The sequence below is a fragment of the Sitophilus oryzae genome, unplaced genomic scaffold (genome assembly GCF_002938485.1).
Source record: "Sitophilus oryzae breed Bouriz unplaced genomic scaffold, Soryzae_2.0 scaffold_1058_pilon_pilon, whole genome shotgun sequence".
Taxonomy (NCBI): domain Eukaryota; kingdom Metazoa; phylum Arthropoda; class Insecta; order Coleoptera; family Curculionidae; genus Sitophilus; species Sitophilus oryzae.
Window position 1 is genome coordinate 788,936 of NW_022145680.1, and position 72,089 is coordinate 861,024.

General features: G+C 33.0%; 5 protein-coding genes across 9 annotated transcripts in view; 2 read left to right on the forward strand and 3 right to left on the reverse strand.

Annotated features, from left to right (window-relative positions):
• Window positions 1-2,044, forward strand: part of LOC115875542 — a 2,744-nt gene extending 700 nt beyond the window's left edge. Inside the window, exons 3-5 of one of the 2 annotated variants that reach the window (XR_004049022.1) lie at window positions 80-259; window positions 479-1,521; window positions 1,594-2,044. Coding sequence is in view for 1 of the 2 variants with exons in the window: in XM_030891040.1 (XP_030746900.1) it covers window positions 80-259; window positions 479-897 (599 nt within the window). In the remaining variant the exon portion in view is untranslated. Of the gene's footprint in view, window positions 1-79; window positions 260-478 lie in introns of both variants that reach the window. The other variant, XM_030891040.1, reaches the window with a different exon arrangement.
• A 22,877-nt stretch (window positions 2,045-24,921) lies between these two features.
• On the reverse strand, window positions 24,922-26,497 carry LOC115875895. Its single transcript, XM_030891462.1, has 2 exons — window positions 26,207-26,497; window positions 24,922-26,143 (listed from the first exon to the last, which is right to left on the reverse strand). Exons 1-2 carry the CDS (start codon window positions 26,421-26,423, stop codon window positions 24,927-24,929), a joined length of 1,434 nt encoding a protein of 477 aa, XP_030747322.1. The 5' UTR covers window positions 26,424-26,497; the 3' UTR covers window positions 24,922-24,926.
• Window positions 26,498-32,616: 6,119 nt separating this feature from the next.
• On the reverse strand, window positions 32,617-53,426 carry LOC115875903 (putative pre-mRNA-splicing factor ATP-dependent RNA helicase PRP1). Its single transcript, XM_030891474.1, has 9 exons — window positions 53,202-53,426; window positions 52,691-53,098; window positions 48,683-49,029; window positions 44,664-45,126; window positions 41,698-41,972; window positions 39,018-39,140; window positions 33,269-33,459; window positions 33,045-33,207; window positions 32,617-32,986 (listed from the first exon to the last, which is right to left on the reverse strand). The coding sequence occupies exons 1-9, from the start codon at window positions 53,249-53,251 to the stop codon at window positions 32,859-32,861; spliced, it is 2,148 nt and encodes a 715-aa protein (XP_030747334.1). The 5' UTR covers window positions 53,252-53,426; the 3' UTR covers window positions 32,617-32,858.
• Window positions 53,427-59,767: 6,341 nt separating this feature from the next.
• Window positions 59,768-64,741, forward strand: LOC115875911 (ADP-ribose glycohydrolase ARH3-like). Of its 3 annotated transcripts, none has more exons than XM_030891488.1 (5): window positions 59,768-59,899; window positions 60,225-60,400; window positions 60,776-61,268; window positions 64,197-64,386; window positions 64,444-64,741. In XM_030891488.1, exons 1-5 carry the CDS (start codon window positions 59,865-59,867, stop codon window positions 64,645-64,647), a joined length of 1,098 nt encoding a protein of 365 aa, XP_030747348.1. In that variant the 5' UTR covers window positions 59,768-59,864; the 3' UTR covers window positions 64,648-64,741. The 3 variants fall into 3 exon arrangements, with proteins under 3 accessions (XP_030747348.1, XP_030747364.1, XP_030747355.1); XM_030891504.1 differs by having other exon boundaries at window positions 59,897-60,067; XM_030891495.1 differs by lacking the exon at window positions 59,768-59,899 and adding an exon at window positions 59,906-60,067 and having other exon boundaries at window positions 60,126-60,400.
• Window positions 64,742-67,561: 2,820 nt separating this feature from the next.
• Window positions 67,562-72,089, reverse strand: part of LOC115875924 (T-complex protein 1 subunit eta) — an 8,477-nt gene continuing 3,949 nt past the window's right edge. The window contains exons 4-5 of one of the 2 annotated variants that reach the window (XM_030891524.1): window positions 67,856-68,274; window positions 67,717-67,789 (exon numbers count right to left, since the gene is read on the reverse strand). In XM_030891524.1, coding sequence (XP_030747384.1) covers window positions 67,877-68,274 — 398 coding nt within the window. In that variant the 3' untranslated portion in view covers window positions 67,717-67,789; window positions 67,856-67,876. Of the gene's footprint in view, window positions 68,275-72,089 lie in introns of both variants that reach the window. The other variant, XM_030891517.1, reaches the window with a different exon arrangement.

Here is a 72,089-nt window from a genome sequence, read left to right on the forward strand (position 1 = left end):
GAAACCAAAATTAATTCTTTTATTTAATAGATATTTCTGATTATTGTGTTATTTTTGTGAAAATTATATGAAATTTTAGAAATTTGTTCAGATAAGAAATTAAACAATAAGAAGCATGTACGACGATTGTTTGATTCCCCGGCTAAAATGACCGCATGCGACCATAACAAGCCAGAAAACAATAATATAGAACCCTCGGTAGAAATATCAGAACATATTTTACCAGCGATTGAAAGAAATGTAGAGCAAAGTTCTAAAGGTAATATACAAAATAATGTAATTTTCTGTGACTATGTAATAATTATTGATAATTCACTTATTAAAAACGGCGTAATACATTTTTTGTGCGTCTCTAATTCCAACAATAAAACCAACAAAATAAACAATTATTATAAAAACAATACACTTAAAAGCAAAAAAGAAAAAGCTCTATTTTTATAAAGTGCGTTGTTTTTTGACCCGTACTTATTTTTTTCAGGATATGAAAGAATTAATATAGTGTCCAACATCTCAATTCGTACAGTAACTGATAAAAGTTCAGAAGATATTGCCAGGGAAGTTTTGACCAATATAATTAATAATGCTATAGAAATTGGCGAAAAGATTAAACAGAAAATGTATACAAAGAAAGGAACTATTCGAAAAAGAATTAAATTTGAAACCACACTGAAAGAAAGAAAAAATAATAAGAATAAGGACAGACTTGCGAAGTTTGTCCTCAGAGAAACATGTGCGAGTGGGTGTGTACGTAAATGTTCAGAAGTCATCAATAAAGGGAGACAAATGAATATTCATTCTCAGTATTGGCAATTGAACCAAACCCAACAACACCAGTTCATATTTACTGCCGCAAAGAAAACCATGAAAAAAAAAGAAATGTGTAGGAGAAAACTCTAGAAGGAATAAAACGATAAAATATTACTTAAAAGACGAGCAAGGCATAGATTTTCAAGTGTGCAAAAAGTTTTTTTAGGAACGTTAGGGTATCAGTATAAAAATGATCGCATCGTAAGGGATGTTCTCTCAAAAACTTCACCAGAGGAACTTACAGTACAACCTTCCAAGAAAGGTCACCCATCGGAAAAAAAAGTAGATAGGACAGCCATATCGGATCATATAAAATCTTTTAAACCCACAATTTCACATTATCGGCGAGAACATGCTCCAAATAGGCTCTATCTCCCGAGTGATATAAATATTAAAATGATGTATGAAGACTTTTTGGTCAAAAATTCTGACTATAAGATTTCTTACGAACTCTATAGACAAGAAGTAAAAAACATGAATATATCGTTTGCAGTGCTTGGCAATGAAGAATGTTGGCAATGTGAATCCTTCAATAATCATGCTAGAGCCTCACCCCACTCTAAAGAGAATATAATTTTTGATTGCGAGCACTGCAAGATATTTGACGAACATAATAAAAATGCCATTCTAGCACGCCAAGAATACAAAAAAGATGCGTTGCTTAATAATACTTGTGAATCAACAAGTGTATTCGTTTCCGTCGATTTACAGAAGGTTAAATATATTTTTTATTAATTTGCGTGAACTATAATAGTTAATAATATAGGTACTTTTCTTTGGTTTTAGGTTATTATGCTTCCAAGATGTGATATGTTCAAAGAAATAATATTTGTTCCAAGAATAATTTGCTTTAACGAAAGTTTTGTCCCTCTTGGCAAACAAACCAAAACTAAACAGCCAGTCGCTGTTATCTGGCACGAGGGTACTGCAGGACGATCACAAGGTGATATAATATCAACATTCAATAAATTTTTGCTTCTGAACAGAGATGCGATAGAGATTACAATATGGATGGATAACTGCGCAGCTCAGAATAAGAACTGGATGCTGTACTCTTTTTTTGTCTACTTTATAAATTCAAAACAAACATCTCTGAAGCAAATTAAATTAAAATATCTGCAAACGGGTCACACGTTCATGAGTGCCGATTCCTTTCACCACCAGGTAGAGAAATCTTTAAAACAAAAAGGAAAAGTTTTAGATTTTGAAGATTATAAGAATTGTATTCAATCATCAAATAGTGGCAGAAAAAATGTCTGCAGAAATTAACTTCCTATATTTTTCTGACATATAAAAGATTCTTTTCTTCCCGATTCAAATTGAACAAAACTCAACCAAAACCGTACCTTTCTAATATTGTCTGAGGTTATGACTTTGTTCAGGAGGCTGTTAGAACATTACTTGTATAAGACTATTTGTTGGGACGCTCGCTTGAACTCCTTCACAAATCGAAGCATTAAAGAATTGTGTTTCCTGAGCCAGAAAAAAAAGAGAATTTTACGCGCGAGAGAGGTATCAGTGTGACTAGAAAACAGAGAATCTTATACAAAAAAATTAAACATCGTATGGGTACTCACCAAAGTAGCAATTCGATGTTTTTGGCAAAAGGTTTTGCCCGAAAAATTCCAGAAGAAAGCAATTTGATGGACGCTAATTCTGTATTCTCGATTTCACTTTTTATGTTCATTATATCTATTATACTTTTAGTACTATTTTGCTTGAAGATAAATTTTTATTTTCCGGGTTATGTTAATCTAACGTTAATACTAATGTTTTCTGAGTTTATTACCCTATCCGATTGTTTTTCATTCTCACTGATGGAATGAATACTTTTTAGTCATCTCCGTTGAGTCATATAAATCAAAAAAGTACCATAACACTAATATACATAAGTAAAAATAATTTAAAAAAAAAAATATTCAAAATATATTTTTTATAGACCAGTATGTCGCTATACTAATATACATATTTTGTACAGTTTATAATACTAAGACATAGTCGTTATCTCACTAATCCAATCATTAAAGATCGATTCCTGTCAAAAGGAAGGTCACTTTCAAACAAAAAATCTGCTAAAACTGCTTACATCACATACATGTCGTAATCTTTCTCGCATAATGACCCAAATATCTCTCACTCTACATTAACCGTAGCATTGGGACATCCAATTATATCTATATACCATTATGTATTTTTTTCCGTTCATCCAAAAAATTATGATATCCAATCAACTCGTTACGTCCAGCACTGATATTCAAAGATTTGAACTGTCATCGAAAAAACGCAAATATCTCCGAAATTCATATTCATCAGTTACGACGTCTTGTCTTAGCACGGCAGAATTCTCCTTATCAGTTTGCGGTTTTCCGGTCTAGCATTGTACCCAGCAAACAACTTCGCATCACATCAGGGGGATTTGTTAATAAAACGGCTTGTGGATGCGGGTATTCCGGAGTCTCTGTGTCGCTGGATTAAGTCAAACCTGACAGGTAGGAAGCAATCTGTTTTTGCGAATGGGTTTCTTTCTCAACCTTTCGAAGCGACATAAGGTGTACCTCAAGGAAGCCACTTGGGTCCACTTTTTTATTATTTTACCTAAATAATATAAACCAATGTTTTAAAACTGCACGCTTTTTACTTTATGCGGATGATTTAAAGATTTATAGTGAAATAAAAAGCCAGGAGGATTGCCATGGCTTACAAGAAGATCTGAATGGACTTGTCAATTACTGCCAAAGGTCTAGTTTATTCCTCGAATTTAGAAAATGTAATATAATAACTTTTACTAGAAATAAGACAGTTTTTCCCTACGATTACAGCTTAAAAATTGTTCTGAAAAGAGTTGAACAGTTTAAGGATTTAGGTGTGGTGATGGATTCTAAAATGTCATTTTAATTTTCATATAGAATATGTTATCAATAGCTGTAATAGACTTTTAGGTTTTGTTCTAAGAAATCGTGTTTCTTAATACTAACTCTAAAACATTGCTCACGTTATATTATGCATTCATTCATAGTCGACTCAGTTTTGCGTCAGTAGTGTGGAACCCATGTAATGTAACCTATGAAAGGAGATTGAAGAGGATACAGAATAAATTTTTAAAAAACATCTAGCTTACAGCCCTTAATATAGTTTATTAGTCACGGAAATTTTACTCCCATTTACAAGCAATTTTGTGTCCTACCTCTCTTTCATAGGAGAAGGGTAACTGATCTCATAACTTTTTTAAATGTATAACTGGTCGACTGAATTGTGAACAAATAATAGAAAAAAAATAACGTTATCCCAAAGAAACATTTACATCAATTTTCGCCACGACAATAATTATACCACACCTTTCCGTAAAACTAACTCAGGTCAGAACTCTCCTGTCTGTAGAATGATAAGAACTTTTAATGTATATTGTGAAAATGAGAACATTTTAGATATGTCGATATTACTTAAGTTAAGAAATACTTTTAAAGATTTGTTTTTACGATTGCCTAAATTATAGTTTATTTTTTATTTTTTCTTTGCTATTTTAGTTGGATTAAGTTAAGATAGAGATAAGTTTGTTATTTAAGTAAGTATAACCACTGTATATATTAAAATTAAGTCGAGGATGCTTTTTGGGGATTTTTTTTCTGTTGCATCCCAGTCTTTTGTAAATAAATAAATAAATATGCATTTTTATAGCACTTACAGTTCTGTTTCGTTTGAAGCTCCGAAAAGAAACAGAAGTGTGAGTAATGGGGATGACAGTTCTGTTGAGTGTGTGCTAGATAATGTCGACGTAGAATTTTCATCAGGTACATCAAACCAAGATGAAGATTTGGATACTGTGAATGCAATGCCAAGCACTTCTAAAGGGGGTCTTTCATCAAAAAGTAAGCTATTATTAATTGAATATTATTTTGTAAAATATATAATTTTTCTTGTCTTTATAGATGCGTACAAACGTTCTGGAGACGAGGAGTGCATAGCAGAAATGTTAAACACTGCTAAGGAAATGTCCTCCTTAATAAAAGAAAAGGACGAAAATAACAGCAATAGAAAGTTTTGCGAATATCTCTACACAAGACTTGAGGAGATGGACAGTGAAACTGCCAAACAGAAAAGGAAAGAAATGTTTTTAATCTTAGAAGATTAGTATATATCTTTTTTTTTTAAATATAAGCTAAAACTGTTCTAAAGAAGTTTTATTTTAAATGCAGTATATTCTAGGATTGTCTTTACAAAAGGAAAAATTTATTATTGACATTTTGAGAAAATGCATTCTTCATAAATTTGGCTTGCTCTAAAATGGTTAATCGAACGCTAACCTAAAATTATTGATACCAATAACGATTATTGAATTGAATTTAAGATACAAAGTCTAAAAACAAGAAAAATATTAATCGGAAACATTTAGGTATAAGTATTATTTTTTTTAAATCACCCTGTATATTGCAAATAATAATGATTATTATATTTAGTATAAATACAATAAATTGACCAACCCACACAAAAATTAAGGCCTAAAGCTTAAAAACCTATCGAATCGATTTTTGTCTTATATTTTGGGACACGCTGTATATCTGGATTTCCCCAAGGGTGATAGTTTGTCATCAGCCGGATATGGAAAATAGACATATAGATCTATAATACTCCGTCATAAAAAAAACTTAATCCCACAATTGGCACTTCAGGGAAAAATCCGGGTTCTGCTGCCGGACTACACCCCAAGACACTGTAGATAGCTGAAACAATATAAGTAGTCAGCCGATTTCTTTGTTCAAAAATATCCCCTGTCCCTCAGACAGCCGTGTGACTAAAATAGAGTCCTTTCATCCCAATATTGACAATTTGTCGCGTTGGCGCCCGCGCACGCTGCAACAGCAATGATACCATCGGTCGACCAATTATTCCGACACGGTGGACAATCTTTAAATATTGACTTTCGTTATTGGTTCCATAAAGCACCGCGAGATGTGTATTGGACATCGGCTTTTGCCTTTATTTATACCATTGCAATTCAAACCCACGAAAGCGAACACACGGCATTTTATCGCAACACATTTTCGCTCGTATTTACGCGGGTGCTTGCTAAAGCCCCAATTAGCGCCCAAGAGCAACAAGCGGCGGTCGATCAGTAGTTGGATAGCATCGCATATAACCAAATTAAACCTCTATATTCTAATCCTGTTAATTTTCAACGAAATCAACACAATTCTGCAGAAATGCGTAATATGTACATTGCAATGACACATGCAATCGTATCCAGAGGTGACGGCAACTAATTCTCGGGATGTGGCAGCATTTTACATTGTTATACTTGGTGACAACATTTATTACTTCAAAAATATAGCCGCAACGAGCGCGGCGATTGATTCAAATCTAACCAAATCGGTATTGTAACTTTTTTTTGTCAAGTTATTGCCAACAAACCAACCGTCGAAACAATAACCTCATCGGTCCTATTCGCCAGCCATTGCTCTCCAGCTCCCTACATAAAGAACACATTTCGTGTAAGGAAGTTACAAATGTGTTATTCCGCATGTCTTCAAAGATCATCGATGCGACCAAAAAACCTGGATCCATACAAAAAGAACAGTTCGTTCACTTGGACATGGACTTTCTTGCCGCCTCGGTGAGCGCGTCGTCAATTTGTTCGCAGGCCGCTTTGGGCGCCGTTTTTGATGCATTTCAAGCCAAGGCTGTCATTTCAAATGATACAGAAAGCATGCCCAAGACGCAGGTTTATTTCCGGAATCTGACAATACACCAAATAAATAGTGAGTTGCATGGCACACATTACAGATCACACATCACACAAGCCTCATCTCGCCATTATTACATCGTGAAGTAGACGTCATGCCCGGAATAAATCAGAGTATGTACTATTTGGCAAAGGCCGGTAGTTATTGTGAAATGCATTGCGAGGACGGCGACCTATCATCTTTCAATTTATTGCGATGTTTGATTCCGAGCGGCCAACCTTTCAACACAACTGACCGCTGCCCTACCGACGACGAAACAGCTAACCGACTGCCTAGTGACCGTTTCGGCAAAATATGGCTTTTTGTCCACGAAAAGGACAGAATGTTGGATGCATTGACAAAGGAAGTGTCGCATTTACACCACCCAATATGTGACACAGCACGAGATGCCGACAGCTCGAAAAGTTTCATACACTTCAACCATAAGGATTTGCTAGTGACTAGGGAATTCTTACATAAATATCACCTCCAATATTCACTGCTGGGTCAATCGGTGGGGGATGTTATATTTATTAAGTCCGGAATTTTTCATCAGGTGATAAACGTGGACAATTGTTTTAATGAGGCAATTAACTATGGGACGCCTGGAATTTACACACCGATATGACCCACTTGTGTCGGTGCTCAAAAGAAAAGATTACATCAATTGCAAAAAAACCACAAGTTCTTGTTGCCACCAAATTGGCAATGTGAGTCGCATTATTACGGTGAGTAATTCGCGTTATCAGTCCGTTAGCAGAAGACAGCGCAGAGTGAAGATGTTCCTGTAAGTACTTCTTTAAGTAAACCGTTAAGTCTTGGCATTCCCCAAAATTGTTATATACAGTGAACTTTATATTAAATAAATGCATATTTTATTCAATGGTTATTTTGATTGAGAGAGAGAACCTGGTATAGCGACCCTAGCAAACAACCCCCAGCGGGGTCGCGACAATATGACACGCTTTTTTTGTTAAAATAAAAACATTTCGCTCAGTTTCATTGTCTTCATGTATTTTTATTTTTATTTTTTGTTTTTTACAGCCCGACGGCACAACTGCGCTTGCACCAATGACGCCGGCCCTGCATCCTTTGTTCCATCACCGTATCGGATTGATCGGCCCATTGCCGCAGCCAGAACACATCAAAATAATCTGACATTATAAAGCACCGAAACTGAAAACAACGCCACAACCGATCCTACAGACTATCCGAGAGGCGACCACAACCTTTGAAGACCGCAGGCTTGCCGATAATACGCCCTTAGCCAAGCGGTTAAAGTATTCCTTTGTGCTGAATGTACGCATTGTTTTACAACAAAACGGGGCTTACAAACACATGTAATCAATCAGCACGGCGACGAAGCGTCCCCTACACCGAGACAACCACGAGGCAGTATCGCACAAAAACCATGTCCTTCTTGCCACCAAGACTTTAGTGTATGCACACTGCCCCAGCATTTAAAACACTGTAATAAATACAAGTGTAGTGCATGTTCTTTGTGTTTTAGTGTCAAGAAAAAATATGCTCAACATATAAAAACGTGCATGGCTAAGGTGGACATTTTACAGACCTCTAATTAGTTTTTATATTTGTATATATATTTTATTTCAATCTGTTCCTACTAAGACTCCCGAAAGCTAAAGTATCGCTATGTTCATATTCGCTTCTGCGAATAATTCGTTTGTGGTCGCCACTGCCTGGCCCCTGCCGGTTAACCAATTGGACGGTTAACCAATTTAGTGAACGCCGTGGTTGAATGATGCGATCTTTTTGGTTGCACAGTGGTGTTCAAAGAAACAATCTACTGTTGCTCTGTCCTCTACCGAGGCTGAATATGTTGCACTAAGTGTAGCTATAAGTGAAGCATGCTGGCTTGCTCAGCTCCAATGACGCACAAAATTCTTATTTGTGTGGATTAATATCCGTACTCCATACCCGTACAGCGTCCGACATCAAAAGATCGTGCAAAGCATTATGAAGAGTCATATAAGTTCAGAGTTCGCACAGCTATTAATGATGAGACCAAGGAAATTGAAATATGTCGTAAGGCGTTTATAGCTTTACATGGGATATCCAAGAAAAAAAGTGGAGCATCTACAGCGCAGCTTAAAAACCACAGGATATGCTCCTGTAGATAAGAGGTAAACATAAGAGCCATACAAATCAACTGCCGGTAGAAACACTAAGTCTTATAAAACAACACATAAACACTCATTGAAGGGACGAGAAAGTCATTGCCTTAACGATTCCAGAAAATGATATCTTTCCGAAGAATTGAGCATTTCCAAAATGCACACTATGTTTCAGGAATTACATCCCGAAAGAAAGGTATCTGATGAGACATACAGAAAAATATTTAACACCGATTTTAATATTTCGTTTGGGTATCCCCGCACAGATACTTGCAGTATCGGTCAGAAGTCGGAAGCAAGCGGCCAAGTTAAATAGTAGGACAAATTCCAACACTGTGGCAATTTGTATGGATTACGCAAAAAACTTACCAGTGCCAAACAAAATTCCTACCAACGGCATTTATTACAAAAGGCAGCTGTCTGTTTATGCCTTCAATACTCATGTGTTAGCTAGTAATGAAAGTTTGTTTCATGTATATTGAGAATCGGAAGGACTGGACAAAGGATTGGACAACGTATGCTCATTAGTACATCATTTTGTTTATAACTATTTGAGTCCGTCCGGAAGTAAAGCATCTTCAGATATTCTGCGACTCCTGTAGTGGTCAGCAGAAAAATTTCACTTTTTTAGCTTTCTTCATAATTTAGTGAATACTGAGAAAAAATTGGAAAGTATCACAGTACCATTTCCTATCCGGGGACATTCGTACATGGAATGTGATAAGGACTTCGGTCTTATAAATCAAAAAAGTAGAGCAGAAGTCCCCAAGGATTGGCTGAAAGTATTTAAAGAAGCTCGACACCATCCATCTCCGTTTACCGTCATAGATACAAACTATTCATTTTTCCGCTCCTGGACAAAGTTACTTGACATCACTTATGCCAAAAAGTCACCGTTCCCGTCTCGAGCAATCAAGGAGATTAAAATAACACGGGATGTCTTAGTGCAGCATAGGAGTTCTTATTCTGGAGTTTGGGAATCTGCCTCTTTACATGCAAAAAGACGCGGAAGAGCTTCAAATAAGCAGTTTGCTCACGTTTAGAAGAATGAATTTTTATTGCCAGAAAATATCTATGAAAGTAAATTTTTTAAAATGATTTTGTTTGTTCATTGTTTAATAATTCGTGTTTTGTAGGTCCGCTGCCAATCTCTACAGAAAAATTTCGTGATTTGCAACACCTCAAAAGATTTTGCAGTAAAGAAGCGGCAGAGTTTTTTTCAAATCTTTGTCAGCACTAAACATGACTTGCTGAATACCTTTGATATCAATTCAACGGCAGAGGAAGTATAGCTTTACCTTCACCATTCACGGGTCACTTTACTTTTAGCTTTTGAATTTTTAGATCAAAAACATGGTTTAGGCAGGGCTAATGGTCAATCAAGTTACTGATTACCACAAAGAAGGAGCTCATTGATTTAAAATCAGCCTCTTTTCCTGCATATTTTGTATTTATATAAGTTTCTGTTTTTTTTTTCCATTTAGGGGAGCCCCGGGAGGGTTTGGACACATTCAAAACTGCCGCCTAATTTGGAAGCAATTCAAAACAAGTACTTAACCGGAAGCGCAATTGAATATCCTTAGTGCTTGTCTAGACGCGAAGCAGGTTAGTCGCTCCGTTTCGACGCATCACCATTTTCACATTTTTCCACGTGTTCGTTTTAATATTTGATAGGTTTAAACTGTGCCTTTTAACAAACTGTTTTGTGTTTTTTGAATTGCGGGTTTAATTGCAGTATTAGGTAAGCTTTACAAGTAAAAGTTTGTTGTTATTTTTAAGATATACAAACATGCTTCAATGTTTTTAACATTGAAAATGTTTCTGTTATCCTATATATGGGAGCCCAAATCGAATTAAAATGCTACATTTGCCACACCATGACGTCATATATACAAGGGTATAGGAAATCTCGGCACAGCGGCTTGACAGACAGAGACAGCATCAAAGGCCGGCGAGGAGCCGGTGCGACCGGATACAGTGTTACGCCGGTTTTACGGGTGTGGGCAAGGCAAGAAACATAAGCATGGTGGGAGAACGCATTTGAGAGGGGCGGTGCTTTATGTTAAGGTTCGTATTCACTATCCGAAAGAACAAAGGAATGAAATTCGGTATATTTGGACAGCAAACCGAATGCATACGGCCGTTCGCCATCTCTGTTCGCTCCATCATCCGTTTCCAGTCCGGTATATCAGAGACGTTCGCAAAACAGATAGAAAATTATAGAACCGCGCGAACAAGAGACTGGACGTTCGCTCGTTGGATAGTAGCATTCGTTCGTTCGGATAGGTGAATACGCACCTTTATGTAGATGAAAGGGTGGGGAAAGGAAATAGATCACCTGGGAGATCCAAACTATTTTTGCATCATTCTTTTCTTTCGCCTAGCTGTTTCGGTATATGTACGTTAGAAATTATTTTCAAAATGGCTATTTATATGACCGAAGAGAGGAGTTACGCATATCGTTAAATGGTTTTAAATTTCGTCAAAGTGTGGAAGAGATCATTGGGCGTTTTGTGTTCACCTTTCAAGATCGCCCTGTGCCAATGCCACAACTGTACACGCAACATTGTCCATAAATTTGAGCAAACAGGCTGCATTTGCAGCGTGCAGAAATTGTGACAATAAGGAAGGCGCAGAGAAGGTGATTCCCGACAAGGAAATTAATATTTGTGCCGCCGGTCGAAACAAAGCGAACCTTGTTCAAGCCGAAATATAGCCGAACAAGTTGGTTTGCAATGCTCGAATTGTTGGTGCGCAGGGTTTTAAAAGCATGGATGTAAGTCCACCTACAAAATCAATTTTCCACGCAAGAAATTTTTCCCGCAGATTGTAACAGACGTCTGGAGTTTTGCGAGGCTGTAAAGAGAAAGAGCCGATCGGAATAATTTATTTTTGGAAAATATATTATTCTCAGATGAAAGCTCGTTTCCCTTACATGGCTACCACAATCCTTCGATAGTACGTTATTGGTCTCGAGAAAATAAGCACCTTAGTATGGCACTGCGGACACAATATCCACAAAACTAAATGTTTGGGCTGGCATGCTGCAAATCCATCATCATTGGGCCTTTTTTATTTGATGGGTATGTTAACAGCTGCCAAATGATATTTGGATATGCTACAAAACCAATTGTAATTCAACAGTTCGAAATTTGCCAATCAATTTTGAGGAAGTGTGGTTTCCAGCAGGGATGGCTGTCCTGCGTTATGCGCGGAACGTAAATCTGTTCCTTCAAACCACATTTCCCAATCGGCTAATTTCCACACAAGGCACAATTAATTGGCCACCACGTTCTCCTGATTTGTCGCCCAATGACTTCTTTCTGTGGGGATATGTAAAAAATTCCATTTATAGTACATAACCATGAACGACCATGAATATTGACGAGCTGCGATTAAAAATCGTTGAGTCGTTAGAAAATATCCCGCTATGTTATGTTAGCTAAAATTAGGTCAGAGTTTATAACCGTCTTGGCTATTGCGAAGCACAACAGGGAGGTATTTTTGAACCTTTGATTTAATTTTTTATAATTATTTTGCTAATTGTCCCTTTTTAAAGTTGATTTTTAGTCATTTTTAAATGCTTGTTTTAACTTATGCTGAAAACAGCAACAAAAACATGGAGACAGTGTATACAACCGGACGTTTAATTATTTTGTTATTGTTAAAGATTAAACGTCTCGAGATCTAATGGATAACCTTCAAAGATCGTAAATATATTGTAGAATGATGTACACCAACCCCTTTCAAAATCCGACTGATTTGGATAAATGTGTCAAAGTATGTCTACCGTTCTAGGACTTCGATACTGTCAGTGTTGCCAGATGAAGTTTTGAAAATTTCCACGAAAGCCTGGTTGGCACGGTCAATCTACCAACAAAAATATTCTTTTAAAATATTTATCTGATGATACTTTTAGAAATGCCAAGTTTGAGAAAACAAATTAAATACACACTAAATTGTGTCCAAAAATATGCTTTCTAAAAAATGTATTTCCTGGATAGAAACGCCCAATGTTAGGGAATATTTCCCTAGACCTGGCATCTACAGCCATATTCTTTCCACCACTTGATTTGTCTTAGCTGATTGGTCTCACCCGCCTCTCGAAATGTGGGAAGCCATGCATATCTCTTCGCACGTGTCGCCACGAAACCAACGAAACTCTTGAGTCATAGGCGTACTAATATTTTATTTTCATTTTAGATTTAGTATTACAGCCAATTTTAGTTTAAAAGTTTTGCTTTATGAATTCTGTAAAATTTAATTTATTAGAAATTTTAATAATAATCTTTATGACAATTGACAATGTTTAAGATGCGAACAATGGAACAACGCCTTCACCACGCTGCTTCTTGAAGCCCCATACATACTCAATATAAAAAAAACTCATCGAGCATGATCAAAAGTTTTATGAGCAAAGCGGGTTTTGTATCATAAATAAAAACAGATAAACAATTTTTATGTAAAACGACCTTTTAAAATTAACATTATAAACATTATATAACTGTTAGAGGTGGCATCGTATTTATGATTCTAATTGTGCTACACTTTTAAGGGGTGTGAAATAAATTACTTATTTATAATAATACTGAATTTATGCGGGGTGGGTATAACTAGTGTTATAGCAGTTTGTAGCTATAGTATTACGGACAACCAACTTGGTCCAGCTACGTCGAAACACCGGTTCCGATTAGAACACCGGAAGTTAAACTGACGTAAAAGGCGATACTAGTGGATAGACGGGTGACCAGTTCGAAACTCTGTATCGTGCTGTTGTCCAATAAAGGCAAAGTCTAAAATATATTGACACACACACCTGCTCATTCACTTGGTACGAGGCCGGATGAGATCGGATATCGTGAGTAAGAGTCGATTTAAGACACATTGAGTCATTGACCGAGGGACCGCTGTTCCGGATTCCCGCGTAAACAAAGTAGGCCCCCGTCCAAATTAGCCCTGGCAGCTAAAGGGAGACGTTAACTGCAAATCTTTACTTTACTTTATAGTATTACATTATAACATTATCATGTCATAATATTATGAAATAATATTTCCTACTACCAATTTTTTTAATATTGGTACAGCAAACTTTATCAGTATAAAGTTTTACTTATCTTTATCCTTTTTATTACTATTTATAATTCTGAATACGAGGGATAGAGAAATTTTAGTTTTTCAGTACGCCTATGACCGAAAGCGAACGTCTACCTCCCGCTTCATCAGCGGCCATAATTGGATGGAATCAGGGATGAGTAAATATAAAGGACCCTAAAATTAATAAATTTTGCCTGTCTGCTGCAACACGTAAAGAAATATTTATGGATGGATCAATGAGTATGACAGAAGTAATAAAAAGGCCGTCTTTATGAATAACAAAATGGTATTTGAACATCATCATATTATAATCATATTGAATTGACAATAGATTAATTTATCAGCTATCCACAGAAAATTGACAATAATAATAAAAACATGACACATGGCAATTAATATAATTCCAAATTAAAATCGATAAGAGTTCTCATTCATAATAGTAATATAGATATATTTCAAAGAACTTTACTTTAAAATTAACTTTTTAATTTTGTACTAGTTTATAGCACTTGGTGGTATAACTTAACAAAATAATATCAATCATTAAATAAAGCATAAAACGAACCAATAAATAAACAAAAGGTTAATTTATTTAGTAAGGCTTGATACAACGTAACGGCTTTGTATGCCGATTGTCGTGTGTATGAAGAATAAAGTCAACGTTTGTTCAATTCCACAATACGATATACTGAAAGAGAAAGACTATAAAATACGGGAGAAAAATAGAAGTTTATTACCTATCCACTTAATCGGATCGGTCGACAATAGAATTTGTGATATTTACAACATTATGTAATTAATTTGATTATCGGTCCTATTATGTAACTGAGGATGTACGTAACTACGTAATAGAGCATATTTTGTTTAGTTTATTTAATGGAGCATACACACGGCTTTGGTTGCTGATTCCTCAGTATTGTCAACGTGTTCAGTAATAACGATATATTGAGGAGATGCTGATGCTCCTATTACGTAGACACGTACATCCCTAGTTTGCATAATAAGACAGATAATCTATGAATCCAAAACGTACTAAAAGCGCAAATTCTGTTGTTGAACAATGTAATCAGTATGATTACAGGTTAAATAATTATGGAGGTGCATATGAAACATTAAACGATCATCATTGTGTTAAGTTATACCACGTAATTTAACAAAGATCAATCATTTCCAATGTCTCAACTTCACGCTACAAGCTATCCATTATTATTTAATACTGATTAGAATGGTCGACAATAGAATTTGCACTATTTACTACGTAATACAGCATATTTTTGGGTTAGTTTATTTAATGATATAACCGATAATGTACACACAGCTTTGGGTTGCCGATTGGTCATTGCACAGAGTCTATGGACTCTGTGATTGTATAAATGAACAAAGAGAAAAGAGCAAGAATTTTCCCAAGCGTATGAAGTTGAGCTCCAGTTAAGTGGATGGGTAATACATTTTCTCCCCGACTTATAAAGATTGCCATAGCTTGATTCACTTCTAGACATGTAGATAAATGATGACTAAAATAAACGGCCCAAGATTTTCTCTTGCCGACCAGTATATTATTGTAGTCTTAAAGAAATTAGAATAAAATAAACTATGTTAAATTTATGATTATGATTAAGTGGATAGGTAATAATTTTCTCTCCCCGACTTACAAGATTGCCATAGCGATTTCTAGACATGTAGTAATGATGACTAAAATAAACGACCCAAGATTTTCTCTTGCCGACCAATTATATTATCGTAGTCTTAAAGAAATTAGAATAAAATAAACGTATTATAAAAAATGTTAAAAATGTTCATGTATACTACTGGAAATGAAGATAATATATCTCAGCTAAATGCAATCTATTACAGTTTGTAGTAAAATGAGTAACTAATTGTCGAAAATCCAGATCCAACCCTAGATGCCATTTTTTGAAGAGAAATGTAGCACCCATACCCACCAACTTTTTCTCTTTTTAATACATTTGATTTGCCATTAAGCTGCCTACATCACTGTCTTACACGTTAAAAGATCCTATACACAGAGTTGACCTGTCCCGATGTGTATATGGGAGCCCAAATCGAATTAAAATGCTACATTGCCACACCATGACGTCATATATACAAGGGTATAGGAAATCTCAGCTGCTTGGCGGCAGTCAGCCAACACGCGCAAAAACCATTACATCGCTAATTGTTTATTGATATATCTTTATTAGTTTAAAGCAAAAAATATGGGGTTGCTTTGATATCATTTTATCAAGACATAAGAAACTTTTAAATTGTTTCTTTTTTTCATTGGAGGCCTTCGTTTTTCGTTAAATGAAAGTTATATTAAAAAGTCTATTTTTTAAAATAAAATTTTCGCATGATTGAAATGGAAGTTATTCATATTTAAAGTTTTTTTGGTCATTAGTGCTAATGGAAATGTTTTTTAATGTAATTAATTATAAAAAATTACTCCCTACGAGAACTTTATTGTGTACTGGATCAAAAATAAGTATTTGTTTGTCTCTATACGGTGGGTATTAATATATCGATTTTTTGATGCTTAGTGCCCACTTTGCCGGTCTAATTTTGTACTACTTTCGGAATAAGGGTCCCCATGTATCATGTACTGTACTTCCATCGCTTAGAAAAATTCAGGTTGTGACACCAGAAGTTGAGTAAGTCAAAATAAGCTTTAATCTACCTACATCATTAGGTAGGTGTAGGTACTTCTAGGTATATTCTACCTAGACAGTAGCTGACAGTAGTAATTAATTTGTTATCCGATAAGTAGTTGTCATTATATAAAGTTTAATCATCTTATACCTCCTATAGCAGGTAGGTTTGGATTTTTCTCCTGATTGGTTTGTTAAACAAAAATATACTGGAGCCATATAAATGTCTAACACGATACATGTATTGAATGTACTTATTTAGCTCAATACATTGTTTTGTTTTTTTAATCTCACAAATAAGAAATGTTTTATAGTTTTATTATAAAAACAGTGATTATACAGTTTATTTTGCACCTTACACTGTTTTCTGTAAGGGGTGTAACCAGGAGAATATGTTCGTAACCTCTTACGATATAAGAGGGCACAAAGTGTTTTATTACTTAATGCTTAGATTAAAATTTAATAATATATTTGTACATAAAATAAAATAGACTAGAAAGTCAATTAATTAATATTGACGTAATTACTAAATAATTACAAATTTTTTTTTTCTAATTATTTTAGTGTATTTTTAGTCACCCTAATTATAAAGGAGAGATATCCAACCATTGCATTATTTTACTCACAAATAAATGTTTTATGGTTTTATTATAAACAACTTGATTAATTTATTATACACCTTAACCCAAACACTCCAAGGAGGGATATTCGTGACCCCTATTTAAAGTGGACAAGCTTTATTAGTCAATGTTTTAATTACCCGGCGTCTTTAATAAAAATCTAATGTCATTTTTCATAGAAATGATTTGACATAAAAAGCAAATTTTATCTAAAAATCTTTTGATTATCTACAAGGAGTAAACCATGACAAATGTCTGTATACTAGTGCCAAAGGTAATGCCAAAATACAAATTAAATGCAAAATTTCTCATATAATGCCCCGCTAATTACCAAAGCTGATTCCAATATAATACCAATAATACCACGAATAATATGCTTAACACATTTGTTTAACTAATTAACCTGTAACAATAGTGGTGGGTACATGCACAGATTTTTTTTTCCTAGGTAACTCAAAGAGTCGTTAAAAAGTCTAATTATATTTAAAGAAAGATATAATTCCAACTAATTTGCATTATAAGGCCAATAATGCACAAGTAATATCATTAAAATTTTTAGCGTTTTTAATTTTGTGTAACATATTTCTTTAAAATTAACCTGTAACAATGAGTGGTAGGTACGCGCACAGATTTTTTTCGCTAGGTAACTTATTAAGAGTCAGTTAAACAGGCCTATAAAGCTGTAACAACATAGGTAACTAGTATTTATAATTTCATTCGAGTTTTAACTCTCAAATATTAAATGTTTTTACTGGTGTATTTCTGGAAGTGTTCATTATTAAAGAGTAGATATTCTTCAAGTTATGTGAAGTAATAGAGTAAATGTTTCCGGTGAGACCGCGTATATGTCACCGGATTCTGGTTAGTATAAAGAGACTTTTCCTATAGATGGAATTTTTTCTATATTTTTCTTTCAAAATAAGACTAATTTCTTCTTATTCTTTTAAATATTACAGTGTTTCTTTTTTTTTTTCCTAAAATGTTATACTTAATTTTCGCTTAAAATTAAAAATCAAAATGGAAAATATACGTTATTGAATAAAGTTTATACAAATCACTTTACCATAACAAAAAATAAAACATGTCATGGCGGAAGATATTCAGGTGGCATTTCACATATTTATCTATTAAAATCGAGATTAAAATAGCCAAACTTGCCGGAACATGTTATACATGAGATAGAAAGTTTCAGAATCGATTATTACGCATTACGCTACGCAGTCAACTTGTCCCTATGCGCGGATGAGCGTCTTTAGAGACTCTTCCATCGGCCAGGGGAGAAGTGTCACAACCCTAACAGTCAACTATTAAGCTTGACCAATCAGGTTGGTTAGCGTGGTTATTTGAAGGTGTTAATTCATTTGTGTTTTGTCAACAACTCTAACGTGTTTGGTCAGGATTAATAGTTGCGTTACTAGGGCAGACACAAGTGGCCAGGGTCACGACACCCTTGCGCGCCACTCGAGAGGAATCGGCCTACGTTTTGGCTAAACAGGCTGGACACAGTGGACTACGATATTGGCGAGTCGATGCGAGGTGAGATATCTATAAAATTTGCAAAGGCAAAATATGTTGGAAAAATAATTGAAATCCATACATATAAAAAGCTCAAAGGTTCTTTTTGTTGCATCCATCCCGCCGAAACCAGCTTCCGCAATCTTGATGATTCTTTTTAAATGAAAGGTATATATGTGTAGATTTGTTATGAAGTATTTTTATAGTGCTTAATGGCTATTTCTTTGTATAAAACGACTAAATACTAAAACAGCAATACCCTGAAAACACCACACACAATACCTCCAGAAATAAATTGTTGTCATTGTCAGTGGTGGTGTGTCAGATTAGATTATATATTAAGTTTTTAGATATTTTAGGGTGAGTTCATACCCGCCAGCTATAGATACATAAATATTAGCACAAGGTTCATTATAAACGACATTAGTTAGTGCTTAGCCTACAAAGCGATTTTAGAAATTCATCCTCTTAGAGAGTAAAAATTATGTCGGAACAGTTTGTTGTATAGAAAATTCCTTACTATTTGGTCCTAGAAGAATGAAATCCTACAAAAAGAATTAGAAGAAATTTTTGAAATTCATCAACTAAATGGGTAAAGTTAGTAAAAATTTATATAAAACTTGGTGACCTCTGGATTATACACATAAAAATTGGCACAAAGATAAAGCAGATTTATGAAATTTATACACACTTAGGAGTTAGAATAGGGGAATGAGGTTTGCTGTACGAAAATGCAATACTATAACATTATAAAACCAGACAATTATAAAATTTTAATGAAGGGTTTATTTAAGTGACATCATAACGAAATATATCTTCCTCAATTATCCTTCAAAGAATAAAAATAACCTATAAAGAGAGTATTAGTGCTCTTAATAAATAAAGAGAGATGAAAATAAAAAACATCTATGCTCACTAACTAGCTCTCTATTTATTAGTAGTGATTATTATCATTAGCAAAAAATCATTTAAATCAATGCATGAACAGATCGAGATGGAACGCAGACAGTAGTCGCGGGAAAAAGCTAGTAATTTATTAAAATTATTTTATTTAACTGATTAATTTTCATTGTGAAAGGAATTTTTGTAATTCGCCATTATATTAGTTAAAAAACTAAGAAACTCATATCAAATTTAAGTTTGCGATTTTGACTTATACTTTTACAAAATCTGGAACACATTTTAAAAAGAAAAGCTTTTGATAATATTTGTGTAGATTGACTACAAGTTGTATAACATAAATTTCTACGACCGGTCTACCTAGTGGTCTGCAGCATCATATTGTGGTGCAAACGTGGCCTATTAATCTGTGACAGGACACAAACAGCCAAGAAAAACAGAAGCGTGGCTAAGAATTTAGTAATTTAAAAAATAATGTCTTTTAGATACAGTAGTAGGTATTAAAAAGTTTGTGTTTAAATGGGGTTTTGCCTTTAACAGTTAAAAATTATATCGTAAAGTCTTGTAACTTTCCGTAAGAATTCTTTATCTGTCATCGATCCATGATCTGTCATCATGTTAACCTGATGTTTTGTATGTTATTTTGTTTTTGCTTGTTTGTTTTTACGGATGGGTGGCGATCGCATAATTATTATATATTTATTATATTTATTATTGATAATGTTTTATTTAATGTTAACATTACTACTTTTTCAGTGAATCTTTAAATCTGTTTGTTTTTGTTAAGTTCGTTATTTAAACATATGTATGTACACTCATATTAACACCTAATCATATTTTACGTTTTTATTCATCACATTTTCAATGCCCCCCCTGGTTGCATCTTTGTAAAGGGACTGTGAATTTTTAACGTTATTATTGAACCATGTTGTGGGAGGGTTTGGACACCTGTCCAAAACCGTCCCTAAAGAAATATAATTATTACAGAAAAAAAATGCCTTCCAAGAGTACAAAGGTTGACAGACAGGACCTTTTGTTCAGCAAACATGAAAGTCCGCAACAGAAGATATTTTGTCTGGAAGAAGTATTCCTATAGGAAAAGCGCAGAAGAGCATAATGTGAAAAAATCAACCCTGGCATTATATGTCAAAAAGCAAAGGACGTTGGAATTGAAAATGTTTCATTTTCTCCACATTTCGTTACATGTCAAGTTTTATCTAATGAATTAGAAGCGTCCTTGCCTGTTATCTTAAAACTTGCTCGAATATGTACCATGGTTTTAACTCCAAAAGGCAACGCAGATTAGCATATGAGTTTGCGGAAAAAAAATCACGTTAAAGTTCAGACTCTTGGAAAGAAACAAATAAATTAGCTGGAAAGGATTGGTTCACGGGTTTTTTTAAATCGGCAACCCATTTGTCTATAAGAACTCGGAAAACACAAGTTTGCTTGAGAATTTCCAGTTTTAACAAATCTACGGTTGGGGCATTTCAAGCTCAGTTAGAGGAGGTCCTGAAGAGGCACGAATTTACTGGATCAGACATATTTAATTTGGACGAGACAGGTGCTTGACCACAGTTCAAAAACGCAAAAAGTGGTTTGCGACGAAGGCCAGCACCAAGTGGGTAAGGTCACTTCACGTGAAAGGGACAGCTGGTGAGGCAGAAGTAGGCATCATTGGAGCAGAAGATGGAATAGCACTTCCTCCAATTAGTAAGGTGTTTCCAAGGAAAAGTTTGACAAACATCAGATGTTAAGTGGGTATTCCCTGACGAGTATGGCGCAACCGACTTAGTTCATTCATCTGGATGGATGACCTCGGATAATTTTTTACGTGTTTTAGAACACTTCGTAGCTCATGTTCGATGTTCTAAAGAACGTCAAGTCATCCTCATAATGGACAATCACGAATCCCCTTTATCTGTTCCTGCAATTGATTACATCTAACAAATTGCAACCTTTAGATGGGACTATTTTCGGTCCATTTAAAAGATATTTTAACCAAGGAGCAGATGACTGGATGCTCTCTCATCCAGGACAGACTTTGTCGATATATGACCTGGCAGCAATATGCATGATAGCTTGGGATCGATCTGCAACTCCCTCAAACATAAAATCTGGATTCCGTTGCACTGGAATTTGGCCATTTGATAAAAATATTTTCAGCGAAGATTTCCTTTTGCTCGTTTGTTACAGACAGTAGCACCTCCAACAGAAAATAAGGTTTTAGAAAAATGTAGATGCTCTCGAGCTGAAATCCGACCATCACAAACAAAATTTTGTATCGCCATCCAAATTAGGACCATATCCAAAAAGCTTCAGAACGAAAACATCTAGAAAGGTCCTCCTAAAGATCCATAGTGGCGACCGATACTCCAGAACGCGATGAAATTGCACAGAAGAAATTAAAGAAATATAGATCAGAAATTGATCTGAAGAATATAGAGAAGGCAAAGAAAAAGTTATGAGCGACTCTTCTTCCGATGAGGAAGAAGTCATTCCCAAAGATTCGTCCCTCAGACCTGGATTTGGAACAGGATGATGATGAAGATGGGGACCTTACAAAAACTTGAAGTCCAGAGTTTCATGGTTTGTAAAGTATTTGGGAAAAAATCAGTTAGACTTGTTATGCCGCTAAAATAGAAGAAGTTGTCCTGGATGGCTGCAACGTAAAATTTTTGAAAAGCCAAGTTGCTTCCAACCGTTTAGATTTAGTGAGGAGCCTCCAGCATTTGTGTCATACGAAGAGTGATATTGGAAACTACCGAATCCTTTGACAGACCGATCTATACTCGGATATGCAGATATGATTTATTTCAATATCGATCTTACCGAGTACAGTTTATGCTGCTGATTTCATCGTTTTGTAGATATTAGTTTTGCTCGTCGTTTTTTTCTTTAAAATAATGTTGTTCATCAAATAAATGTATCTTAAAAACAGATGGTTTCTTGGGCATGTCGGTCACGTCTAACGATACACTAACGGGGTAACAACGTAAGTTACGTCCAGCAGTGTCGAAACGAATAGCAAAATTTTCCTGCTGTCGCTAACCATGCTTATGTATTTTTTCGTCCAGACCCTCCCGGTTATGAGGGAGGGTGTTAAGTGTTATATTTAACTTTTGCTAAAATTCCAAGTTTTCTTTTTTCTTTATATTAATTTAAAATCTGACAACCGCGCCTTAAACCCCATATGGCACGCGGAGAGGAAGACCGGGAAGACGACCGAATATATGAGCTCTGTCGTTAATGTCGTTCCGAATACACTTGGGAACCGGAGCAGACCACTTAAAGAGAGGCAGAAGCTCTCTTTGAAAGCTGGTCATGTAATATTATGTGGATTAGAGGGATCAAATTCAAAAATGATTAAAAGCTTGTGTTTACCCTGGAACCTCTGACCTGACTACTCCGACCTCATGAAATAACAATTACATTGAATTGTGTGATGTAAAACAATGGAGTTGTAGTTGTTCTTACCAAAGGCTGGGATGTCAGGTTTCTGCAAACCACATTATAGCCACTCTAATTTATGTTAATGGGTGAGTGAACTTCAGTATATTACACACTATTGTAATTTATTTGCCATTTTATATGATATCTTAAGTCCATTTTATCCAGCTTGCATGAAGTCTTTTTTGTCTGTAGAAATGAGGATTTAGAGAGTGGTAAGCTGTACAGATTTAGACAAAATGGGAAAGGAAAAGAAGGGTGTCCAAGAAAACCTAGAAGCCTGGAGCCATTCAAAGAATTTTGTCACCCAGTGGTGAAGAATAAATACGTCTTGTCTTCATCCTCAGAGGGTGGATAGGGAAAATTTTGCTCTTCTTAGCACAGGTATTAATTTATTTTGTTAGGTTGTTATAACTAATTCCCTAGATAATAATTTAATTTAACTATTCTTTTTGGGAAATTAAAATAATTATAATGAAGTAAAATGTAGAATTATGTGTTATATGTAAATAATTATTTATTTAATATTAGCAGATTAGGTACAAAGTTCGGTTTTACATCCAAAGGTGTTCTGGCAGTAAGTTTGACTTCACAATGGAAAGCAGAGTTGAAGAAGTGCTCTGCTAGGATTGAATAAATTTTCTGCATATTGAAAATGTTTTAGTGTATTGTTTTTTGTGTTACTTGATTTTAATATATTTTTCTGAATTTTTTAGGTGTACCAGATTCAGCACTCCTGGATTTCTAGGTCGGTCAACAAACCCTTCTACAACTTTGGCTCTTCATAGGTAAGCATTTTTTAAACATGTTTCTATAATTATTGTTTTAATAACTTTTAGATTTTAGCCATTTTGTTACACTAGTGAAAGTTGCTCTTGCACATGCGGAAAATTCCAAGTGGTTTAAAACATTTAAAGAATCAAGGTGAAATAAGTACATACTAGCTTACAGGATTGTTGTCAAAGAAATTGTAAATGTATTATCGTCATTACACAATGTACTGGGAGGTGGCAACAAAATTACGAGCAAGGTTCCAGTTCTTGGTCAGAAGAAAGAAAATTAAAATTACAGGTATGTAAATGAAAATAATATGTATTGTCTATTTTCTATCGGTTTTAATTTTTGTCAGGCTCAACATGCTACTCAATTTTACTTTTAAAAGGAAGATGAATGTGAGAATAAAGCCAAAAGTTATTTTTCCCAAACAGTTACGAATAAATTTGTTGAACATGGAAGAAGATATGAGAAAGAAGCCTTGGAGGCTTTTAAAAAAGAATGTGAGGATGAAATCGTAACTCCTGGATTAGTAGTTTCAACAACATTTCCATGGCTGGGATTTTCTCCTGATGGTGTTGTTTTTGAGAATGATACCCCCACGACATTACTCGAAATAAAGTGCCCATTTATTGGTAATTCTTATCAATTCTTATTTTGTTGGATTAATTCCTAATAACTCTTAACTTATTATTTTAGGAAAAGATAATCCACCTGAGAAATTTTCGGAATGTGATTTCGTAACTAAAATTGGAACGGAAATGAAGCTGAAAGAGGCACATTCTTATTATGGCCAGGTTCAATTGGGGATGGCTCTTTTGGGTTTAAGAAATACAAAATTAATTTTGTATTCGAGTTTTTCAAAATCATTCATAAAAATTAATGTTAATTTTAATGAAACTTTTGCAGAGTTATTGATTAAAAGAATCACAGAAAATTATTTTAGGCATATGTTGCATTATTATTGTTTAAATAAATGATATCTTAAAAATTATGTGTTTATTTATGGGTATACATTCTATATTAAAAAAATAATAATTACTATGTACCAAAATTTTCATGCTTAAATAATAGAAATTCAGTTATATTAAAATGCAAACTAATAAAGAAAATTATTTTAGGTATATATGTTGCGTTATTATTGTTTAAATAAATATCTTATAAATGATGTGTTTATCTAAGGGTGTACATTCTATAAACTAAAAAAATACAACAAAATTTTCATACTTAAATAATAGAAATTCAGTAACATATAAAATACAGCTTAAGTCATTCACGAATTTTATTGTCTGCTAGTATCGGTGTTGATAAATTTACAACTGATGCGATTACAGTCATTATATCATCCACATATGGTAATAAATACCAATTAAACTGTTCGCTCAAGATTTTAAACACTTTTATTCTTTGTATAGCCCTTTCTACATGCACTCGGGCACGAGCAATATCAGCTGTAGCCTCAGCATCTTCTTTTGAAAACTGCTTCTGTTTCCTTAGAAAAGGTGGCCTAATTAATTTCACCAATTTTTCCTCGCATTCCTTTTGAATTAAAATACCCTTGTCAACCATAACTGCATCATACATATCAATTTTATCAATAACGTTTTCATAATTAAAAATTGCTTTATCTGTAGTGCGACCACCATATCCAGCACTGATAAAGGATATTAATCCCGATGGGGTTATTCCTATTAGATACTTGATAGTATGTGTTCCCTTGTAATGGGAGTACGTCCTGACTCTACATTTTAAACATTTCAGTTTTTGAATTTTCAGCTCTGTACAGTCAAGGACAACTCGGGTATCTCTATATTTGTCGAAACACTTTGGCATATTACTTAAGATCTCCTCCTTACTTGGCCAATATATACCCGGTTTTAAGCTGACGGCCAGGAGACTTATAGTGGAGTAGAACATATTCCTACACATACTTTTACTTACTTTAAATAAAGTAGCCAAACATACAAATGAAATATTCATTTTCAATTTGCAGAGACACAAAATTAGTCTTGTCCTGATGTCTTTCCAGAGGCACTTGTTAAAAGTAGCTGTTTTCTCAGTACATTTTGTAATTGTATTTAATATATCAAAATTAATCCCAGTAAAATTAATCAATTTCTCATCTGTATTTAAAATTTGAGGCAATTCAAAAAAGTCACTGAAATTTGTTTCTGTTGAGGCATCTTTATAAAATATAAGTGAATGTTGAGCTTCATACGTGCTAGCACTAATTAAGGTTTTTGGTTCATCAACAGTTCTAGCAAGTTGAGTAGCATGTTCTTTTGCTTCACTGACACATTGAGCATCAACTTCTAGCGAAATTTCATGCTCTTCTACTTCTACATTTTCATCAACATTTAATGTGCATTTTTGTAGCCAATGTCGCTCCGATCTGGACTTTATTTTCTTTTTTAATGAATGGCTCGTCTTTGGGATTTTTTGACTAGGAAGTACTAGTTTCTCTAACCGACGTCGCTTATTTGTTGCTAAAAGTAGAGTAAAGATATTATTTAAAACCAAACATGTCGATTACACATTCCATATCTTACCTATAGTGAAATCATTTTCTGTAAAATGAAGGCTACAAACTAACATATATTTTGTTATCGGCTTTCCAATTTTCAATATGTTTTGCCAGATTTTACATAGCTTAGGATCTTTAGGAAAAGCATGCAATGAAACATCTGCTGTACAATATGATGAACATTGAGGCACTGAACATATTTTTCTAGATTTGGTGTCTACTGTTTTATGAACAGACTGCATTTTCCTTCAAAATTTATACCAAACTATACAAAACTAAAATAATTTCTAGTAAGTACATACTAATGGTAAGCGATCTTTCAGCACTTGAAGATCGCTATAACAACTAAATTTAAATGCAGAAAAGTTTTAAAATCCTCAAAGAAATTTCTTGGCTAACCTCATATAACTTGTAACACCGATTCCGAGGAGTTCAAATGTACATACAGGGCAGAATCTTTGTTTTTATATCTTAAAATTCCTCCAAACATTAATATTTAAAACAAATTGTATGTAAAACTGCTTATTTACACTGATTTAGAACAAAAAAATAAAATTAACTTAAAAACCTACGACAAATAATACTAATTTTTTGTTTGTTGTTCACCTCTATACTAAGTATTCAAATTTGACAGTAGGTGTCGCCCACTTTGTGAATTTTACCAATATCTCGCATTTGTTGTGCGCAAAGAGTCCCTTGTGGCATGAATTAAAACGATAACTCTTCCTAGACTGGAATTATGTAGTGCAGTCACTTTAGCGCACTTAGCAAGGAAAATTCAAGAATCACTTAAAATTGTTTTAATAATAAATATTTTGGACCGATTCAATGCTTTTAGCAAATTGGATGCAGGGTGAGCCAGGTAAGTGGGAAAACGTTCGTTGCCAACAGGGTCAGTGAAATTCCCAGAGCCTCTAACAGAATAAATGAATGGTATCGTGTTAAGAACACGAAGAAAACCCTGCCGATTTATTATCGCGAGGCGCTATCCCAAGATAATCAAAGAAAATTCCGACCTTTGGTGGCACGGACCAGACTGGCTTAAACAGCATAATTCAAAATGGGACGTAAAAAAGTCAGTATTAATTCCGAAATACCCGAACAAAAATAATTTTATCCCATGTCCTCATCGAGAATGAAAGTTTAATTTTTATTCAAAATTTATTAAATCGATTTTCATCTTTAACAAAATAATCCGAGTTTTTAGCTATATTTTTTCGATTTTATAATAACTGCAGATCTAAACCAAACAATCCAAGGTATTAACCCTATAGAACTCAAGAGAGTTCTCTATATTTCCTACTTAGACAAGAATTACAAAGGAATGCTTTTCTCAAGAATATTCTGACTTATTAAAAGGCAAAACCTTTAAAATAAAAGAGTAAAATTTTAAATTTAAATCCCTTTATACATAATAAATTAATTCGTGTTGGAGGAGACTCAAACATCAAATTATCCGCTTTTGACAAAAACATCAAATTATTATCCCAGCGTCTCACAGAATAGCTGAACTTTATTTTAGAGGAGAACATAAAGAGACTTTTCATTTGTGGTGTTCAAGCTCTCCTATCCTCTGTGAGAGAACGGTTTTGGCCAATAGCTGGCAGAAATGCTTGTAAAAGGTAATTCAGATTTGTGTTCTCTGTTTTAAAGTTAATCCTTTCGCACTCCGATTATTTGATGGGCAGATTTACCTGACATGGTGATTAATGAAACGTCGATATTTACAAATGTGGGAGTTGACTATGCCGGACCATTTCTAATAAAAGATAGGTTAACTCGCGGCGCAAAAACAAAATAAAGGTATATCTATGTTTGTTTATTTGTCTCTGTACCAAAGCCATCCATCTCGAAATGGTCACTGATTTAACCACTGGAGCGTTTTGGCATCTTTAAAGAGGTTTATCGGAGACGCGGCAAAACCTGCACTGAGTATATGGTCGGATAACGCTAAAAACTTTGTGGGCGCTAAACGGTAAAAATCAGAGACCTATACGAATTTCTGGCTAACAATAAAGATATCATTACGGACGCTCTTTCATCGGAGATGATAAAAGTAGCAATTCATTCCTGCTCGATCCCCCTAATTTTGGCGGCATCTGGGAGGCGGGTATCAAAAGAGTGCAAAATTTTCATTTTAAACGTATAGTCGTGGGAACGCTTCTTTAAATTTTGAAGAATTCAATACAATAATTATCCAGATCGAAAGTATCCACCTGGGAACCTCGCCCTTGCCCCACCTTCACTCCACGATCCTACCGACTTAAATGCACTCCTCCCTGGACTTTTTAATTGTAGAAAGCTTTGACGTCACTTCCATATCAGATGTTTGTCACATCTCTGAAACTCAGATGAACAAATACCAACGGCTACAAAGTATCGTCCAAAGTTTTTTTGGCAACGGATGGAGAAAAGGAGTACTTATCAGAACTACAAGTCCACTGCAAATGGAAAAGCACAATTGGTACAAAGAAAGTACTGAAGGTTGGAACTTTAGTTTTGATCCACGACGAAAAGGTCCCCATTGTTGCGTGGAAGTTGGGAGAATTGCCAGATTGTACTTACCCAGCAGTGACGGGATTGTTCGAGTGGTAGATGTCCAGACATGTGCCGGCGAAATTCAACGCCCTGTGCGTAAAGCGTGTGCTTTTACCAATAGACTCAATCTAAGAGACATTTAATTTTTATTCATACCTTTTATTTCCAGTATAGTTATAGTGTGTTGCATTTATTTAGCTTAACCTATACATCTTATACTACTTTAATTACTTACTTATACTTAGTTTGCATTCTTCTGATTTTGTTGAAAGGCTTTCAAGGCGGGTGTATGTTAAGTGTTATATTTAACTTTTGCTAAAATTCCAAGTTTTTTTTTCTTTATATTAATTTAAAATCTGACAACCGCGCCTTAAACCCCATATGGCACGCGGAGAGGAAGACCGGGAAGACGACCGAATATATGAGCTCTGTCGTCTGAAGAGATTAGACTAATTAAGTTTTTCTTCCACATAATTACTAGATTTATTATTGTATTTATATTAAAATAAATAGTAAATAAAATATACAGTCCACATCTTTAATTAATAAAAACTACCAACAAACAGAGGGTTTGGACATATTACATATGTACGTATATGTGTCTGTCACTCATGACGTACTTATATTATACTTTTTGAATGAAATAAGTCAATCGATCTGACACCAAAAATTTAGTTACTTCTCACTTATGTCAATGTCATAATTATTTATTTATATATTGTCCAAACCCTTCCGGCGCTCCCCTACCTAATAATAAAAACCATCACATGTTGGTATTTAGTTTTTCTATTTCACTGCTTAAATCCCAAGGCAGCAAAAATTGTTGATAAAAAATGTTCTTGAAGGTGACAAATAACAACCTAAAAATTGCTCTCCTGCAAAAAAGAATAAATGTTCATGAGTCCCTTTTTCCCGTGTACCCTTCAATTCGTTTTTTGTAAAAAAAAATAAAAATGACTTGACACGTTTTTCCCCTATGGTCTTCATATAATATGACATACTGAAACATCAAGAGAAACACATGTTTAATTTAGCACCCAAGTTGTCGGAGGGGGTTTTACTTCTAACGCATTTTTTATATAACTATATATCTACTTCTACTAATGTAGTCAATCATAGTGTAGGTAGTGCTTTAAAGTTTCTGGCAAAAGAAGTTGACAAACCTGAATATTTGATAACTAATTGATTCCTATACCAAGTCGAGAAATGGTTTTACCTAATGGCATCTCAAAATCCTGCCAGTAAGTAAAGCGTGTAGTAAAGCAAGCATAATATTAACATATATGATGACTCAATGACGCTTCTAAAGGACTTTATAGACCTTTATTTTGTTGGACACAAGGAGATTTGATTGTCTTCGCAAACAGGAGTGCTCACTTCCACTACTTCCATGTTGGAGTTGCAGAAATGTTGACTTGAAAATAGAAGTTTATATTCACTAGTCGCTTTCTCTGGATTGCCTAGAAAATAATATTCTATCAACTGAGAAGAACAGGTTGTTCATTGGGTTGTTCATTAGGCAGCTCAATATTTCAAAAAAAAAGATTACAGAAATGTTATTGGAGGATTTTTAAATTCGATAAGCACTACAAAACATGCATATGAACCAGTGCACCTTCCCAGAGAGATTTTCAATACAGTTTTAATCAGTAGCGAAACTGTTGTGTTTTAAACAGTAGCGAAATAAACTCTTATTATTAATAAGAGTTTTTTCTTAATAATACAAATGAATACGACTAAATTTTAATTATGTATTTCCTTTTGTGTTCAGATTCAGATAATACTAAAACAATAACCAAGTACTACTTCCTAAGCGATGTCCTGCATCACAGAAGTCCTAAAAAGAGACCAATCGCTTGTTCCAAGACGAACTTAGAACTATGCACTGCCAAATTCAAGATATATGTGAAATAACTAATGGAGAATGATACAAATCATAATAATATGAGAGCAAAAGTAGATAGTAGAAATTTGTCAGTCTTGAGAAAGCTACTGTGTTAGCAAAACATGTCAAAAATTTGTTAATTTAAAATGTCTCAATATAGTGGGATTTAATAAACATTTATTTCATTTTCCGTTTGTTTATTTAGTTTGTTTATTGTAGAGTCAATTTATTTGGCCAATATTAAAATAATTGAAGCTAATTAAGTGACGCATAGTTTATTGCTGTAAACTTCATTGGACTTATCTCCTAGGGAAGTTTCATTTCCATAATTAAATATTTTCCATCTCTTAGACTCCAAGCAGATCACTGGGCAGCAGGTTAAAATAATAAAAATTGCCAAAATACAAACAGACAAAAAATTACCTAAATGTAACAATCCAGAATATTACCTTGGTCAGTTGGTATAAATAAAAAAAAATATAATTCCGACAACTTGGAAGAATATTCTGGACCGTCCTCATAATTGTTCAAATAAATGATAAAAATAAAACTACTTCTGTAAAGTAAAACTCAAAATTTCATTTTGATCAAATGAAACCGCTTCTCAGTAAAACCAATTTGCAACATTCTTAAATAATTTCTAGTTTGTGCGGCAAATTTCATACAGCTCACATGATACGAGTTTTGTTTGAAAGCCTTCTTCGAAAGCCAGCCTGGAGCTCATACCTAAAATCAACTAAAACCATAAAACAGTAGAATCATGCCTGACAAAAAATAAAAAAAAACCTTTTGTAATACCTATTTTCGCCTTCTTTTTAAAGTGTTCTTTTTAACCTGTTTTCGCTTAAATTTAGACACAGCAATATGACAACACAGCAGATATATACCAAAAAAAAATTAAGTCGTCGGCAAATTAAATAATCTACTGGTTATGATTCAGCTCTCAAAAAATCTAAAAGCGTCATAAAGAATGCAAAATAAATAAAATAAACCAAAATATATCCTACCAAAACAGTCAGATTAAAAGCGTTTCAGTTCTGAATTATCAAAATCCGTCTAAATATGATCTTGATAATTCACAAAATGATCGTTCTTCCTAAAAAAAAATCCGTTAGAACCTGTCACATAAATTTAAGCACAGCAGAGAAAATCCATAAGTGAATCAAAACAACACTGAAAAGTAAAGAGTATAATCGTACATAGTTATGGCACAAATAGCAGATTATCCCAAAAAAGTCATTTTCAAAATGTATGACGCTAGATGACTAGGTGTAGTTAATCAGTTATCAACTGACAAATATACTGATTACGCTTAATCATGTACGAATACGTGTAATATAATGAAACCATCTAGTTGGTTGAAGTACTTAAAGGAAGTCTATGTTCAGTAATGGACAAACAGCGACTGATTAATAACTGAAAAAAATGATTGTTTCGTCAAAAAAATAAAACAGATTATCTTGGCTTCTAAAAATGTGCGAGACCTATAATCATCAAGAAAACTTTAAAAGCGAACAAGACTTGTTTGCTATTCTAATCAAAATATTTTCAAATACAGCGCCAATCAAAGCAAAAATATACACCGCTTTAGACCACTCTGCACACAATAAACTGACCAATCACAAACTTAGCCCCACCATATTCTATATTGAGCTGGAGTGTAAGTCAGATATCAATTTAGAAATTTTCCGCTGAACAAATATAAAGTTTAAACATGATGTCCGCTGAATCCTTCACCATGATACTTTCTGCTCCTTTGATATTGATCTTCAATGTAGAACGTTCTGTTGTACAAATGTTAAAATTCTCTGCTGAACAATTACCAAAAACCTGATATGCCAATCCTCCACCATGATGCTAAAAACTTCTTCAAAAAATCTCTGAAATGGGATTAATAAAACACAGCACAGTCATAATGTTTATGTGTAGTACAATAATTAATTTAAAGAAACTAAAATTAAGACTTAATAAATGCTAGTTAGGCCCCCTATAAATTAATAAAACAAAACATCCAAATAGCATATTATTTATCATTTATCATGTTTTAAAAGAACTTAAAATATTGCTAAATTATATAATGAAAAAAATATACTAAACTTAAATCACAAAAATAAAATGTTCTTAGAAAACCATATAATTAATAATGTGACACTTTAAGTGGCCTATAGACATATCCTGCCTATTATAAAATACTACTATAGCTATATATTAATTTTAAAATAACAAAAAACTGATATAAAATATACAGTCTAGCTTAGAACCCTTGCTGATACTGTCGAGACTCCATTCTATTCTGTAAAATCTCCAACTGTCTTTTAGCTTCACATTGTGGAAAATTATTTAAATCGTAATATTGAGGAGCAATCTTCAATAACCAATCCGCTAGAAAAAGAATAATTTATTAGCAAAAATCGTTGCACAAAATATGCTACCTTCCTACGTTTAATATCTGTAACTGTCCTTATGTAGTTTTTAGTGGTCAATACGAATTCGTTATATATGACCCATTCTGGTTTGTGGTCCAGACAGGTAGATGGATGTAGCTGAACAATTTGGTTGTCTTTAATTGTCAAATAATGACCAGTCCTTTCTAAATGTGCCACCTAAGGATATAGAACAAGATATTTCAAATTCTAGAATTATAGTAAACTAAATTAGAAATACCTGCATAAAAAATCCATTAACTAAAGCCTTTCGGATATTCAAGTAATAGTCTTTACTGGTAAAGTCTGTGGAGGTTCTTTTTAGGTTAAACCTATCCATAATTCTGGACAATTGCTGTCTGACGTTGTCAGCTGACTTGAGTGATCGATAGTTAACGAAATTATCGTAACACCATTGTGGATCTTCCATACCTAGTACAAATAAAAGTCCGTTATCGCTTGTTTCAAACTTTTTAAATTTACTACATATATGTACAGGGTGAGTCAACGATAGAGTAAAGTCCATTATCTCATTTGTTTCGAGGTTTACAAAAAAATGTTAAATGCAGAAGTTATAGAGAGGATTAAGATACACATTTTAAAATTATTATAGAGTATACAGGGTGCTTCAAAAAGTGTGGCGGATATAACATATGTTTTTTTAAATGCAACACCCCGTTTTTTATTTTATTTTTGGATTCTGCGTAAAATTCTAACTTTATTTATTTATCAAACTTTTTTGTGTATAATGTTATATACCTAAAATTAATAGTTATTGTAATATTTAAATTTGTTTATACAATTGTTAAATTGCAGTGTGGCAAAAAATTGTCAGTGGTACCATTGTTTCTGAAGCTGGAATACCAAAATTTGGTATGAGAGTTCTATAGCAGGGTTTCTTAAAGTAGGGTCCACGGACCCCTTAGGGGTTCATAGCATGTATATCAGGGGTCCGCGGTCCGCATTACGCCAGTTAATTGTAAACATATTGAGATGAACCGCCTATTTAAAAATAGACATATTTCTTTAAATTCAAAACATTCATTTTTAAGACAATCTGTATACATAAATAAAATTATTGATTTTTAAAATATGATTCGCAAAAGTAGGGAGAGGGAAATCAGCGGTGGGATTCTGTAAGCTCCGTAGCAAGAAATTTCCTGTCTAGCCTATGCTATTTGTATACGATTGATGAGTCACTAGACAGAAAATATGTTTACAGAATCGCTAGCCAGGCGACGACCAGAGATAATAGTTGTAAGAGGATTAGCTTCTAGACTACGATTCGAGACGCATTGATGTTATTTTTGGTTCTTGAGTTTTGTGACAAAGAGTGTTATTAAAGGTAAAATAAATATTTTCTCATTATTTAACTAATGTTAACTAAAGCATATATTTTATTTTTCTGTTCTAATATTCTGTATTAAAGTTTTTCCTTGTTTATTTCATCTGAGAATTATATCATATAACGTGTATGTATTTAATGGAATCTATTTGTGCTGTAAATAATTTAAATTTAAAAGTAATTTAAATAAAATCGTTTACTGTCCATTCGTGCCGATGTTTGTGGTTCGAGGTGAGAACAAGGGCCTTGTTGAATGTACTAATACTTTTCCACCGTGACTGGGCGAATATCTGGGCAACTAAAAGCAATAAATATAATATTAAGATATTTACACCAAACATCCAACTTTAGCTTAGAGATCCGAAACCAGGACCTTAGTACCTGCAGGCGGCGACCTGCTAACTAACCAAAGACTCTTGAATGACTCTTGACTCAGTTTTGAATGATATAAATGTGGCATGTTTTGAATGTATAAAACCTTGGTATGAGGACAGCTTCTATATTATTATTATCTCTTTTATTAAAATTAAGGACAGCATAGTTAGAGTCTCTGGAATAGTGATCATGGTTTTCTCTGCCGTGCTCTTTTACATGTGAATTACAGGCAGAGTACGGCACTCCTTTCATTTCATTTAATAAAATAAGTAGGGCTATTTACAAATTTAGCGTTTTATTTACATAACCTATTCTCCTCAAATTTCCCAAAATATTGCTTCTGTCGAGGCGCATCCGAGGTAATCACAATAAAAAAATTATTTAACACAGCGTAGGTACCTTTCTTTCTTTTAAATTTCTTGTTATACAGTTGGCCAAAATATTACCTTTTCAACTTTGTTGACGAATTTGGGTTGTTACACTACAATATTTATTAACGTTTTCTTTTTATGTAAATAAGGTTTTTTTTATTTTCCTCTATTATTTCTGATAGGGGTCCATGGAATTGTACAAATCGCGAAAGTGGTCCGTGACTGCAAAAAGTTTAAGAAACCCTGTTCTATAGAGATTAAAAAGAATATATATGTTAAGACATTTTAGTTAAATGTTACAGGGTGTTCAAAATATATTTATGAATTTCAACTACTTAAAATTAAAAAATCTCAAATTTTTTAAATGGTACACCCTACATATTTTCTTTTTTTCTGATAGATTTTGCAGAGCTCTTCAACTTTTATTAAGTATGTCATATACCTATTTTTAATAGTTTGCGATTTATTCCAATTTTTTTCTATTTTTACCCTAATTTTTAATACAATTACACTATAACATCATAGTTGCCGTGACAAAACAAAAATGTTTATTACTTATTTTTAACAAATAGTTTAATAACTAGTTACAGTTGTTATTATTAGTTAAAATTAATTCTTTACTCAAATAAACTAAAATCGTAGTCGTGGATTTCTTGGTGTATTTCTATATTATGAAAGATAACACTTGGATGTTCCGTCGGGGCGAATAGCCACAGATTAGGGTGATACTAACTAGATTACCTAATTGTTGACGACTACTGATATTGAAATTTTCTTCGACATACAGTAAAGTTTTTTTTCTCGTAGTAATTCTGGTTTATAATTCATTTCGTAAAGCCAATATGACTACTGCCGCGAAACCGTCCATTACACACTGAAAATATAACAATATAACATAATATGAAAATGTTTTCTAGATAATCTACATCTATTCTTATAGTACTGAACCAAAAATATGTTTATTTTGGCTTGTTCGTGTATATCAGTCACATTGACTAATCCGTTTTCAGGAAAATCTGAAACAATTACCTCTACTTCTAACATTTATACTTATTACACGAAATTAAACTAAAATTCACCTTTTGTTCTTAACTTACTTAACAGACATATGAATTTTTGATAATAATTATTATTTTTTGTCGTGACAACTATGATGTTATAGCGTAATTGTATTAAAGATATGGGTAAAAGTAGAAAAAATTGTAATAAATCGCAATTATTAAAAATAGGTATATGACATACTTAATAAAAGTCGAAGAGCTTTGCAAAATCTATCAGAAAAAATCAAAATATATAGGGTGTACCATTTGAAAAATTTGAGAATTTTTAATTTTAAGTAGTTGAAATTCATAAATATATTTTGAACACTCTGTAACATTTAACAATATTAATTAAAAAATATCTTAACATATATCTTCTTTTTAATCTCTATAGAACTCCCATACCAAATTTTGGTATTCCAACTTCAGAAACAATGGCACCACTGACAATTTTTTACCACACTGCAATTTAACATTTGTATAAACAAATTTAAATATTACAAAAACTATTAATTTTAGGTATATAACATTATATATAAAAAAATTATAGAATTTTCGGCAGAATCTAAAAATAAAATAAAAAATAGGGTGTTGTATTTAAAAAAAACATATGTTATATCCGCCACACTTTTTTGAAGCACCCCGTATACTCTATAATAATTTTAAAATGTGTATCTTAACCTTCCCTATAACTTTTGCTTTTAACATTTTTTTGTAAACCTCGAAACAAATGAGATAATGGACTTCACTCTATCGTTGACTCACCCTGTACAGGGTGGGTCAAATTCGACGCTTTTAAATGGAAACGCCCTTTTCTCTAGGAGATAGACGAAAACTAATATCGGTGTCTGGAGCTCAATTTTCATCAAAACGACACTTTGGAAGCTTTTAGCTATTCAATGACATTTACTCGGAGTGGACAATTTGCGATGCACGTGATCAACTTTGAGTGACAAACGATGGCAAAAGAGGTGCCAGATTGTGATGGATTTATGAGATGAATCTTAATGTAAAATTGGGAAACAATATATTTATTATATAATTTTTTAAAGATCTTTACGTTTTATTTTTAATTTAATAATTAATATTTTAGTAATTAACTTATTATTTATTAAAAGTAGTCACTAATACTCACAGTGGCAATATTTAAATTTAAGACAGCAGCTACTCGTTACAAATCGAAATAAATAGAAATAACTTTGAAAGTGGTATAATGTGCTTACCAATCAAACTTACTTCTCTTACTGCAATCAAAGGTAATAATGGACCTTTATTGTCACGTTCTCGTTCAAAATGGTTTATCAGGAAAGCTACAAGCTCTTTGCTTCAACTGTTTAAATGCTTCGGCATATTTCCGACAGACAATTTCAAAAAATGCAATACAAAAACTCGAAAATTTAGTTCTTAAAAAACTGTTTTTGCTTAAAAGTACAATTTTTAAAAAAAGACTAAAATCGGCAAGAATTACTCCCCAAAGGCGCGTTCTCGCGAGTCAAGTTTAGTTGAACAATTTTAGTTGATCAACAAAAATTGAATAAAGACTTGATCAAGTAAAGTTCACATGTGCAGCAGAAACTGATAGTCCCGGTTCAGTTTTCACATCGTTCTAATAGTCTTAATTTTGTTTTTCGCATCAGAAATATTTAGGCCAGGTAAAGCTACACGCACACTGCACTGGTGCGATCACGGCCGCGATCACGATCTCCACGCGGCCGCGGCCAAAAGTTGCTGTAGAATACATATGAGCCGTTTCACATTGGCGCGATCGAGTTTTGGAGACGAAGCGGCCTGGCGGCGTTCTATTCTGCGGTGGCGATCAGATTCAACTTGTCGAGTTGGATCGCGTGATCGCGACCCAACTGATAAGAATTTTCCGTTATTTTGTGTGTTTTTTCTTGTTGCAATTTAGAAATTGAGTTAACAGAGCAGCTAATTAAGGCCACTTAAGGCTGTAAAATTACACAAAATTCTATATGATTTTTCCGACCCAAGTTACAAAAATAATAGAATTAAAAATAGAAAATTTGAGACAAAATTGGAATTGCAATCGGATTGCATAGTATACATAACTCACATTTTTAATTTGTACCTATCTATACCTACAGGATGGCGCACTATATATAGGTACGGCAGTGAACGTGAACGCGTTGGTGTGTGCTAGAATGATCGCTCATGTTGACTGATGCGATAGTTCCAGAGGCACTCATGTCTCTGATATATTTTATTTTCAATAATATTTCTTGCCAAAAACTACCAAAACCGTGGCTAGTTGATTGACTGCCTAGATCACACGTTTCAAGACTTGTTTCAACTTGAAAGCAATTCGGAACTTGAATGACAAAAGTTTGAATAGATTAGAGATAGAAACTTTTGTTGAACAACTAAAAAGTTGATCAAGTCCATTGTAACAGTAATTCTCACTATAGTTCTTATTCAATTGTTGTTGATCAACTAAAGTTGTTCAACTAAACTTGACTCGTGAGAAGGCGCCTTAAGATTCAACAACACGATATTATACAAAATAATGACTGACATTATGATAATTGTCAAATAATAAGCGACAACGCAGCTGATCGCGGCGCAATGTGACCAACATGGCGATAATAAAAATCGCTTTAAACTAATTTTTGCAGCTTTAATCTAAATAAAATATCTGTTACAATCATTTGCTATATGAAGTAAAATGAAGAGCTGCTCGGTATCTTATATTATACAACAAATTTAAACATTTTTGCCAAAAGTTCATTTAGTCAGGTTTATAGGCTTTAGTGTCAATTTCAATATGATTGATGACCTGCATCGGAAAATGTTTTGCGATTACCTTACTTTGTACTTATGTACTTGATTAATTGTACTTACTTTGCTTGAAGGCGTGATAGACGTTAAGTAAGGTGAGGTGGTCTCCGTCGATGTGGGCGAATCTCATCTTGGCATCGTCGGCTGCTTTCTTCGCCTCGTTGGGGCGCACGAAACACTGTGGGACTAAATATTGGAGCGGGGCGCAGGCCCGTATCCAACAGATATAGTTGTGCTCGCACTCAAAACGCATCCTACAGAGCTACCTTTAGTCAGAACCTTCCTCAACAAGTACCACATCGTCTTTCTAATTAAAATGCCTATGTATATACGTGTTGAGAAAAGTTCGAATAGTTTTTTTTTGCGTAAAGGGTATTCTTTTGTACTGTTTATTATACCGAATGTGTTATTTTATTTCTAACTCGACTTGTTAGTACTTTAAAAGCTTAATATTTTAAAATGTAAATAATTATGATTTTTTTCTCACTTGCTAATAAGATAATAATAATTAGTGAAGGAAATAGAAAATTGTTTCATTCAGTTTCAGACTATCAAATAAAAATATTTTGACATCTGTCACATAATAGGTCATGGCAATCTAAAGTAGGAAGAAATAATATTTAAAAAAAAATAACTAAAACAAATGTCATGAGAATAAAGCTTGATTTTCATGCATCCGTTGTCCGACGATACGATGATACGATATTAATTTTATTGGTTGAATTTAAAGACTTCGATTGGTTAGAAACGGTTAACCAATCGAAGCCTTTAAATACAACCAATGAAATTAATATCGTATCATCGTATCGTCGGACAACGGATGCATGAAAATCAAGCTTAAGACTTACTGTACTAGAACCTAAATACCTTCTAATATTATTTTTAGATCATTTATCATAAATAGTTATATATTATAAGAAAATGCATCATAATAAAGACATTCAATAAATTCTGATTTCTCAGAAAATAATCCTCTTAGACAAAGACGACAAACACCACTATATCAGTAACTTTTGAAATGCAAAAAGTTCAGTACAAAAGAATTCCATTAATTAATAGGTAGCTGAAAAGTGACATTATATGTTAAACCAGAATTTACTGGTATTAAATCTTAAAAACATAATAAAGAACTAACCAAATTTACTTAAAAAATAAGTTTAAAATCATTAATAAATTATTTTCCTACAAATATTAGTGCTTCAAAAGCTCAAAGGCAATTTGACTAATTTCATTAAGCTAGAAATATATAGATAGGCACAAAAAATTGTAAAATAAACTAGAAAAAAAATATTATGTACCTCTAATTTAATTTGAGTTTAAAACTGGGATTATTTTTTTTGTAAACTGAAAAAAATTAAACTGTAAAAATAGAATTAGAACCAATTATTATTATACCAAATAATAAACAAGAGAACAAATTAAATCAATAGAATTAGTTCGTAATTATCAAATTATACCCAAAATAAAAATATGAATAATAACATATGCATAAATAGATCATATAACAGATCTGTACGGTGGCGGTGATTCACCCCCCTCCCATACATTCTACATTTTACATAACATATGCATAAAAGATCAAATACAATAAAAATGAAGTATAACCCTTTACGATTCATATAAATAAAATTCTAAATTAAAAATTTCAAATACATTGCATTGAACTCGATTGCATACAGAATCATACACACAACATTATCACAAACATTCTCAAACTGAAGGTTATCAAAATGTAAATATTGTCTTTTTACGCAGTGATGAGCAACCAATGAGCACAACTTTTTTTGCAAAAAACTTTTTCTATTTAACCTTGAAAAAATGCTATGTCTGGCAATCTGTAATTTTAATTCAAAGGCTATGTTTTTCTTCTGAGAATTTCTGCATAACATCAGTCGAAATCGTCTCTTACCTCGTTGTACAGAGTCTACATCACTTTAATAACATATGTACATACAAAGACACTAAAAACTAAATGTATTTCTCTTAACTATATCAAATAAAGCACCCCGCATATTAAATTGTAAACAGGGTGCAAAAAAATCATGATTTTTTTAAAAAAATTAAAAAAATCGATTTTTTTTATTTTAATCGGATTTTTTTTATTTTAATCAATGTTCAATTTAAGGTCCTATCCTAAATGTCTAAATCTTTGTAACTCTGCCCGATATTGACAATATTAACATTACGGCGCGTGCGGTTTTTCCACATCGGTCGCTGATATATTTTATTGTGTAAACTTTGCCGATGCCCCTATTTAAAGGGATTTTTTTTTGGAAATAATGGTGACTGTCTTTTAAATCGAGAATAAAATTAGTTCCATCTAATGTTCAAAGTGCAAAGTAATTATTGCAGAACAAAATGTCTGTAGAAATTTGAAATGAACTAGAAGATAAATTAAAGAAGGCGGAAGTTAGCTTGATCAACATTCAGCTGTTTCAAAAAAGTATAAAACAGCCTTGACTCCAGCTTATCTTTTGACATTGATTAGTCCTCGGGAATAAAAATATAACCTGACATCAGAAGAAACTAGTCCTGCACTAGAGTTTGCGAATAAAATGTATTCAAATACCGGATTTCTGGCACTTCACAATTTCAAAATAGATCTCTACCGTTTAGAAGTGTAATGGATTATATAAATAAATCCATAACTATATAATAACTATAAATCCATAACAAAACCATACACCAATACATCCCATATTGAATACTTTCCCATTCGCATCCTAATTAATATTATAAATACCTGACAGCATGGCAGTAACAGATAATATTTCATTGGAACAATTGTGATTACAGCTGGCGATCAGCATTTTAGCCAGTTGCGGATCTAGTGGAAACTCGGCCATTACCGCCCCTAAATCGGTCAGATTGCCGTCGTCGTCTAGCGCTGCCAAGTAATTCAACAGTTCCAAAGCTCGCATAAGCGTTTCCGGCGCTGGAGGATCCATGAAGTCGAAATGAACCAGATCATCGATACCCAGTTTCTTCAGCTGGAGGACGACCGAACCCAAATTTGATCTGAAAATCGTAAATTAAAACTAAGTAAAATCACAAGTCAAAAATAAATGCATATGCCAATATGTAGCTATTTTAAATATCAATATTGCTACGTTTTTCGTCGGTTCCGTGTGGATAGAAAGTCACAATTTATTTACACTAAGTAACAAACAATAACGGTTAAAAGACTAAGAAATATTTATCTAGAAAGAATTTATTTTTAAATTTAGCGCGACAACTGTACTCGTCTATTTATTTCTGTCCTCTTCAGGCCTCAGCCGTCGGATACCCACAGCTAAAGAATTCAAGAATAATTCATAGATCATTAAGTGCATAGAGAAGGTTTCGAATGTTCTCGTATGTACTACTCCATTCCAGTGGAACTCGATTGTTTTCGAACGTTCGAATGAATCATTATGGTGTCTATTCTTTAATGCGATATTAAGGTCATATGGAAGCGGGACATTTTAGTTAGTTAGGTTATGCCGAGTCCACACGGGTCCGCAATAATATGCTAATATTGCAAGCATGGAACATGCTGCAATGTTTCAATCAAATGAGGATAGCTGATCAGAATTAAGAAGCAAAATATCGACAAATGTTAAAAAAATACATACAAAAAAAATATAACTAAAACTCCGATAATTTGTTTTTCAATTAAAGTTCTAGACAAGTCTAGCGTTAAAATGCCGATTTGAAATACCATAAAAAACAAAACGGTTTGAAAATGTAAGTCGCTGACATTTTTTATGTTAATTGATATACAGTGGTGCCCGGTGGCGTAGAGGTACAGGCTCTCGTCTACCAAACTCAAGGTGTGGGTTCGATTCCCACACCCGGCATTTCATAAGCCGACTATTTTTATTAAAATAAAAATAGTTTGGGTACCTAGGTCGAGTCAGCCTTAAATGAGTACTTGGAATTCACAATCCTGAGGTAATAATAGGCGGTTGAAGCGTAGTGCTAGCCACATTACCTTCCTTGTATACTGAACGGCTCTAGTATAGCAAGCTGTACCTTGCTACTCCCAAGGCGTTAAACGCTATATACGGGAGCTATTATTATTATGATATACAGTTAATACTAAATAAACTTTTAGTCACGTGATTAAGCTTGACCGGTACAGCATTGCCCACTTTTATATATTTTCCTTTAATCAAAATATTTTAAGAAACAAAAATAAATTAATTATAAATATATAACCACTTATTTACAATATCAAAACTCACACAACAGCCCTTAATGGACATAAAGGGCGATTACTACCGCTTTCCAGTTCAAAATATTCTAATAAAGTTACAATGAGTTTTTTTACGGCTATTAAGCTTTCTTGTACACTTCACACTAAAAGAGGTTCTAAAATGAACAATGTTGGACTGCAAGGTCTGCTAGTAAACATTTTCAAGCTTAAAGTGTCACAACACTATTTATTTAAACCAAAAACTCGTAAAACAAAACTAAAGTGTCAAAACCAATAACAATGTCAGAAATAATTACAACTTTTGATTTTTAAATGGAACCCTCGGTATTTTTTTACTTTATTCCAGGGTTGGAAAAAATAATATGTATTCGAAAAGCGAATTTTTGTCACTATAAGTAAATTTTAAAATAAATTCCTGCGTTTAGCGGTCTTATGGATTCACACGAAATTATTTCAAAAATCGGTTCAACATTTAAATTGATGAATAGATATTTTTATATAGTTTTATAAAATTTACAATTATTTTTCGATTTATTATCTGTTATAGAAATATTTTTGATAGTTTTCTAGGATAGATTTTTATAACTTTTACAGTTATTTTTTTATTTATTATAAAGTTTCAATAAAACTAATTTTTTGATTTAAATCACATAAAATTAAAAAAATCACTTGATTTAAATCACGATTTAAATCATGATTTAAATCATTTGATTTAAATCATGCCAACCCTGCTTTATTCAATAGAAAATAACACTTTGAAAAGAATGGCATATCATATGTCAACTTTTGACATTTTTGCATATGGTTTATTTTAAATTATAGATAGTTTGACTCAAAACACCAAGTGTGTGATATCAAATTATTCATAAAAAATGCATTTTCCAAATATCCTAATAAGCTACCCTTGTTCCATTTAAAAAAATTAAGATATGATTAAAATTAAAAATACGATTTGGGCATCTTTTAACCGGCCAGGACAAGATATGAAAAACATTAGACGATCAAACCTATTTTTCCAAGGCTCCTTAATTAAGAATTAGTATTTGTAACATAGCCATGGCTTTCTAGAATGGAAATCAAAACACGATTTTCTTTTAAGCAAAAATGTCAAAATTTGATGTCATTCTATTCAGAGTGTCGTTTTCTATCGAATAAAGTAAAAATATACCGAGGGTGTCATTTAAAAATCAAAAGTTGTCATAATTTCCGGTGAAACAGGAAGTGGACCGAAAACAATTGAATACGTCAATCAATCCTAATTTATGTTAAATACTAACAAGCCAAATCTCGTAAAATTAGTAAAATGGTGCTTATCATGTTTTCCCCTTGGACCCTTCAATTTATATTAGAATATTTTGACTGTACATGCCGTTTTTGGTAATACATAAATCTTGAAAAAAAACTAGAAATTATTTTTAATAAATGTTCTAAAACAAAATATAAAAGTTATAGCCTGTTTAAGGTGGATCAAAAATAAAATACAAACACTGTACTGTATTCCATTCACTTACCTTAAAATTTCCGGGTATGTGTTATCTTGCATCTCATGCTTGAAAGCCTTTTCCGTATACAGCCTGAAACATTTTCCCGGTTTCGTTCTTCCGGCGCGACCGGCTCTTTGCTGCGCCGAAGCCTTACTTATAGGCGACACCAGCAAAGACTCTACACGAATTCTGGGGTTGTAGACTTTCTGCTTGGCAAATCCTGGATCGATTACGAACACCACTCCGTCAATAGTCAGGGAAGTTTCGGCAATGTTGGTCGAGACGACCACTTTGCGACCGATAGCGCCGTTCGGTTTGTTTGGCGGAGGATCCTCGAAGATTCTCTGTTGGAGGTTTGGGGGTAAAGTGGAATATAGAGGAATGCATTTGAGGTCGCCTACTTCCGGGCCGAGATTGTCTATTTCTCGTTTAATTCTTTTGCACGCCACTTCTATTTCTTCTTGCCCAGTCAAGAACAACAATACGTCTCCTAAACCAAAATAAAACTATATCAAAACTAGATCTTAAAACAGGTATCAGCAAAAATCTTATGTAGGCTGTCATGAAATAATATATATTTTTTTTCAAACGTCACAAAAACATTCATTTTTGCGACGTGATTGACAATATAAATGTCATTTTAACGCCTAGGCATAAAAGTAAAGCACTTTTACACATAAAGGTAAGAAAATATATTATTAAACTGACAAAGTGTCAAATTCAACGAGCCTAACCATAGTTTCTCGATATACAGAAAAGTCCACAGACTTCGAGACATAGGAAAATCAAGTCCATTTAGCGTGTGATCAAATTTTGACAAGTTTTCAAAAATGACAGTTTTGTTTAGACTGACGTTTAATTATGGTTTAATTTCACCTGACCGCTCGGTGAACGGTTTCTTTTTTATCGGGGTACATAAAATCTAAAATTTACAGCCATGAAGAAATTTAAAACTTGAAGCAGTTAAGGCAGAAAATATTTAATGCCTTTGACACTGTCACCCCTGATATGTTATCCAATGTGAGGAGAGGGGATTTTATGATCGTTTGGGCTATTGTTTAATGCCAGAGGGAGGCATTTTTGAACAATTTTTGTAATTTTTTCATTATCCTGTTTTTTCACCCTTTACCCATTACCTACCTTTAAGAACATGAGAAAACAAAGGTCCTTTTCAGGACCGCAAATATTTTGATTGAGAAATTTCTTACTTTTATTTTTTTGGATTAAAAAAACAAAAGATGTTAATATAATACCAATTTAAAAATGTTTTAGTAGTTTTAATACACACTATGATATAAAATTTATTATTATTATAATGTACATTATTAATAATATTATTCATTCAAAATGGCATTAAGGCCCAATTGCACGATGATTTAAATTTTTCTTAAAGGTAAGTAGAGCGTAGAATGAGCTGTATTTATATTTACTTTAATATCCACCTTAAATGAGGGAATTTGACTGATACAATTTTTGAATTTGAATTGATTTTAATGATACTAACAATTTTAGTTCAATTTTTAATAAAATTTATTTAATATTAATAGAAATCCAAGAGATTTGAAACCTCTTTTAGCGATTTATATAACATTCTCTTTATTAATTTATAACATTCTCAAATGAATGGTGCTCTTTTCTCACACAGCTTTTTTCACAGTCGCTGCAGTTGCTATAGCTATAAAAACTAATTTTTTAAGGTGTGAAAATTGCGACACACGCTAAATGGACTTGATTTTTCCTATGTCTCGAAGTCTGTGGACCTTTCTGTATAATTACATACAAGGTATGACTTTTTTTAAACCTTTTTATAATATTTGGAAGGTTTGAAATTGTTTAAAAATTATTTGTGGCGTTTGAAAAAAATAGCATGTTCTACTTGGCGTAAAAATGACTTTTTGTGCCTCGGCTGTCAACGTACAGCCTCGACACAAATAGTGTCATTTTTACTGCTAATAAAACAATATACTATTATTAATATGTAAGTAAACTAGGGTAGCCAGCCGTCTGGTTAGGTTAGGGGGAAATTTTAGGGTTAGATATCCGGGAAAATCCCTCTCTAAATCCGCTCTCTAAATTTAAGAAGAAATTTTAAAATTCAAATATTTATCGGTTGATATCACTAGCGTTAAAACAAACCAAAAGTTAAATTTAATGATTAATTTTTGACGACATATAAATTCGTCTTCCATAATAATTGAAACTAATCAAGACAAGATCAGAAACACATCGATTTAATCTGAAGGTTATCTAATTTAATTATTTAATAAGTATATGAAAAAATGTAGGTTAGGGTATGTGCTGGTTATAGAATGTAATAAGAAAACGCATCTTAATAAGTTTTATTCCAAAAAAATGTGTTAGTGGGTATCCCATACACAATAAAAAACATTGAAATTAGTAGTAAGAACTATTAATTAAAATATTAAAGCAGTTAAAGGGCTTCATACGAACATGTCAAGTAATATTAAAATTGGTAACAGAATATCAGAACCTTTCCCGCTTAAAAGGGCTTCACCAAGAATGCCTGATAGCTCTAACTAACGACGATGGAGGCGTATGTGCTGTTATATGGAAATAGAAATAGACGGAGAGGAACTATTTACACTAAATTTCGATGGCCAGGTTATTATCACTGAGGATGAAGATGATGTGCATTATATGCTTAGAAAACGAGACGAAGAGTATGACAAATGGGGCATCACCATAAATACTGATAAAACTGAATATATTATAGCTGGAAATGTACAAAAAATCTTCATATACAAAAAGGTGCAGTTAAGAATGTAAACACATACAAATATATCGGCTCAATAATCACTAGTGAAGGCTTAAGTGCCCAAGAGATCAAATCCAGAATAAATCAAGGGAGAATCGTAACTAAGCAACTAAATTCAATTCTGTAGGAGCAACCAAATAAAAGATGCTACCAAACGCGTTGATTAATATATTTATGACTTGAATTAATTAAAAATATTGTAAAACATAATTGTTACTATAAAATTAGGTATAATTATTACTTCATTGCAAAATAAAACATGTACTACTCATTTGGTACTATTAAAGAATGGTCAGTATTTACAAAACCAATTTTATTTTTTTCTGCTAAAGTGAAAATAAAAAATAGATAAATATAACAAAAATATCACAAAAGTGGAGCAAAAATGAACATACCGGGTGCGTCTCAAAAGTGGCTCACCCCTATAAATTTTTTACTTTTTGACATAAAAAACGAGATTTGTTATGTTAGTATATGACATAAATTAAGATTGATTCACGTATTCAATTGTTTTGGTCACTTCCTGTTTCACCGGAAATGACTACAACTTTTGATTTTTAAATGGCACCCTCGGTATTTTTTTTACTATTTCTCAACTTTTGAAATTCTTGCTTAATAAAAAATCGTATTTTAAAATTCAGTCTATAGTGCCATTGCTATGTTAAAAACACTAATTATTCTTAATCAAGGAGCCTTGGAAAAATAGATTTGATTGTCTAATGTTTTTAAGATCTTATCCTAGCCAGTTAGAAAATACTCAAAATCTTATTTTTAATCATATCTCAACTTTTTCAAATGGAACGAGGGTGGCTTATTAGCATATTTGGAAAAAGCATTTTTTTACGAATAATTTGATACCACACACTTGGTATTTTGAGTAAAATTTTGCTTACAAACCGCAAGTTATAATTTCAAATAAACCATATGCAAAAATGTCAAAAGTTGACATAATATGATATGTCATTCTATTCAGATGGTTTTTTTTTATGGAATAAAGTAAAAAAATACCGAGGGTGCCATTTAAAAATGAAAAAAGTTGTAGTCGTTTCCGGTGAAACAGGAAGTGACCGAAAACAACTGAATACGTCAATCAATCCTAATTTCTGTCTTGTACTGACATACCAAATCTCGTTTTTTTATCTGAAAAAATATAAATTTAGAGGGGTGAGCCACTTTTGAGACGCACCAGGTATTGACAACTATTGGTCGAACGATTTCTACGATTCTTTAAACACAAAGGTTTATTTGATCTAGAATTAAATTACCTCACCTGCAATCTCCTCACACATATGAATTTGAATCACTGTCCTAATTGCCGCCTCCAAATAATCTCTTTCCGGTTCGGGAGTGTAGAATATCTCTACTGGATGCGTCCGTCCCGGAACATTCATCAGTGGTGCATTATCAAAATATTGTTGAAATTTTCCGGCGTCGAGTGTGGCTGACATAATAACCAGCTTTAAATCCTTGCGTTGCTTTATTACCTCCTTCAAAACGCCCATTAATATATCTGTAGCCAGCGTTCTCTCGTGGGCTTCATCAAGCAGTATACATTGGTAGGCATCAAGCATGGGATCACTCATTCCTTCACGAAGTAACATACCATCAGTCATGTATCTAAATAAAATATATTTAATTGTAGTATTGTATTTTTTTTAATTGTATAATGTATAAATAAAGAAATAAGTCAAAAACTCTGATAGGTCATTTAAAATGTTTATTCTTTTATTATAATTTAAAGATTTGACATAGCAATCTTTAGGACTGTTTTCTTAAACCCAAATTGAAATCTGATTCAGAAAAATAAAAATATATACAGGGTGGTCCAAATTGTATTCCGAAAACTTCGGCAGCATATTCTGCAGATAAAAATAAATGAAAAAGTTTTCTGAAATAGTCAATATTTGGGTGAAAATTGGTGTCTGGGAGTTTTTTGACATGAGAAATTTGATTTTGATGTCAATGGCTCCTATTTGTAGAGGGCGCCACCTACATATTTTTTAACCGATTTGAAGAGCAATAACTTTTCATCCGTACCTGTATAAAACTACTGGGTAAAATGTATACATTTACGACGTTTTTTTCTTAAAAAAATGTCTCTTGGTAAAAATCGCTATGAGGAGTGGTTCTCGAGATGTTTGGAACCGAAATTATCAATACCTGACTAAATAATTATTAGACTGAAATCATAAATTTGATGCTTTTTGCACCTAGGTGTATTTAGAAAAAATTGTTATTAAATTTATTGTAATAGGTTAAGATTATTGTTAAGTAAAATTGAACATAAATGTATTACTGTCAATAAAAAAATATATTATACATCATTTTTGCTTATATTACAATCTCATAACATGATGGTGTAAAATTGGAAAAAATGCTACATTCAAATAAAAATAATAAAATAGTAAAAAATACAGTTGTCGTCAGCGATAGCTATGAAATGAAGATGGGGAGCCTATTCATTCATTTTATTACCTTGTATTACGTGTCGCACGTGTGCAGTAAAGCTTCTGTTGCCGCTATCTCCCCGGCTGTATTAACGCATTTTTCTTGGCTTGTAGTCCTTAAGTGTTTATTTTATTGACTTTTTCTGTTCAAGAACTATAAAATATGGTTTGCCAGCGCCAAATTTGCAAGAAATTTGACTTAAATAATCCATTTAAGTCTTGAAACGACCCAGCTTTGACCGATAGGCAACTCTCCAATTTACCCATTGGGAGTCAGTGGCGTTGTAGTAAAAAATACAGTTGTCGTCAGCGATAGCTATGAAATGAAGATCGCAGTCATTTTATTTGCAAAATTATATGAGGAATGTCATCGATGTTCATTTCCAAGCCAACTGGATGCCGTTTTTTACTATCATACAGTACTTTCTGGAATATCAATTAATTTTACAAGATATAATAGTCTGTTTATATATACAATTACACCTAACAGATACAGATAAATACAATAAAATAACGTTATTTCTATATACCGGGTGCGTCTCAAAAGTGGCTCACCCCTAAACTTTTTTATTTTTTCAGATAAAAAAACGAAATTTGATATGTTAGTATATGACAGTAGCTGTGAAAATATTCATGTGACCTGTATAGATCAAGATTTTGCTTGACGAACAACAAACACTGCATAATGTACACACAGGGCAAAGTTAAAATCTTAAATTTTTTAAATAAATTACGACAATCCTCCCTGTAACCCACCCCTGCAATAATACGCACGCACTTCCTCTGCTGCGCAAAAACCTTATTGACATGACAAGAATGACCCCAGCAAAGAATAGCATAAGTCAGATGGGAATGAAAGTTGCCATGATATACTGTGAGAAGAGTTTCTCTTGAGGTTATCTGCACAAGATTTCTAAACAGGAAAAGTTCTTTTGATAATTTTTTTGACAGGTTGACAAGGTGGTTCTCCCAGGTCAGTCCTGTGTCTAAGTGCACCCCAAGAAACTTGGCTTCTGTTGCACAATGATGAAGTACAGGGTGATCAAAATTAATATTGTTTCTTAGAGTAAAGTTCATACTTTGCGATTTAGAGTGATTTAAAGATAGACGGTTAGCTAGAAACCATTGATTTAGGTTTTCTAGTGAAGTGTGATAATCAAGATTGTCAATCTCTAAGGGGTGGTAACTTATGTAAAAGGTTGTGTCATCGGCAAACAAAACAGTGTTGACTCCCCCTCCCTGGCAGTATGCTAGGTCGTTTATATAAATAAGGAACAAGATGGGGCCTAATACAGATCCCTGAGGTACAACATACTTCAGGGGTTGTTTTTCTGAGTTGCATTGGTTGAAATGAAACATATTGATCACGGTCAGAGAGTATGACTTTAGTAATTGAACAGCATCGTCCTGAAAGTTGTAGGATATTAATTTTTTTAACAATATGATGTGCGTAACACAGTCAAAAGCTTTGGTAAGGTCTAAAAATGATGCAAGAGTATCAAGCCACCTCTCAAACCCTTCCAATATACCACTGGTAAACCTGTCAATCGCTAATGTTGTGGTTTTGTTTTTTCGAAAACCAAATTGATTAATGGCGAATAGTTTATTAAACTCAAAATGTTCATTGATTTGATTCTTTAGAATACGTTCATAAACCTTAGATAAAATTGGCAGCAAAGATATGGGGCGATAGTTGTTACAGTCATCAACTGAACCCTTATTTTTAAAGAGGGGAACCACCTTTGCAGTCTTGAAAACCTTAGGAAATATATTGCAAGCTATAGATTGGTTTATTAATAGCGCTAAAGGCCGAACTAATATATTTTTTATTCTTTTAATAATTTTTGTGTTTATTCCATCTGGATCCTTGCTATTACTATTTTTTAAATCAGATATAAATGTATCAACGTCATTAAAGCTAACTGGCCGGAAATTAAAGGGCAGGATGTCTCTCAATGGTATGGAATTCTGTTTATATATACAATTACACCTAACAGATACAGATAAATACAATAAAATAACGTTATTTCTATATACTGGGTGCGTCTCAAAAGTGGCTCACCCCTAAACTTTTTTATTTTTTCAGATAAAAAAACGAAATTTGATATGTTAGTATATGACATAAATTAGAATTGGTTGACGTATTCAATTGTTTTTTATCACTTCCTGTTTTCCCGGAAATGATTACAACTTTTGATTTGTAAATGGCACCCTCGGTATTTTTATACTTTATTCGATAGAAAATGACATTCTGAATAGAATGACATATCATATGTCAATTTTTGACATTCTCGCTTATTAAAAATTTGTACTTTCAAATTGAATCTAGAGTGTCATGGCTGTGTCAAAAACACTAATTTTTAACCAAGGAGCCTTGGAAAAATAGATTTGATCGTCTAATGTTTTTAATGTGTTGTCCTGGCTAGTTAGAAAATGCTCAAATTGTATTTTTAATCATATCTCAATTTTTTCAAATGGAATGAGGGTGGCTCATATCTGGAAAAAGCATTTTTTTACAAATAATTTGATACCACACACTTGGTATTTCGTGTCAAATTTGTGGGAAATTATGGGAAAACAATTGAATACGTCAATCAATCCTAATTTATGTCATATACTACCATACCAAATTACCCTCGATTTTTAACTAAAAAAATAAAAAAGTTATAGGGGTGAGCCACTTTTGAGACGAACCCGGTATACTAAAAAAATTGTTAAGATCAAAGATAATTATTGTTAATGAATAGTAAGTAAAAAAAATGTCAAGATTTAGCATTATTATGCAAAAAATAATAAACTAATTATAAAAAAAATCTTAATTGAATACTTACTTTAAAATAGTTTTCGCAGAAGAACAATCTTCAAAACGAATACTATAACCAACTTCCTGTCCAAGACCAACATCCATTTCCTCAGAAACTCTCTGAGCTACAGACATTGCTGCTACTCTTCTGGGCTGAGTACAGCATACCCCCTTTTGGCCAACAGCTCGAGCATATTCAACACACCACTGTGGAATCTGAGTAGTTTTTCCTGAACCAGTTTCACCCACTAATACAATACATTGGTGTTCAGCTAATAGACGCATAAAATCAGCTCTATACTCAAAAACCGGTAGTCCTATTCTTTTACGATATAACTCATGGTATCTCTGGGTGTAAGGCAAACCTGTGAATGTATTTACAGAACTAGCCACAACCTGAGGAAAAACACTTGCCCCTGGCACAATTTTTTCATCCCTTAAAACAAAAAATGTAAGTGATACATGTAAAATCAAAATGATGGACATAAAATCTAGATGTGCTACAAAAAAAAATCCAAAACCTCGTGGCAAACACTTACTTTTTCTTTTTCGTGAACGGATCTCCTACTTCTATTCTTCTCTTCGACATAATTGATTACGGGTTACCAAATATTTGGATGTAAAAGATAAAAACTACCACAAATTCTTAATTTCAGCAATAAATATGTTTCTGTATTGATGCTGGCTGAAACCGTAAAAAAAATGGAAAATGCTAATTTGACTTATTTGACATTTGGCAGTTGACCGCTTGACACTGTTGCCTTTTTTTCCTTTTCAGGGATGGGTGTGTAACCAGAGTTCGGAAGTAGTGAATTAAGACGTAATTTATCTGATTAACTACATGTAGTTTTGCTGCAAAAGCTACGTCTTTTATCGATTATTCACTACATGAAAACTACTTTAATAAACTACATATTACGATAGAAAAACAATTATATAAATAAAAAGGTAAAGGTGTGGATCCGATGGCTGACCTTGAAACCCATATTCGCTGCATTTGATCATCGATACTACGCAAGCGCACATCGTCGATGTTGCCAAATTGCAGTTTATTTTCGAATTATTTGCAGTTGAAAAATTTTTTTTTGAGTGTTTATCAGTAATAATACAAATTCTATAATTAATTTTATAATTTCAGATTTATCTTGATATCCAAAATTAAGGTAAGAAGGATAATAAAGATTGTAAAATGAAAGTATTATGAATATATAAAATTGTAATAATAACATTTATTTATATATTTACATTAGAATTAAAAATTATCATGTACGGATTTTTTCTTAATGGTTTTAAACTTATTAGAATTATTTTATTTCTTTCAAGTTATTTAATTTCTAGTTATTTACAGGCAACAATAGTTTTGATTATATGTATTGATATGTTTTGAAATACTACCATGACGAGTCTTATAAAACAATACACGTCAATGGGAGATATAGAGGTAACATTTTACCTATAATGTTACTAATACCTATAATATACTTTGATTATAATGTTTCTATCATAATTTCTTAAAAATATCAAGTTAGTGGATTAATAGCAATTTTACGAAGAGTGTGTTGATAAGACTAACATAAGCTTTATGTTTAATCTTTTTCTCGTTAGAAGGGAGATGGTTTGTGTCGTAGAATACATTACTTATATTCTTTTCTTAATTTACTGTAATTTCTTGTATCCTATAATGCCAAATCTTGACAATATGGTGAAGGTTGAGTTTTGATCTTATTATTTTTATAAAAGGTTTTATACCTGTGTTTATACCTTAGATTAACAATGTTTATACAAGACCAACTTAAGATTAGTTTGTAATTAGTTTGTGATTTATATTAAAGATCTTTCTTATAATATTTGTTATGTCTTAATCTTAATACTATATTATGCTCTGGAAAATAAATGTTAAAATATCTTAATCTTGTATATCCTATTCCATCCTTCCATTAGGAAAAATATGGTTTATAAATCATATTATGCTAAGAAAATCACATAAATTAGGTGTAAGAATAGAGAAATCTTAAGGTAACAGAAAAATTAATGCAATATATGTATAAGCAGAATTGAACAAGGTAACTGTAAATGTTGCTGAAGCTGGTTCTACAATTATAATTACGGAGGCTAAAAGGCCTTTTAAGGCCTCCGTAGTTTTGATGGAATGTTAAAAAAAACCTATTAAAAACATGACATGGAGCTACAGCCAACGGCATTTAAAAATTTAAAAAAAAGAAAAAACTAGGACACATATCTCTTTTAATTTCCCGAATTTTTAATAAAGCACTTTTGAAACGTAGCATAATAATCTAGAGCAATTAGATTAATTATAGGAATCTAGAGTTTTATTTCTATTTAATTTTATTTACTATGAAAATACATAATAAGCGTTCACGTTTCACGTGTTGTGCGAAATATTAAAATAATAATATAAATAATATACCGCGTACTATGATTGAAAAAATAGCGTCAGCGATGACTATGAAATGAAGATCGCTGTCATTTTATATGGAAAATGTCCTCAATCGTCATTTCCCAGCCAACTGGCCGCCGTTTTTCGATCATACGGTATATATTGACAAAAAAAAACACTGAAAAGCACATATTTGTTTTCTACTGAAAATAATTCCAAAATAACTTGCAATCTGGCAACATCGAAGATATGCGCATGCGTAGTGTATGTGACTATATGCAACAAAAACTCGTTTCAAGGTCAGCCACCGGATCCACACCATTACCAACTGTGATTACCAATAAAAATGTTAATTTTGATGAAACATTAAGTCAAAAATTATTTATTTTAGTAAAAAATTATTAACTCACATAAAAAACAGAATGTAATGGAGGAAATACAATATATTAAAATTATTATAAAATACAAAATCTCAAACAAAAGTAACCAAATATAAAATAAAAATATAATAAGATTTTAATCACCCTAGTCAGTAATCTTTGTCAAGACTTTGTAGGAAGTATATTTTATAATTTTTCAACTTGGGAATTATAATATTGTCATCAGTTAATCATTCTCCTCTGAGTATAAATAATGTATTTGACGCAAATGCTATGTTTAAAGTCATATTTTCTCTGTTTTCTAAAAATTTGACTCATCTTCAACTTTTTATCGCCCTAAACCTGCCTCAAGTCTTTGATATTTGCAAACTATAGTTTAAAACTACACTATCTACGTCGATTAACTACATTTAATGTAGTTTATGTAGTTTTTACGAGTAACATGTAATTTTCTGAACCCTGCGTGTTAAGCTAATCAACAATTCATGCAAAGATATAAAAGTTGATTAAAAGGCAGGTGTACAGTGTACAGGGTGTCCCATTTTGGTTGAAATCATACGGGTGTAATATATACCGTATGATCGAAAAAAAACGGCGTCAGCGATAGCTATGAAATGAAGATCGCTGTCATTTTATATGGGAAATTTCATCGATTGTCATTTCCCAGCCAACTGGACGCCGTTTTATTTCGATCATAGGGTATTATTATACGTATAGGTATGTCATACGGTATCTTCGTTATTAGAAAGATACAATAAGGGTGCGGTTTTCACAAACCTGTCCCACTTTTTTGCCAAACGGAAGATGCGAAGATGCTGTAAACAAAATTTTCATACTCCTCTTCGTTTCTGAACTACAGGGTCTTTACATAAATTTTTCAATTTGAGACACCCCCCGTGTCTCTGTTATTGTTATAGGTATCGAGAAGGTGAAAAGTGAAAACCATTATTGTGCCATTATTGTAGAACTTTTTACGTTGAATACAGTGGCGTAGTCTGTTATTCTACAAAAAGAATATTTTTAAAGATATGAACTAAAATATATTTTTTTAAATGGAGCACCCTGTATATTTGTAAATTTTATGATCTGGCTTGTCATAAGCTTCTCAGAAATATATATCACTCTATATTTATTTTCACTATTTACTTGTTTTTGTTACATGATTGATAAAAAAAAAGAAACTAAAGAAATATTAAAAGTATACTGTTATCTGTCTCTTGTTTTACTATGGGAGCCACTAATAAATTCTTTATATATCAGGGAAACTTAACTCGATCTACTGCTATTTGTAAATCTTGGTAGCTATCGTACCGGAACTTTTAGATATTTCTTTGGCGAATTTACGTAAAATATACTTTCAGCAAGATGGGGCTCCACTTCACAACTTTAAAATTAGGAATCAATGAATTGGAACCAACGGTACCATACTATGGCCTGTGCTATGGCTGCCCTGATTCCCGGATTTGACCGTTCTCGATTTCTGTATTTGGGAATTTTTAAAATATGAAATATTATCCTGGCAACTACAGTAGTGTCGAACACCTGGAAAATGCTATCAGGCAAGCTTTTATGTATTTGCAAACCCATCCCGTTATAAAGAAAATAAAAATATATTTATAGAGATTCAGTGGTAATATGATGCAGTTCAAAACTAAAATATTTCAATCCCAAATAATTAAAATATTATTATTGTAAAATTTTAGGAACCTGTGTAGAATCAATTTTTTTAATATGATTAATATTTAATAATTTACCGACCATTTCTACCATTTATCGATCATTTCTACCTAATAAAGGTGGACCTCCATTTTTAACTCTAAAATTTTCAACTTTTTATTTAACAAGTTATAATTAAGATTAACCCAAACAAACCCTAAGATTTCTAAAATATTTCCTGCGTAAGATTTAAAATCTAAATTTGAACTACTCAGAATGTTATTTTCTTTTAGAAATAGAATAAAGTAGAAATATACCGAGGGTGCATTTAAAAATCAAAAGTTTTAGTCATTTCCGGTCAAAAAGGAAGTGGCTAAAAACCATTGAATACGTCAATCAAACCTAATATATGTCATATACTAACATACCAAAACTCGTTTATTTATCTAAAAAAATAAAAAAATTATAGGAGTGAGTCACTTTCGAGACCGGTGCGCGGTGTAGAAAAAACAAATTTATTGTTAAAGTAGCATACATATGCTTAGGACTGAAGGAAAAAGAGAGTTATAATAACTGTTAAGGAGGGGGGCACCAGATAGGGTACTCGCCCGGTCTCAATATTTTCCTTCCGCCGGCCCTGGGTAGACCGTCGATCAACTTTACTTGCAAAGTAATTTTTCTTGTACAATCAGTTGAATTACTTGAAACACAGTTTACATTAAGCACGTACTTGCAATCAAGTTCTTGCGCAAGCAAAACTTGCATCGTGTAAACGTAGCCTTACACACACAATCTAAATTTGCTAGCATACCAGATTGTACTGGCGCCATTAAAATCATTCATAAAATTAACTCTATATATTATAGATTAACAGGTTTTGATGGCTAATCTACTGTAGGTTCTGCCGAAAATTTCGTTTTTTATTATAGGCCCCACGATGCATCCTTTCAGTGGCGGCTCGTCAGGGTAGGCCTCTGAGGCCGCGTCTCACCTTTAAAATGAAAGAACGATTTATTTTTTGTACCTATTTTTTTGTTTAATCACAGTATAACTTACTACAATTCTACAACACATTCAATATAATAAAAGTAAAAATATATATTTTATTAATACATCTAGGTCCAGGCACAACATAAGCCGCATAAACCCAGCCAAAAAGAACGCGACTCGACAGCAGCACCCAGAAGCGAAACAATTCTAGCTTGGAAAGTTCGAATTGCCTACCTATAAGTAGCGACGATTTAAGATCAGTGTTGTTACAATAGGTACAATTGTACTATTTTGGGTACATTTGATAGTCAAGGAGTACATAGGTACATTTGCAAGAAAATATGTACAATTCTTACTTCTCAAACCCAAACTTAAACCGACGTACATATTTTTAGACGAACGGTGATACGCGATGCGTAGATTTGAAATGCAGGTTGCTAGGAGCAGAGGCACAGAATTATACATCACTTGAAATGCTGTTCAAGCCGCACGGATGTCAAACGTAAGTTTGATATCCATGCGGTGAGTAGGAGGGGGGCTAATCACTGCGACCTTAGAGATCTATTGTGTCCCGATATCAAACGTGACGTCACGCAATTAGTTCCCATTTAACCAATGCTATTCAAAGCTCTTTGTAGCTTCTGTATTGCTCTCCTCCATTTGCGAATTTCAAGTTCCAGAGCTTTAAGCCCTGAGCTGCTCAGAACGGTTCTGAAAGGAGCTGTGCGAGATAGCCTGGTGCCTCCATATGGCGCGGAGCCAGTTCTGAACTTTATGACTAAATTGAATGGAGGGAGAGTATAGCGTTCTTGAACAGTTCAGAGCTGCTCAACTGCGTAAAAGGAGGACAGCATATGGTGTATAATTCTGTGAGGGTGCATCCACATTATCCTAAAAAAAGCGGATCGGCGGCGGTGTATCGGCGTAACGACCTTGAATCGATTTCCAGCAATTCTATTGGCTGAAAAATTCATCTGTCAAATTCACCTGGCAAAAATTTCAGCCAATAGAATTGCAGGAAATCGATTCAAGGTCGTTAAGCCAATACGCCGTTCCGCTGTTTTTAGGATAGTGTGGATGCACCCTACGTACCAAAACTTGGTAAAAAGGTAAATAGAGAGATCACATGACCCCACATTTTTGCACCAAAAATGTACAATCCCACTTAAAAAAGTACAATTTTGACACCATTTATAGTACAAAAATTTTTGCCCTTGTAACAACGCTGTTTAAGATCATGTGTGACGCCGGTGACGCGACGGCCGACACGGGGTACGCATATTCTCGATCGCAGGGTTGAGGCGTGGTTGAGGCGCGATATTTGGCGCTTGGGTGTGTTTTCATTGGTAGTTTACATCAGCTGACTATTGAAAAATGCTCGATCTCGTAAAATGTCTCGATATATATAAGAGGCAAGGTAGATTTTTGCGTACCACACCTAATAGGTTTGGTACCATTAAAAAAACGCATCGCAGAATAATATTATCTACTCTTTGATAATACTTCGTATTTAAACAAAATTATTAACCTCATGTAGCTTCATCTTCCTATATACTCACGAGCCGCCACTGCATCCTTTGTTTATACCGTATGATCGAAAAAAAACGGCGTCCTTGACTTGGAAATGACGATCGATGACATTTCCCATATAATTTTATAAGAATTTTACGTATAAAATGAGAGCGCGTTTCATAGTCATCGCTGACGCCGTTTTTATTCGATCATACGGTAGATTAACTCTAAATAGAATTCAAATTTAAAATAAAAGGCGGTCAAAGATGACAGTTATTTGTCTTGGCTCAAAGAAAGAGAGGTTAGGACATAGAGAGATAGAAAATAGAAATCCTAGAAATTTAAAAATTGAAGTTAAAAATATATTTTGTTTGATTTTCAATAAACTATATCGTCAATAAATCATACCAATACCTGAATTAAAATATAAAACTTCAAATACCTATTACTCTGGCAAAAAGTTTAGGCCGTACGTGATTTTTTAATCTTTAGTCTGCTTTAGTATTAAGAGTCTAAAAATTTTTTAGTAGACGGTAAAGATGGTTCGGTAACAGAAAAAGATTATTATCCATTACCTTTATTTCTATGTTTCCACTCCGTTCTTAAAATATGTACGTTTTCTTCAGATCTTTTAGTCGAAAAATGGACCCAAACATCATGAAAAGCAAGTTTAGAGGATGTTTATTAGGTTCATTGATGGGTGACTGTTTAGGGGCACCTTATGAAGGAAATGAAATATCAAGCGGGGACAAAATTATAATCCAGAGATATTTTGACAAAATGGAAGAGCCCGAATTTAAAGGTTTTTAGAATTCTAATTATAGTTTTTAAATCAATTCAAAAAGACTATGTCAGACTAAGTCAGAATTGGCTTGGAAATATGTAAAATCTTATTAGGAATATTAGCAGTTGTCATTTCCAATTCCAAGCCAACATAATGCCTTTTCGTTTTTTCGATCATACAGTATATATTTTCAATTATTATAATTGTAGTTTTTATATCCATATCCATTTTACAATCGAAAAAAGACGACGTCAGAGTTAGATTGGACATGATGATCACTATATTATATGTAAAATCTTATGGAAATGCCACCTATGACACTGTTAAGCCAACTTGACACCGTTTATTTTCAATCAAATTTTCAATAATACAATAATATTTATTTGTCTGCAGGTCCTTTTAAAAAGTATACTGATGATACTGCTATGATGAAATCCATGGCAAAATTTTTAATCGATAAACCAGAACCTGATTTTACCTATTTGGCAAAACTTTTTGTTACGGAATATTTTAAAGAGCCTCGAAGGGGATATGGGCAGAGTGTTGTAGCTGTTTTTGAAAAATTAAGGAATTCAAAATATACAAATATTTATCAACCAGCTAATGAACAGTTCGATGGTAGTGGATCATATGGGAATGGAGGAGCAATGAGAATAGCACCTGTAGCATTGTATTACTCTAGCGATTATAATAATATGATTAATGTTGCTAGGGATGCTACACGAATAACACATAGTAATATTTTTGGTATTAATGGTGCACTTTTACAGTGTATAGCTGTTCAACAAGCACTTCATATTAATCCAAGTAGTAAAATCAATATTAAGGAGTTCTGTTCCTGTTTGTTGGAGAAAATTAAGTTAATTGAAGATAATTCTGATGATAGGTACCTGTTTATTATTATATCTATTTCAAAATGGGTATCAATGAAAGATATTAAATTTAAAAAAAGCAATAAATGTAGGGTGACCGTGATGAAACTTTTAATATGGTTCATTTAACTTCTGCTTTATATTGCACTCTAATTTTATTTAAAACATTTTAAAATACAAAGCATAGTAAACTCTGCACTTTTCCAGTTTTGTTTTATGGGTTTACTTATTGTTATTAGTGATTAAAATTGTTAAAAAAATATACCTACCATACAGTGATGGACAGTAGGTAAATACTCAAGAGGAAGATAACTGATAATAGATACTACGAAACGATACTAGACGAAAAAAGCTGCTGTAATTGTTCATTATTTCAGTTTACTAAACTGTAAAAAAGGTGTTTCAAATAATAGAATTTGCACTATACCTAATAGTAATCTACAAAGAATAAAAATTTTTTAAGTATATTTTTGTCGACATTTAAAAATGTCAACTTATTATGTCAACTTAAGCCCCGTTCTCAGAACATCGTCTGCCGTTAGCGACACGTCAAAAAGACCAATGATATTTGTACAAAATTCAAACAGCTGTCAATTTTAAATTTAGTACAGCATTGGAAATTGAACAAGCGGCACTCAAAATATTTTCCGGAAAATGTCAAGAATGATATAAAATTTTCAACATTTTTGTTCGCAAAAAAATCATGGGCGTGTTTCTGGGGTGGAACTATACTACCAGTTAAAATATTGCATTTATTTCTGGGATACCCTGTATACAGGGTGGTCCGAACTGTATTCCGGGAACTTCTGGAGCATATTCTGCACATAAAAAGAAGTAAAAAACTTCTTATAAATGTATGTCCTAAAATGCTTAGTTTCGGAGATACAGGGTGTAGAAGTTTCATTTTTATGTAAATTGTAGTAATTGTAATGTGTTGTTTATGTGTATTGTCTATTTTACGTAAAAATATACGAAAATGAATATTTTTTCACTCAGCAGTTCTATACATATTACTTCAGAAATTATTTGGGAAAAGTCGAAATAAAAATGAAATTTCTACACCCTGTATCTCCGAAACTAAACATTTTAGGACATACATTTATACAAACTTTTTTAGTTATTTTTATCTGCAGAATATGCTGCCGAAGTTTTCGGAATACAATTCGGACCACCCTGTATACCCGGTGCGTCTCAAAAGTGGCTCACCCCTATAACTTTTTTATTTTTTCACATAAAAAAACAGATTTGGTATGTTAATATATGACATAAATTAGGATGATTGACGTATTCAATTCAAGAATTCAAAAGTTGTAGTCACTTCCGGTTTCACCGGAAATGACTACAACTTTTGAATTCTAAATGGCACCCTCGGTATTTTTCTACTTTATTCGATAGGAAATGACACTCTGAATAGAATGACATATAATTTATCAACTTCTGACATTTTCGCATATGGTTTATTTGAAATTGTAACATGCAGTTCATAAAGACAATTTGACTCGAAATACGATGTTTGCGGTACAAAATTATTCGTAAAAAAATGTTTTTTCCAAATATGCTAATGAGCCACCCTCGTTCCATTTGAAAAAATTGAGATATAATTGAAGACACAAGTGGATAAAGGTGTCATGTCGCAAAATCATTTTACTGAGAAAATTGAGTTTAAAGTTTTTGAATCGGAACTTTTTATTTAAAAAAAATTTCAAATATTCATTATGCGCATATCGTCGATCATTATGATACAATTTTTTAGGATTATGTAGAAAGTTTGTAGAGTTTTAATTTAGATGGAAAAATTTGATTTGAATGTACATGACACCTTTATCCACCGAGAACTGTAAAGCAAAATATATGTCTTTAAAGAAAAGAAAGCGTCAGGTCACAAATTATTTTTAATTTTTGGCAGCTTACATACAATATTTTCATTCATAAGTTCCTATGTTTAATCAAGCAAGGACAATATGCGTTTTCCTCGAGACAGTCCTCTGGAATCCATATTCCTTAATGAATTTCAACAATAAAAGTATTCACTTAGATCACTTTTTACGAACACACACTGAGAAAATATCATTCCAAATTTGACATAACCTCAAATTTGGGTGTCATGTGTCAGTTAGACCCTTCTGCTTTCTAGGTGGATTTTAGTTGATAAAGGTGTTATGTTACCTTGACACCTTTATCCATTGAAAAATCACGGAAATACGGTACATAACACCTTTATAGGTTGAAAATCTCGCCTATTTATCACAATTCTGAAATAACTCAAGTATCAATAGAAAATATTAGTCCCAAGAGTCAATTTCAAGCCAAAAAAGCCATTTTTGAAAAAATGTTACATAACACCTTTATCCACTTGTGTCTTCAATTAAAAATACGATTTGGACATCTTTTAACCAGCCAGGACAAGACACTAACAACATTAGACGATCAAATGTATTTTACCAAGGCTCCTTTATTAAAAACTAGTGTTTTTAACACAGCCATGGCACTCTAAATTGAAATTTAAAATACGATGTTTTTTAAAGTGAATATGTCAAAAGTTGACATATGATATGTCATTCTATTCAGAGTGTAATTTTCTATCGAATAAAGTAAAAAAATACCGAGGGTGCCATTTAAAAATTATAAGTTGTAGTCATGTCCTGTGAAACAGGAAGTGACAAAAAACAGTTGAGTACGTCAATCAATCCAAATTTATGTCATATACTAACATACCAAAACTCATTTTTTGATCTGAAAAAATAAAAAAGTTATAGGGGTGAGCCACTTTTGAGACGCACCCGGTATACAGTTTGCCAAAAAAAATCATGATAATTGGTCTAAAAAATATAACACTTTATTTGATGACAGTTCTTTCTGTTGCGTTTTTTTGCATCTGAGTGTAGTTTCAAGATCCTTCCCCTCAATGATAAAAGATTAATTTTCTTTTTTTTTTCTTTTAGTGAGTTTAATATGCCCGAAGCTTATCAGGAGAAATTAAAGAAAGTCGAACTATTATTAGAAAAAGAGTATAACGACGATTTGGAAGATGAAATAATTTACACATTGGGAAATGGGATCGGTGCTTATGATTCCGTAGGAACAGCTATATTTTGCTTCCTGAAAGCACAGAGCTGTATTCCAAAAATTGAGGTTGCCCAATGACATTGAAAAAATAATAAGAACCAAAACTAATATTTTGAATTTTAGACTGATAATATTATTCGACGGACTATACAGTATGCAGTGACTTTAGGAGGAGATACCGATACAATAGCTTGTATGGCCGGGGCAATTGCTGGTGCGTATCTGGGTGAAGAGGCAATTAATAAGGCATTACTGAGTCATTGTGAAAAATATGATGAAATTATCAGTTTAGCAGATAATTTATATCAAGCAGCTGGTAATACCTAATTAGTTATAATGTATAAAGATAAACATTTTTTATGAAACCATTTAATTATTGTAAATTGTACCTAAGAATAAACTAGTTTTTAATATGTCGTAAGTTTTTTGAAAGATTTTTACCTGACCTATTCATATGCAAATACCATACCGTGCTGGCAACTGTTACTCTTGGGTCGGTACTTACATATGTGGAAGTAAATCGCATAAGGATCTTATTAAGTCGGAGTGAGAGAAATGCGACGGTGTGCTGTTGCGGCGTTGCCGGTATGTCTTTCACGTACGAGTAAAATCACGATCGCAAACCGCTTATTATTTTTAAACGACTTTTTTTCGAAAAGATAACTAGATAAAATCATTAGATATGTTTCTGAGCATCTGAAATTGAATTATAAGGATATCGTTATAGGGTATCCATTTTTTATAACGATACAAAGTCAGTAATCGCGATAATTTAAAAACTCAACTTTTTAACACATAACACGCCATAACTTAAGAACCACTTTAGATATTGAAACTTTTTTTATTTTGAAAATCGGATCTTTTACAATATGTTTAAATAAGAAAAATTCGATAAGGTTGTTTTTTTCCATTCAAAAATTTTAAACAACCCATCCAATTACTTTTAGTGCATAGCAATTTTCAGCAATCGTGTAACTTTTTTATTTATAAAGATTTTCACATACTGTCTGCGAAGAAAATATAGCAGAAACGTTAAGAAAGTTTTTGAAAAAACTACAATCAATTATTTTTAATAGATTTTGAGATATCGATTCGTTTTGAATTCAGAGTTCTAATAGCGCGGCCACTGTCGAACACCAACTCAATTCCACTTAGTTTTACCAAAAATGCAAGTATTTCTAACTTGCACTTAAAATTTGTCATGCTATAGGGAAAATTACAATGACTCGTTAATAAATAAACAAATCGTGAAGCTGAACGCATGATGTACACCTTTCCCTAGAACTTTAAGTACTGACAGAGGTACTGATTAGGTCGACCGGTGGCAGTGTTGCCAGATATTATTTTAGCTGGTCGCCACTAGAGGTGGCGAAAGTCGCCAAATATTTTTATACTAAACCTACAAAAATCTCAAGCAACTATTTCATTATAAAGATTATACCTATCATTCAAAATATGACTAATATTTTAAGTGGTTTGATGACGTCACAAAGGGGAAAAATGGCAGATTGGAGAGAGAAACGTGCTGAGAACCTTACTGAGAACTAAACTGAAGTCACAAACGCCAGTTGATAGATGAGCAATATAAATCGATATCTTCGGATATTGATCTACTAATATGTAATTGCGATTTTCGCCGTTTCGGGAATCGATGTCTATAATAATTACAAGAATTAAGTCAATATTGGCAATGCATTGATTGACTGGTGCCATAAGTATCTTAGCCAAAATCGCCCAAATGGCGACTTGCGATTTTCCTAAAATTCAGGTCGCCAGAGCAATCGGAAAATCGCCCAATCTGGTAACACTGACCGGTGGACTGAGACAAATGTGCTATGTCCCCTTCCACATCTCTTAGCAATATGCGCAGTTGCTCGGTTTAGTTCGTACGTTTGGCAACGTGTTTACTGTTCTTTCTTTGTTCAGTGCATTATAAACGCATTGTACTCTTCTTACATACGGAAATCCCATTGGAATTGCCAGCCCTTAGTATGATAGAAAAAAAAAACGGCGTCCGGTTGGCTTGGAAATTAACATCGATGCCAGTCCGCCTTATAAATTTACATATAAAATGACAGCAATCTTCATTTCATAGCAATCGCTGACGCCGTTTTTTCTATCATATTGTGCCATACACATAGATAAATTAACAAAAGCTTTTGTTAATTTGTCTATGGCCATAGACTAGAAAGAAAAATACAAAATTAAAGATGGTTTGGGAACGAAGGTCGCTGGCATTCATACTGGCATTTTATATGGAAAATTATACAGGGTGACGCCTCTCATACGACGCGGATGCCCCAAGGAGAACGGTAGTTTATATCGAAATGAAATTTTGGCAGTATATATCGTCCTATTGCTGCCAAATGTCACTAACTAACCTTTTTTTCGAACAACCAAATTCAATCACTATGTTTTGAAGCGGAGAATCGATTGCAAAAGTCATTAACTAAGATTTCTGGCTATTTATGTTTTATTTTAATACCGAATAGTTACTAACTATAACATCTTTATGCAATGCAATTCATTTTTAGACGCATTTTTCTCGGAAGTAATAAAAAGTAAGTTAGTGACTTTTGGCAGCAATGGGACGATATGTATGTTAACTGAAAGCATTTTATAAAAATATATAGTTATAGAGGATACAGGGTGTCCCAAAAAAAAAGTTACACATCAACGTTGTTTTTTGTAATGGAACACTATATATTAATTGATTTTCGGATTCTAGGAAAAAAATAAATGTGAGTTTTTTTAAAGAAGGATATAACTAAAATGAAAGGATTTTGACATATTTCACATTTTGTGAAAATGAAGAGTAAATTTTAAATTTCAATAACAGCTACTTAAATTTTTGTTGACTTTGTATAGCCTGATATTTAATTACAGTAACCATTGTATGTTAAGCCAAATTACAATTTGACCCGAAAATTTATACAGGGTGAGACAAAATTAATAAGGAACATTAGTCACTTTTAAAAGCATGTTACTCCTTTATTTTAAATGGAACACCCAGTATATTATTTCGGTGTTCAACGGAGAATTCAATATCTTCCAAATATTATTAAGTTTGCCTACCCGTCAGACAAAGATTTTCCTAGATATTTTAATTTTTATGATTTTGCGTCAGTAGATCTTTACTATTTGAAAAAATCTAGGGTGGCTGTGATATACCTTTTGTTAATTTAACAAATTTAACTTTTTTTATTATTTAATTTTTGTTAACAAAACCAAACCAAACTCGTTTAAATAATTATTTTCCTATATTTTGTTACTTTTAAATTATTATTACATTTTGTAAATGTCGTTTATATAAAAGGACTTTATAAAAACGTATATTTAGATAACTCTTGGTAAAATAAGCTGGATTATTAAGTTAAAGGTAAATGAAACATCAAATTTAATAATTAATACAAGGCGTGTGTTTATAAAAAGCTTCAATGCAGGAGCGTTACATAAAATGTTAAATTCAGTATTAAAAAATTGAAGAACATACTGAAAAGAATACTTGTGAAAAATAACGGTAAGACTAACTAAATCTTAAAACATATTAAGTATTTCACATGGGTCTTCCCATTCCTCTTCCCATCTGAGGTGGTTCGGCCGACTTTTGATTTTTGATGGTCTCGTCAACCGACAAAATCAAACAGGCGGCCTCCGTAGCGGCCGTCAGAGCATTGATTTTGATAATGGCCGGTTCCCAGACACAGGACTCGAAGTTGTCGCTGATGTCTTCTTTACTGACGTCCACTCCGTACCAACAATGGCCTTGAGCGTGTTTTTGTCTCAGTTTGTTTAATATGTTCGTCGCATCGAAACCGGCATTGTCGCACAACTGCCTCGGTATTATTTCTAGTGCTTTGGCAACAGCGCTGATTAGTAGCTGCTCTTTGCCGGCAATTGTTCTGGAATAATCGCGCAGAATTTTGGACAGTTCCATCTCAATTGCACCTCCACCTAAAAAAATCAATGTAACTATGTTAACATTAAATACTTTCAGCAGTTATTAGAAAAAAAAAACATGTTATATGTTAAGTTAGCATATACAGGGTATCCCACTTAAGATGGATACAAGCCAATATCTTGATTGTTTGTTGAGCGATCTTTTTCATTTTTGGCAGGAGGTTGTATGGCTATAAGACCCAGGGTAAGAAATGCGATACCTCATAGACGTACGTTTTAATGGGGTTTGATATTTTTCGAGTCAAGATAGATATAGGGTGTGTCATTAAAATAAGACATTTTTATTTTTATTATTATTTTTTTAAGTACTTACGACGCCACTGGATAAACAACTGGTTTATTATCAATAACCAATTATCAATTAATAATCGTTTTTTTTATGGTGGTTTGGTCGAAGATGTTGACTTTTAGTTCGTTATAGTTTTATAAATCTTTGTTTAGAGCATATTTTCAAAGTTAATAGTAACTGTTTTAAATATCTATTTGGATTTTTTAAAATATTCCTCAATAAAACGAATAAAAATCATATTTCAGATTCCACTGAAAACTGGGGTTTTAAATTATATTGTAACTCATTGTAACTCACTTGTATTAGCAAACTTAAAAAACAATTTTTTAAAGTAGACAAAATAAATTGAAAATATTTAGTTTTTTGTATTGTATCTTAAATATTACGGAAGCTATCTGAAAACTTAAATCGATAATAATAAAAATAAAAATGTCTTATTTTAATGACGCACCCTGTATCAATATTTATCAAAATTAAAACTTAAGTATCTTAGGTAAGGAGGATTCAATATAATTTATCAGATTTGAAATAAATACTGTCCTAAGGGTCCTAGTTTACTCTTGACTTGAAAAATATCAAACCCCATTAAAACGTACGTCTATGAGGTATCGCATTTCTTACCCCGAGCAAAACGTACGTCTTATAGCCATACAGCCTCCTGCCAAAATGAAAAAGATCGCTCAACAAACAATCAAGATATTGGCTTGTATCCATCTTAAGTGGGACACCCTGTATATTACATCATTCAACAAGGATGCAATACGTAGTGACGCGACGTGTATTTGTGAGCAGTTCACGTGTTTATCAACATTAGAAAATTACATTCTAAATAGAATGACATATAATATGTCAACTTTTGGCATTTTTGCTTAAAACAAAATTGAATTTTAAATTTCAAGCTAGAGTGCCATGGCTGTTAAAAAAAAAAACAAATTTTAATCAAGGAGCATTGGAAAATAGATTTGATCTTCTAATATTATTCGTGTCTTGTCCTGGCCAGTCAAAAGATGCCCAAATCGCATTTTTTATCATATCTCAAATGGAAAAAAAATCAAATTTTTTAGCATATTTGGAAAAAGCATTTTTTTACGAATAATTTGGAACTACACACTTGGTAATTCGAATCAAATTGTTGTTATGAATGCAATTTCAAATAAACCATATTCGAAAATGTCAATAGTTGACATATGATATGTCATTCTATCCAATGTCATTTTCTATTGAATAAAGCAACAAAACACCGTGAGTACCATTTAAAAATCAAAAGTTGTAGTCATTTCCAGTGAGACAGGAAGTGACAGAAAACAATTGAGTACTAACATACCAAATATAGTTTTTTTTATCTGAAAAAATAAAAAAGTTATAGGGGTGAGCCACTTTTCCCGGTATGTTTGGAAAACTGTATCACACTGTATATGTCACGTTTTCTTTAATTGTCACCATTCTAGCACAGAGATAGTTAACAACTAAGCAAACAGCAGAATAAAGTTTGCCATGTTGTATTTTTTGAAAATTAGAAAAAAAATTAATACTTTGTGACTTAATTTTTCATTTTTTACACTTCTTAATTCGTTTACGCTATAACATAAATAGCTACCATGATTAAACAAATATTGTTTATTATTAATCATTAATAAGTAGTCACTAAATGTTATTATCACCTTTTATTTTATTAATAATTTTTAACTTTACTTAAATACTCAATCAGAGTCTTGAAGTTCTTGGCGTATATGGGAATTTTCTTCAACATGAAGTAAAATATATTTATTTTTCTCATTTGTAGCTAGTGATGGGTTGTTATTTAACTATCTGTTATTTTATAACAATTATTTAGAAATAACATAACGCAACCGTTGCTGCTTTTAAAAAATAACAGATATAAAATAACGACACGCAGAGATCGAGTGTTCGTGAAACGAAGTCGGCGCTCTGCACCGCCACGAAATTCGATGCTGCTCGAAGCAATTCCAAAAAACAACTAGTATGGATGGAAAACCTATTATTTCGACAACCATCGATACAGGCGGCGAGATACAACGGACAACGGAGTGGGGTATGCGCTACGGCGCGGCGCGTCGTGTTGGGCTGACAACAGCTTAAAAATAATAGGATATAAAAGAAGCAGCTTTTTTGAAACAGTTGCGGGCATAACGCCTGGCTGTCGAGATAACAGGAGTGGGAAAGGAGCGCTGCTGCATCGGTCGATTGTCGATGGAGGCTCGCAACGGGTTGGAGAATAACGCATCAGTTGTTTTAGCTATGTTGTTTTTTTACCTGTTACGAGCATAACAGAACGGCGTTCGAGATAATCGGAGGTTTGAAACAGGTTGGAGAATAACGCATCAGTTGTTTTAGATACATATTGTTTTTCAACCTGTTACGAGCATAACGGGCGGAGGTCGAGATATTATGGCGCTGTATGTTTCAATACTTTGTTATTAAGTTTCAATATTTAAGTATTTATTTATTCTGAAAAATTTTCAGAATAATATTTTAAGATTTTTTAAAAATGTATACAGGGTGTTTTGAAAAATCTGGTCATTGATTAATCACGATCCTGCTTAAAGCCCTTGACGTAAAAAGCTGATTTTTGGAAAACGGATTGACTTTAGGGTGTAGAGGTGCGATAAGAAGGGATTTTTCGAAACTCAAATTCTAAGGGGGTGAAACCACCCTCAAATATTAGAATATTTTTTATTTAAAAACTGGTGAGTTTTTCGAAAAAACTCTTAAACACGTATATTTTATTTTGTTGTTTTACATATTTTGAGATTTTTACAAAATATATACAGGGTGTTTCATAAAATATGACCACTGAGTAATCACTATTCTGCTTAAACTGCTTGACGTTTAAAGCTGATTTTTGGTAAACGGATTGACTGTGGGGTGTAGAGGTGCGATAAGGAGGGGTTTCTCGAATCTCAAATTCCAAGAGGGTGAAAACGCCCCTCAAATATTACAATATTTATTATTTAAAAAACGGTTAGTCTTTCGGGAAAACGATTGGACACGCATAATTTATTTTGTTTTTTTACATATTTTGAAATTTTTTAAAAAATAATACAGGGTGTTCCAAAAAGTTGAGTAATTGATTAACCACGATTCTGCTTAAACTGCTCGACGTTTAAAGCATATTTTTGGCAAATGTGAGAAAATTTTATCCAGTTTGTATGTTAATGGAAATTCTTGCTTTGCTTTATCATCACCATTACAAATTAATAATTCGATGCGAACGAAGTCGCGGGTACAACTTAACAAGTATAGCTAGAGACGTGAGAAATATAAAATAAGAGACGCCCCCCGATGCGCAGTGGACATCCCACAAATTTGCTTCAATCAGATTTTTCGTAGCGTAACTGCATCTCTCTTCCGCCGAATGCGTTCTCTCTCTATCGTGTGCGCGACCGGTGCTATCCCCAAGTCTCTTCCTATATTTGTCAAACTGTACATGCTAGTTTAAGTGTAAAATTAATTCGAACTCTAGTGTGTAGTTGGTTTACTTATGAAGAATATACTACAC

Excerpts from the sequence above, each read along its gene's own strand:
- LOC115875895 (XM_030891462.1), bottom strand. The coding sequence starts at position 26,423 with ATGCAGTCTGTTCATAAAACAGTAGACACCAAATCTAGAAAAATATGT. Across the intron at positions 26,144-26,206 it reads AGAAAATGATTTCACTATAG|CAACAAATAAGCGACGTCGG; the intron begins GTAAGATATGGA and ends CTCTACTTTTAG.
- LOC115875903 (XM_030891474.1), bottom strand. The coding sequence starts at position 53,251 with ATGTCGAAGAGAAGAATAGAAGTAGGAGATCCGTTCACGAAAAAGAAA. Across the intron at positions 53,099-53,201 it reads CCGTTCACGAAAAAGAAAAA|GGATGAAAAAATTGTGCCAG; the intron begins GTAAGTGTTTGC and ends TTTTGTTTTAAG. Across the intron at positions 41,973-44,663 it reads ACATACCCGGAAATTTTAAG|ATCAAATTTGGGTTCGGTCG; the intron begins GTAAGTGAATGG and ends TACGATTTTCAG.
- LOC115875911 (XM_030891488.1), top strand. The coding sequence starts at position 59,865 with ATGACAGTTATTTGTCTTGGCTCAAAGAAAGAGAG. Across the intron at positions 60,401-60,775 it reads GGAAGAGCCCGAATTTAAAG|GTCCTTTTAAAAAGTATACT; the intron begins GTTTTTAGAATT and ends ATTTGTCTGCAG. Across the intron at positions 64,387-64,443 it reads GCTGTATTCCAAAAATTGAG|ACTGATAATATTATTCGACG; the intron begins GTTGCCCAATGA and ends TTTGAATTTTAG.